The sequence below is a fragment of the Mustela nivalis genome (genome assembly GCF_964662115.1).
Source record: "Mustela nivalis genome assembly, chromosome: 14".
In the NCBI taxonomy this organism is placed as follows: Eukaryota; Metazoa; Chordata; class Mammalia; order Carnivora; family Mustelidae; genus Mustela; species Mustela nivalis.
The window spans coordinates 7,946,028-8,018,116 of record NC_139033.1 but is presented as its reverse complement, the minus strand read 5'-3'; the positions used below and the strand labels follow the sequence as shown (position 1 = coordinate 8,018,116).

Here is a 72,089-nt window from a genome sequence, read left to right as displayed (position 1 = left end):
CTGCTCAGCAGGGAGCCTGCTTCCTCCTCTCTCTCTGCCTGCCTCTCTGCCTACTTGTGATCTCTGTCAAATAAATAAATAACTTTAAAAGCAGATTTTACTGTCTACCAGCCATATGAATTAAACTCTCTGAGCCTCCGTTTCGCAAGTGGAACATTAATATGGCAAGAACTAACAGAGAGTTTGCTTCCTACCGCTACTGTCACAAACTACCACAAATGGGGTGGCTTCAAACAACAGAACCTGATCCTATCACAGTTCTGGAAGCCAGACATCTGAGATGGAGGGGTTGGTTCCTTCTGAGGGCTGTGAGGGGGATCAGTGCCTCTCTCCTACAGCTGGGTGAGTGCCAACAAACAATCCTTTGTGTTTCTTGGTTTATATACATATCACTCCCTTCTCTGCCTCCATCTTCACGTCACCTTCTCCCCTGTGTGTCTCTTATTTTGTCCCAGTGAATGATTCCTGTCATCCACTATGCTGATAAAACACTATGCTCTCATTTCAGATCCTCAGTTTAACTCTACCTGCAAAGACCCTTTTTCCAAATCAGACCATATTTAGAGATTTCAGAAGCCAGATTGTGTCTTTGGGGGGGGCACAATTCAACCCACTACAGTAGGATTAAAGCAGATGAGGCATGTGGAAAGTGGTTTTATTGTCGTCAGTGCTTAAAGGGGCAGAGCTAGGCCCTAGATTGTGGGAAAAAATGATCCAAGTTCTCACCAGGGCCCAGGCCTCCCTTAGTTGGGAATCCGCCAGAAGTTGGGCCTGAGATGAGGACTTGGAAACAGGTAGTTGTATTGGTGATGGGGCAGGATGGGAGCCAAGTCCGGGCAGAGGAGGTCAAGGTGATTCTAGGACTCAGGTTCAAGGGAGTGAAAAGAGCTAGACAAGGGAGAAGTGGAAGCCATGACAAGCATCTCACTGAGGAGCTGCTGTAGGGAATGGGATTCCAATTCCACTGGAACCTCTGAGAAGGGTGTAGAATGCATCCCAGAGGGGTCCCTTCAGAGGACCAAGGGAAGGCATTTAACCTCTGCCCCCATTAGCCCCTCCCATTGGTTGAAGGTTGCCTTGGGACGGTCACTCTTCCCTTGGCTTTTGGGCTACTCTTACTCTTGGCCTGAGCAGTCCCCGCAGCTGCACAGGGGATGTGGCCCTTGCTGGAGCAGGATGCTGTCAACTTGAGTCCCAGCTTACCAAGGACTGTCCCTTGTTCAGAGATAGGCCCGTGGGACATGATGCGGGACAGTCCAAAACTCCCTAACTCCTTATCCAGAGCCGGTGCCTACACTCCTTCCATGATGGACTTACTTCTTCCATGATTTGATGGGGTTGAATTTTGTGCGCCCCCCCCCCCAGTTAGCCTTAACCCCTAAACTTGTGAATATGGGCTTGTTCGGAAATACGGCGTTTGCGGATGTCATCCACGTAAGAGGAGACCATCAGAGTGGACCCTGATGCAGCATGCCTGGTGTCCACAGACAGACTTGTACAAAGAGAAGCCGAGGAAGACCCCCACGGAGCGTGCCATGTGACAAGAGAGGCTTATTGGCAACCCCAAACACTAAGGGAAAGGCATGGAGCACATTCTCCCCCCAGAGCCTCCAGAAAGAGCAAGGCCCGGACGACACCTTGCTTTGGGACTTCTACCTTGCAGAACTGCGAGAGAATAAACCTGGATTATTTAAGCCACCCCGTTCCTGGCACTAGCGCTACGGCAGCTCCAGGACACCGAGCCACATGCTCGGGACTCAGTTCCTGCGGTGCCTCCCCAGGGAAAGGGCTCACCAACCCATCACGTAAGCCAGTTTCAGAGTCCTGGAGTGGTTCAAATCGAGCTCCCTGACCTCACTGTTTTGAGTGGTAAAAGGGAGCGGTGTTGGTTGCAGTTCCCCATTCCTACCCACCAGTGTTCTGCCCTCCCACTCTCCCCCAGCCCTGTTCCCAAGACACCTCTGCTCCCTGCACGGCTCTTAGAGTTCGAGAGAAGGTCCTTCCCTCGGCAGAAGCGTCTCTCCATTCTCACCCCTTCAGGGCACCTGCTCTCACGGTGAACAGGACTTTGTGTCCTCCCACGCTGGGCCTGTAGAGCATGTGGGCCCTTGGGAGTATCAAAATCTGTCCTTCCCATTTTCCACTTGGAGAAACAGAGCTTGATCATCTACCACACAGACCTGGGTCGTGCTCAGAGGTGGGGCAAGAGCCCTGGCTTTTTCCCTCCCACCCCATCTCCTGTTCCTGTCTCCTTTCTGTCCTTGGCCATACCCTCCTTTCCTTGGACCCATTAGGGTCGTCTTCATACCATCCCTTCAGCTTGTGGCTGGCTTATCATCCAGAACGTAGGCAAGAGATCGCCACCAATGCTGAGGGGCTCATGAGAGCCGTTGTGCCTTCTTGTGAGAAGCAGAGGTGGGCACCTTGGCTTGGGGATTCGGACATTGTCTTTACCTAATTCCCACAGTTCCTCCTGCTCTCAAAGACAGCCGACCGCACCCCGAACTCAGCACAGAAATGCGTGGAAGCATGAGAACAAGAAATAGGAGATGAAGGTGCAACCAACAGGGCAAGAGGTGGGAGAAGAGGAGGAAAGAAATCTGCAAGAACATTTGGAAACTTCCATGAATCTGCTGGTTCAATGTAAAGGATTGCCCGTTCCTGTCCTTTTTTGCAGACCCACGGTCTACAATGTTGCAGACATTGGTTACAACTCCTTTTGGTTCTTTGGGCCCATGCGGTTAAGCGCTGCCCTCAACAGTGAAATCCACAACTACTCCCCAAAGCTTTTGCACCTAATTGCTTTGACTGGGTCCTTCCTCCAAGGCAGAAGATCACTCTCCCACGTGACTATAAAGCTGCTCCCGCAAACGGACATTTAACTTTGCTGCCCCCTCTTTCCAAACAGAGAAGTGTTCCCAAAGGAAAAAGAAGGGATACATGTTAAGAAGAGACTATATCCCATCCCTGTCCCCCCACCCATCCCCAGAACACACAAGAGGATCCTTGTCCTCATGGTGCTGTCCACGCACTGCTACAGGTGCTAGCTGGGGAATACCCGGTTCTGGGAATGACGCATTACACCAGCGTCTTCTTCCTGAGACAAAGTCCTCCAGGCCACGCCAAGTATAGAGAATGAACCAGATGAAGCATTAGCTGGGCCAGATTCCGGTTTCCCTCACGCACTCTTCCAGCTTCCTGTGTAACCCTGTCCAAGTCTCATCGCTGCTCTATGCCTCAGTTTCCCTGTCTGTAAAATGGGGGGGGGGGATTAATGCCTACCTCATGGGGCTGCTGTGAGAATTTAGAGAACTGCCCCCCCGCCCCCCGGCCAATAATGTGCCTAAAGGCCGGGCCGGTTCCCACTAAGCCCTCAAAGATGCTAGCTAGCCGTCACCACCGTCTTCGTGGTGATCAGTACTGACCAGCTCTGTCATGAATTCTTCTCTCTCTCAAGCCCCTGCTGGAACCCTCTTCCCCAAACACTCCAGCGCTTAGAGAGGAGCCCAGAACTGGCTCCAGGAAGGAGCCCCCCCCACCCCCGCGGAGCCCCCCGCTGTTTGTTGGCTGTTCACGGAGTCCCTTGTGGGCACAACAAGTTGGGTGGCCAGGAGAAAAACAACAGCCTTGAACAGGGCCCGAGACAGGCGGTGGGGGAGGCTGTGTGAGCTTCTCGCCAACAAACAAAAGTTGCCTTTCATCCGATCCACTGCTGCCGAGGAGGACCCACTTCCTCCCGCCCGGGCGTTGATGCAAGCCGGCAGCAGAGGCGAGAAAACAGCCAGGTCTCTCTGCGCGCGATAAAACCATTACAATCAATTTGGGCAGCTCGCAGGCGCGCAGACAGACTCCGTGTCGACTGGATTCTGTTACCGGGAGCGCGGGGCGCAGGCGGCTGGGGAGGGGGCCGGGGCAGGTGGGGGGCGGCGGGGGCCTTCTGGGAGGCTGGAGCATTTGGCCTGCCTCGGATGGGCCCCATTATGGCTGCAGGCTGGCGCCACTGCTGCGGGGGCTCGCGACCAAATGAAAGTGTCATCCAACGGCTCGCGGGGAGGAAGGGGAGATGGGGGGCTGGCAGTGTGAGCTTAACTCCTGCGGTCTCGCAGACTAATTGCTCACGGTGGAAACACGCTTCAAAGTGCTTTGGCCTCGTCAATAATAGGGTATTAGATGCCTTCCATTCTGCAGCGCATTGATCCGTTTCCTCCCCAGGCCTCCTCCTGGCTCTGCTCCCTGACATCCCCCCAACGGTGCTGCTCCGGCTTCTACCCCTGATGACTCGTCTTCCATTTTTTTTTTTTTTTAAGTGTTTTCTAAGCGTGTGTTTAGCAAGAGTGGTGCCTAAGTGCTAATTGTTACACCACAGATTGATTGGCGACGAGATGGCTTGCCAAGTTCCTCCACTCTGGGGGGGGGGGCGCGGGGGGCGAGCAGGGGAGGCGGGAGGAAGGATGGGGAGGGGCTCGAGGCGGGGGAGGCAGCGGCCAGGCTGGACTAGGAAGGGCGAGGAGAGGGGAATCCTTCTTGCTTCTGAGTTTCCTGGCAAACTGTGTCTTTCTGGGTTGTAAACTGTGCCCTTTGCTGGGGGAGGCAGAGGGGCAACCTCTGCAGATGTTTTATTATCGTTTGCTGCCTTGAAAAAGTGGGAAAGATTTGGCCACAAGGGGCCTGGCTGGACCAGGCTGCCGCTGATGGAGAGGGGCTGGGTGGGTAAATGGGAGGGTGGACATCTTCCAACCCAGGGCTGGGAGGACACTGCTTGTCCATGAGCCCCTCTAGGTCTAGGTTAGGGGTCCCCGTGTGTGCTCCACGAGACTCTCTACTGATCCCCCTATCCTTGACCCGAGATAACTTATTTCATTTCCCAGCTCTTTTCACTAGCTGACAGGCACCTTGATGGTCCAAACCATCGCTCGGCTAACCATGGCAGGATCAAGAGAATGCAGTAAAAAGCCGGACAGGCCAGGTTGCTCCCAAATTATTCCTTCTCCTTCATGCAGACCATGGGGGCTTTCATGTATTTGGAGAACTGGGTGAGCTGAGAACTTTAGGATTCCCAAAAGACACAGACAACCCCCTTGGCTCTCAAAATCCCTCCAAAGACAGCACTGAGTGCTTCTCTAGAGGATTAGAAGTTTTGTCTTGGCAACTAATGCCGGGAAACATTCCCACCTGACAGGTGATCCTGAAAATTCCCGGTGTGCATTTCCTTAAAGTGAGACAGTCTGTTCCTCTGATCGTGACATCCAATTTCAGAGAGCCACTTTTGACCCACTTCCAAGTTCCCATCTTCCAGGTGGGACAGGCAGGGAAGTAAAAGAGGGAGCGACAAAGCACGCTTTGACATTAGACAGCTGGCTTCCACAGTGCCGTGCCCTTGGGCAAGACACGTAACCTGTCCATTGCCTCAGTGTTGTCATCTGTAAAACAGGGAGAATGATGCGGCCTGACCCACAGTGGTGTAGCAAGGGCAAAATATGACACTTGGTGAGTAGTAAATACTCTTTGCCATCTTTCTCTGTTCTGGAAGATTCAGTCTCACGTATCCTTGTTATTGGACGTAGGCTCCAGGGAGCAGCAGCCTGGCCTCACCTGGGAGCTTCTTGGAAATGCAGAACCGGAGACCCGGACCTAGGGAATCAGAACCGCATTTTCACACGATCCCCAACACATTCAGGTGCACACTGCCCTTTAGGAAACCCTCGCTTGTAGAGTGTCTTCTCCCCACATCTTGAACATAAGAGATGCACAGCTCATGCTCTGCCTTCTTGGCAGCTACCAGGGGTTGGGGCGACCTCACTTTAGAGTGAACATGACCATGAGCTCTCATTGGAGTTTTAGTCATTGACCAAGCAAGAGTTGAAGCTCTTCTCTGGTTTTGGAGCTCTCTCTTGAGATGAGCACCCTTGGCGATTGTGCTTGCTTCCTGGAAAATGACAGTTCCAGAGAATTCTTCCCTGCAAACACCCAGCAAGGTCATAGCTTAACTGCAGCCTTTGCCAGCAGATGGAACATCCAGGGAGGCAGGAAAAAAGGATGTTGGTTTCGGGGCCAACCATGGGCTCAAATGCCACAAATAGCTTGCAGGATGTAAATCCCTTAATCCACCTCTCTCCAACCTCTGCTTGCCCCAGGGCCTTTGTATAGGCAGTTCCTTCTGCTTAGAACGCTTTTTATCTCCAATTGCCTCTGTCATTCAGTTTGACCCATATATCACCTCCCAGGACCCCTCTCTCCCTGACCTCAACCATCTACCCTCTGTCTCATTACCCTGTTCTTCTTCTTCAGCATTTACTAGTGCTGGGAATGATCTCACTGGACTATGGGTTCCTAATCTGTAACTACCCATCCACCAAATAAAACTAAGCTCACACACAAAAACAGAAGCTCTGTTCTTATCACCCCTGTATCCATAGTGCCTGGAACAGCAGACGCCAGCTCGTGGGTGTTCCATAAATCATTGTTGAGGGACTGCCTCAAGTTTCATCATCTGTAAAATGGGGTCAAAGAGTGCCTTACACAGACGGAGTATGGAAGGAAATCATGCAAAGTGTTAGATCATAACTGATACCTGATTAGGGCTCAGTAGACAGTGGGGTTACTGATATCCGTGATAGTGGCATGATTTCATAACTAAAAACCAACCCCAAATATCTGCATTCACCTCTATCCTTGAAATAAAACCTACTACTATTCCTACAGGTACTAGCCCTAGTGCTAGGACCAGGTCTCTGGTTTCAGCCGCAGCACGAGCCCGTCACGCAGACTCTCCTACGAAGCCACAAAGCGTGATGACGGTGATGACGACAGCTGATATTCTGGGGTTGTCACTGCATGCCGGGCACTCTGCCTAACGTTCTAGAACTCTCGGAATCACCTTGTGACTTAACGCATTATTTCCATTCTCTCTTCCGGATGAGGAAGCTGAGTCTCCAGGAAGGAATCTGCTGCCACAGGGTCACACGATTAGTGCCTGGCCAGCCCTCGACGTGAGGCCGGCTCTGCGTTTCTCAGGCACCAGCCTCGGTTCCTTCTAAATCCAAGAATCGGTTGTTTTCGCTTGTCGGATGTTTGAGCCCCATAATCCCCTCCGCTGCTCACTGTAAAATCTGTTAAAGGAAATTACAAACTGACTGAGGTGAGGATGAGAACAAAAGCCCCACTGGGGTTCCTCCTTCATGCCCCTTTGGCCAGGGAAGTGACTTTCCACTGCAGGCAGGGTGTATCTTGGTCATAATTTCCGGGTTCAAACCAGAGTTCCATGGCTCTGACTGCTGTGTGACTTTGGGCAAATGCCTTGGTGTCTCTGCGCCTCAGCTTTTTCATCTGAAAAATGGGGATAATAATAGCACCAAGCATATACAGTTGTTCTTGGATTAAATGAGCCCATCCATGTAATTGTTAGCACAGTGCCTGGTGTGCGGTAAGAACCCCTCAAAATCTACATGAGGGAGGGATTGATTACCTCTGTCCTCAGTGGTTAGCAGGAGAGAAAACAGCTCTTTCTTTAGTTTTCTTTGGTATGTAAAGCGTGCAGCTTTTCAAGTGCTTTAAAACTGTGCTTAGCAGCTGAACACTTTCCTTTTTTTTTTTTTAATTTTAATCCTTTTACTAAGAAGGAAAAAGGTATTTAATATTTTTGTCGTATAAGGAATAGTGCCTGAGGCAGGTACTTAGACTCCTGACCTCAGTCCCACACGCCCCGCTTTAATAAAGCTAGAGGACAGAGCAGAGTTGGCACTGAAAAGAAAGGGAGGGTAGAACACAGAACAGATAAATGAAAGGGAGCGGGGCAGGGGGCATGCGGAAAGAATGACAGCCACGTGTGTGCCAAACACACTAGCCCCTGCAGCAAACCAGAGTGACGCCAAGTCTCCGTACCAGCTGGTGACCCTGCCATTGTACGCTTCCTAAACTCTTCAATGTTTCTTAAATTGTGTCTTAAACAGAGACCAATATAAAAGGCAGATAAGAGGAAGAGCTGCTTTGTTTGAAGTAGCAGCCACTCCACCAGTCACCCCTCTGGCACAAGCACGGAACTCCTGGATGCCAGGGAAGCCAGCCTGAAAACCACTGAACTTCCCAACCTCATGTGTCCTGTCCTCAAGGTCAAAGTCCCATCCCCCCTCCCCGCCTGCTCCGTGAGAAGACTGGAACGAAGGGCCTTATGGCTCCCAGATCATGTTGGTGTTATTGGTTTTCCTTTCCTTTCTTTTTTTGTTTCTTCCCTCTAGTTCTGAAGTGTCGTGTAGAATTTTATGATAAGGCGTGCTTTAGGCCAATATTATTGTATTATGTAGCCATGTTGAATAAATGAATGAATGGGTGTGCGGACGGAGGTGTGCACACGTGGATAGATGGCTGGCTGGGTAGATGACGGATGGATGGATGGATGGTTGGATGGTTGGATGGATGGATGGTTGGATGGATGGATGGATGGATGGTTGGATGGATGGATGGTTGGATGGATGGATGGATGGATGGTTGGATGGATGGTTGGATGGATGGATGATTGGATGGAAGGCAGGCAGGCAGGCTGGGGGATGGATGGGTAGCTGGGTAGGTGGGTGGACAGATGGACAGATGGGTGAGCCAAGGGTAACTGGATGGATGGACGAACCAAAGGGTGGTGGATGTTGGGGTAGAAGGTGGGACGAGGGATGAGCAGATGGGCAGGTGGGCAGCTGGAAGGGACCACGGAGGGGTGGAGCATGGCTGAATGGATGGGTGAGCGAACAGGAGGACGGCGGACGAAGGGACGGGCGATGGCTGAATAGCTGGGTGGACGGGTGAAGGAGGAAGCTGTTCACCGGAGGGATTAACACCAATGGGTTAAGCTGCCCACTTGAGCACTGTTGTGTGTAATGGAAACAAGCAGCAGGACAGAAACTAAGCAGTAGACACCAGGCTCCGTGGTAGGCAATGGCCGCACATCACCTCATTTAATTTTCTCCACTGCCCTACGGGAAAGAACTCTTCTCCCCATTTTACAGAAGGAGGAGGTAAAGGTTAGAGAATTTCCGTGACCTCCCCAAGATAACACAGCTCTGAAGTAGCATGGCCAGGTCCTTGTCATCATACCACCATGCCTTCTGACTAGAAGTCTTCCACCTATAAAGAATCTTCCAGGGGTGCCTGGGTGGCTCAGTGGGTTAAGCCGCTGCCTTCGGCTCAGGTCATGATCTCAGAGTCCTGGGATGGAGTCCCACATCGGACTCTCTGCTCAGCAGGGAGCCTGCTTCTCTCTCTCTCTCTCTCTCTGCCTGCCTCTCTACCTACCTGTAATCTCTCTCTGTCAAATAAAATAAAATAAAATCTTTAAAAAAAAAAAGAATCTTCCAGAAATGTAAAAGAAAATTATTAAAAGAATTAGAGCTAAAGGAATTAAAAGGAAGAGAAAAGTCTTATGGACTTGGAAAGACTAACATTTATAGGACACTTGCTGTATACGAGATCCTGGCTTTATATCTTTTCGGGTTAACTGTCAACTCTAAGTCCAGAGGCCGGGATGATTAACCTGACTTCGTAATGAAGAAACTGAGTCTTGAACTCCCAGAGATGGGTTCTCATTTGCTTCGGGGCAGAGCTGGGATTTGAAGCTTGACTTAACGTCCAGTTCCACGAGACCGAAGTTTTATAAAGAAAAGAAGAAGAGGACAAAGTGAGAGGGAAAGAAAGAATGCATGCACACAGAAGTAAGACCAAAGGGGGGAGTGAGGGCCGCAAGGAGAAAGAGAAGGGAAACCCTCTTACACAAGAGAAAGGAAAGGATGAGGAAGGAAAGAAAAGGCACGGGGAACAAAGGACTCTCTTCTTGTCCTGCTTGTGTGCAGAGAAACCACAGCACAGATCTCGGCAGCCTGTTTGCCCACGCACAAAGCGCCCTTCAGCCGACACCCCTGCACCCCGCTCTGAGGGCCTACCAGGGAGCCCAGAGAGCCGGTGGGAACGTCCCACGGAAAGCTCAGTGTCTGGGGTCCTCCGATTAAAGGAGGCAGTGAGGCTTCAAATGAGGAGACATGGGGACGGGGAGAGAAGGGGGCGGCGGAGGGGGGCCGCCGACCCCCTGACCTTCTGCCTGCGCTAACCTGATAGAGCAAATAGTCTTGGAAAACAAAATGGTATTAACCCTTAGAACAGGGTCACTTCTGTCTGCATTTGCCTGGGACTGTGGGGCTTGGCCTGCCAGAAGGTTTAACTCTTTCTTGGGGCCCCCTGATTGCCACTTCATAGCCCTGCCCTCAGATCCGTCCAACCATTCATCCACAGTCAACAGACTGGATGCCCGTGAGAGCAGCTAAGGCCTTGGCCCCCTCGGGCAGACATAGGATATCCACTACTCCTCCAAATCTAGGCCAAAGTTTCTTTTCTTTTTTTTTTTAAGATTTTATATATTTATTCGAGAGAGAGGGAGAGAGAGAGCAGGAGCAAGAAAGGCAGAGGGAGAGGGAGAAACAGACTCCCTGCTGAGGGTCTCGATCCCAAAACCCTGGGATCCTGGCCTGAGTCGAAGGCAGACGCTTGACCTACTGAGCCACCCCAGCGCCCCTGGGTTAACATTTCTAGAGAGGAAAATGATTTCTAGATTTTTAAAAATCTAATCTGAGATTATATTTTTACTTGATTCTACTAAAACATATTGCTTCTTGCTCCACCTCCCCAGCCCCCAAATTATTATAAATTAATCTAGATTAAATAGACCCCTGCCTCATGAAATTCGGTCTGTGGGGCTAACAAAGTCAGCAACCCCTGAGAGCTTGTTGGAAACACAGGCTCTTGGGCTCTACCCCAGGCCAGCTGAGTCAGAACCTGGATATTAACAGGGTGCCTCGATAAGGGGTATGCACATTACAGTCAGAGAAGGACCCACAAAACCATCACCCAGCTCAAGAATTTTCTGCAAGAGAAAACCTTATAACTTAGCATGGTGATAGGTGTCAGCTCAGTTTATTGTGGGGCCCATTTTGCAATCCATACAAATATTGAATCAGTATGCGTATGCCTGAAACTAATACCATGTTTATGTCGATTATACCCTAATTTTAAAAAAAGAAAATAATTTCTCTCTTTAGAACATCTGTCTTAGCAGAAACTCTCTCTCTCTCACACATGCATACACACACACACACTTCAAACACAACAATGACATTTTAACGGAGACAAATCACAAGGATTTACGATATTGTGGAAAGAGTCAAAGAACTCATCTTCCTCGGCCAAGTACATCAAGGAGAGCGAGTATTAAACATGGCGGTTTCCCCTGTGCCCCCTTTTCTTTGGGGCTCCTCCTCTTCACTCACTCCAAGTGGCTTTCACAGCAGTGCCACCTTTGGCCTGTGATTAGATGATGACCCTGGCCTTCCCGGGATTCTGTGTGCACTCTGGCCAAGTAGGCCAGAAGATAGCCTAGTAGGCCTCGTAGTACCTGCAGCCACTCTCTCCTTTTCTTGACTACAAGGTCCATGGACGGGAAGAATGCCCCGCTTCTGATGGACAGACTAAGGCAAACACAGAAAAAGGCAAACCTAGATACAGGGAGAGACAGGGAGAGAACGTGCACCATCATGAAGACTTACTGCTTCTCAAGTCAGTCCCACTTCTGGACTCCCAGATACACGTGTCAATAAATCCCCTTTGGCAGCGAACCCAGTTTGAGGGGATTAATATCTTCAGCATCTGAACTAGTCCAGACTCTCACTGAGCCATCAGCTGATTCTGTGACCATGAATTTGGGGGGACCTGAGACACTTCCCCCAAGGTCACTGAAGATCTGCCATAGTGCCCTCTTGTCCTGCACCACCAGTCACTGTTGGAGTGACTCCCCGGAGAAAGTTGCCTTTGGCACATAGACTCTCCTCCAAATGCCAGAGCCCGGATCGTCAACACCTCTCCCCTGGAAGACTTTCCCTGATTCTCAACCTTCAGATCCCCTGATGATTGCTCCCATGATATCACCATTTTCAACACTCATGATACCCCAAAACAATTTCCTACAAAGCTTCAGGCTTCATGAGACCACTGCTTGTGCCCTTCCTGGTCACCATTAAATTCCCAGAGTCCAGCACAGAAGAGATGTTCAACAGCCAATGCTCAAGTTGGTGACTTCTAGATGTGTAGCTGGCAACGTGAGCAAGGGATGAAGAAGCCAGAGAGAAGTGGAGAGAAGAGAAAATCTCTATAAAATTCTTTCTTGGCAGAAATGATAAGCTAGATCTTTAATGATCAGTGAAGCATGGGAATTTAGAACTGGAACTGAATCTGGCCATATGCGACAAGCATGGCCAACAGAATGCTTCTGGGGGAATATGTCCCCTTGCCTGGCTTCCTATGTAGGCACCTTAGAGCACTTGTGGGGACTTTAGACCCTGAGGGGGAACCCCGACATTGTGTTGAGACCTCCCTCTGCCTATTTCCTCTCTGATGACCCTTTTCCGAAGCAGATTCTCCTTATCCGGTCCCCACAGGAATGCGATGTGCAAAAAAAACAGTCCGTTGTTGGACACCAGAGATGGAAGGAATCCCCTTGTTATGTAATCCAAGTCCTTTATTTCACCATGTGCTAAGTAGGGTTGAAGGGCAACCTCAACCAAGTAAGGGTAAAGTCAGTAGAGGATCTGACTCCCCCAGCTCTTCTTTCTACTACACTACCCCAGGAAGGTGGTGGGGAGGAGCAAATCCATTCAACAGTGATGAAACCCAAGTCTAGAAGCAATGGGACTTGCTCACTGACTCATAGCTGCTAGGGTAGTGCCAGCATGTGGATCCAGGATTCCCACTCCAAAGGCCACGTAGAGTTTCCTCTCTTCTTTATCAACTGCCTTTTAGTTCATCTACCCTTTCATAATTTGCTGCTTCTCCCTTCATTTTTCTTCCTCAGACACTGCTCTTTGGGAATCCCATTCCCAAAGACCCTACCCACTTCTATCCGGAAACTAACATGGACTAATAATATTGATAATGACGAAGATGATGGTGATGCCAATGGTAGTTATTTATTGGACTCTTTCTCCGTACAAGACATTATGTTAAGGACTTCCATGGGTTAGCGCATGTAGCCAGCAAAGCAACCTTATGAAGTAATATCATAGTCACGAACAGCTACTTATTAGATGTCCCCCATATGGCCAACACTGGGTTAAGAGCTGATAACACGTTAGTGAATGAATTATCTGGGGGTGCAGAACAGATAACCCCAAGACTTAGTGGCTTACTACAACAATACCTTATATAATGTCTGTGTACAAGGCACCCAGGAGTGGCTCCACTGGTGGTTTGGGTTCAGGATCTTTTGGAGGTCCCAGTCAAGATGTCAGTGGGGTCTACAGTCATCAGATGGTTTGACTGGAGTTGGAGGATTGGCTTATAGTGTCACCACTCCCATGGTTGACAAGTTGATCCCAGCTGATGGTGCAAGGCCGCAGGTCCCCAGGCCTGCTTCAGTGCCCTTACAATACGACAGCTGACTCCCCCAAACCAGGTGAGCCAAGAGAGGATAAGGTAGAAGCCAATGTTTTCCATGACCCAGGCTCTGTAGCCAGAAACATCATTTCCACAATATCCTGTCAGTGATCCAGGTCAGCCCTACTCTGTATGGGAATGAACTACACAAAGGGCAGAACTACCCAAGATGGCATCTTATACGGAGCCTCCTGGAGGCCGGCCACCAGAGCTGCTGAATCCAAAGACATGGAAACTACATTTATGATGCCTACCATCTATTGGACCATTATGCCATTTTAACATTAAGGAGGATGAAGTCGGCAGACAGTAGGCAATTGATCCAAGGTCCACATTTTTAAGCATAAAGCAGAGAAATGAAATGGCCACCACATCATACCCCAGAGCAGGCTTCTCACACCTTCCCCAACACTGGGCACCCCAGATCCCAGGGTGAACCAAGTCCCTGAGGTGTCACGTTGGCAAGATCCAGTATCCAGGCTTGGCCAACTTCCAACAGCCTCACCCCTCCTGCCCCTTTGGTGGATTATTTATTCGGAGAGCCCAGCTATAAATATCCACTTGGAGAGATGCCTTACTCCTCAGGTCTCCTCTCTAGCAGCCCCCAGCTCCCTGCACCCCGTGGAAGCAATGCCAGCTCCCAATCAGTCTGCAATCTGAGTCTCTTTGCACACCCAGCCCGGACTGGCTGTCCAAGCTAGTCTGTAGGAGCATGCTGGCTGGCCCCCAAGACTGCTATTGTAAGTTAATGACACAGCAGTTGGTTGTTAAGAACACTAATTAACCTTAAATAGGTGATGTTATCCCGGTAACTTACAAGCTGCTCATTCTTTATTTTCCTCTTTTCCTTCTTCACTATTTTGAATGCCTGGGAGTTACCTGCTGTTGTCAACAGTCACCTGGGCGTGGGCTAAAGCTTAGGGCCAGAGGACAGGCACACAAGAACTGTCACTGGCTCCCCGAAAACAGAGAAGCCGAGGACGGAGGTCTCACAAGAACAGCAGGTCTGGGGCTGGACGCTGCTTCTCCTTTTGTGCCTCCTTAAGATGGTTCCCAACTGGAAAATAGCAGGAGATTCTGGGAGAGTCAGAGACGCAAAAGATGGGAGTTCTCGCCCCTCTGCGCAGTCTGGGATGTTTATTCCCTACACAGAAGGCAGCAGTGAAAAGAAAGCCTGGTATTGCTTTAGCACCGAGCACAGGTGAGGGTCGTTTTTCCTTTTCATGCTCTCTCGGCTCCAACCAGAAAACTCATGCTCAGAGAGGTGAGGCTATTCTCCCAACGACACACAGCCAAGGGAATCCAGAGCAGAGATTTGCACACCGGCAGCCAGGCTCTCAGCTGTCCAAGGACGTTTCCCCCGACCCGCCCTGGAGTCTCTGAGGTGGGGATCGGAGAGTGCCATGATGCCCATTTTCATTCATATCCCTTCTCCAGGACTGAATGGGAGAAAACCCTATGCCCTCTCACCCTCCACCTGCCCTTTGCCCCGGTTCATGGATGTGAGGTTTGGCAACCATGACTGCCGTGGCAGTGAAGCTGGGGTTCTGAGGAGACAGGGGCATTAAAACAAGCCCAGCTGGAATCTGAGCGGAAAAACCCAGGGTCACTGCTCGCTGCGTTCAGCCTAGACCATCCACAGCCCGTCTCTTCATTCCAGGCTGGAGGAGAACTCATAAAGGGCAGTGTTGGGATTAGGTCCGAGGGTCGAATCCTGGGAAAGGCACCAGCAGCGTCCATGTCCAGACTTTCCGCTCTTAGGCCCCGCCCGGCACTCGACGAGGATGGATTGTGTTATGTCCAAGAAAGCTGAGCCTCCTTTCTGGACCTGCACTTTCAACCTGGGTGACATCAAGGGCTTTGGGGATGTCACTGGGGTGGGCCTGGGGGCAGTGCCAGGCTCCCAGGTCCCCTAGCTGCCCTTCCTACTGAGCAATGCCCATGACATCTGCGGACCATTACCGACAGGATCAGAGTGTGCACGGCTAAAATTTAAAAACTAGAAAGCTCCCTTAATCAGACCGTAGACCAGTACCTCCAACCCTGGGCAGAGAACGGCGGCCTTGATCAGCTTGCGTTACCAACGCCGACCACTCACAAATGCCGGGCCCCTTCCCAGGGATTGTTTCAGCTGCCAGGGCCCAAGGAAGTCCCCTCACACAGCCCCGCATTGGTAGAGGAAGCTGAATGAACCTCACACAGACGAAGTTCTTGCTCCAAGTCACAGAGCTGGTGAGTGACAGAGCTCGGGTATATCCAAGGCCATGGGAAATAGGCACAATTGTGACCACCCAAAAAATGCCTGCCTCCTGATCCCTGTTACATAGCAAGGGGCTTTTGCAGATATGATTAAGGGCTTTGAGATGGGGCGGGGGGAGACCGTCCTGAATTATCACGCTTGTGATCCCATGGGTCCTTTAAAAAAGTTAGAGAAGGGGGCACCTGGGTGGCTCGGTCAGTTAAGCATCTGCCTTCGGCTCAGGTCGTGATCTGAGGATCCTGGGATCGAGCCCCACATCAATTCCCTGCTCAGTCTGCTTCTCCCTCTCCCTCTGATGCTCTGGAGGTATGACATTAGAAGGAGAGTCACCAAGATTTGAAGATGCCGCGCTGCTAGCCTTGAGGACAGAGCCACAGGCTACGAGCCATCCGCCGAGGACTGCAGGCAGCCTCCAGATGCTGGAAAAGGCACAAGGAAACGGGAGTCTCTCCCTTGAGCCTCCAGAAGGGACACTGCCCGTCCTATATCTTGATTTCAGTCCGATGAGACCCATTTTGGATCTGTGTCCTCCAGAAGTGGAAGGCAATAAAGGTGAGTTGCAATTCATGGTTAAGCCTGGTGTGCCAAGCACGTGCTTTTTCTCCCTACCGAGTGAGATACTAGAAGGCATTTCTGTGGAAGGAAAGTAGGGTAAGTAGCCTGGAGAGCTCAGGATCTAGAAACCACTGGGGTGAGAAGGGCAATAAATCCCCACTTCAGCCTCCCTGAGTGGACCTGTTTCCTGGCCCAGCCCGGCTACCAGAGGAGCAGATGGAACGGACGCCCCCACCGTGTCAGAGTCAGCTCCCAGGGCTCACTCCGAGGCTACCTGGGCTCTGCACCCACTCTGCGGAGTCTCCAGGATGGCAGGCGCCTGGCCACCCTGTCATCCGCGTCCCCTGGAGAAGGGAGACTGGCGTCAGGCCCTAATGGGGTGATGAGCTGAGCCGGAGGCGTCAGAAACGCGGAGTCTTAGCTCGTTAGGATGACGGCGCTGGCACCGTGGGGACAGAGGGGGCCACAGCTGGAGACGGGGAAATGGGTCTTCGGGGGCCTAGTGGAGCCTCTGCGGGCCCCGAGGGGGCAGGGTGGCCAGGCTGCCCCTGGTCCCCGGGCCTCTTAAAGCCCATTACTTGCTGCCGTTGGCTGGGAGCTGGAGGCAGAGCGTTTCATCAGCGCGGATTGGGCCCAGCGGATCAATGCGCAGTCTACGCGCCCCCCTCCGCTCCCCTCCGCCTGCCCCCCCTGCCTTAACTAGATGTGGGCGCCAGACCCACAACAGGTCCTCGGCAGCTGTCAGTCAGGGCCATGAAATATTCATCTCGTTTAATCTTCTTCGGGGACCTGCCCAGAGCCCTGATGGGGCCAGAACCGTCTTCATAAACTTGTAAAGGCTAAATGGAGGGGAGGGGAGGGGAGGGGAGGGAAGAGGAGGGGACAGAGACGGTGGAAAAGCAGCCAGAGTTCCCCTGCTAGCCCTTCCTCCAAAGGCAGCCATCAGTCAGCATTTCTGCAGCACCCACTGCATACCCAGGCCTGCTGAACACAGCATCGGCAGTCTGGGTGCTTCCTAAACCCAGGTGGCCGGACCCTACCTGGAGCACGAAGCAGGTCAGCTTTTCCCCTTACCCCCACGTTAACTCAGAGCTTCTAGGAAATCCCAATGCTCGTTTTTGAAAAATGTATTTAAAAATGCATTACTATAGACATATATATGTATAAACTGTTGTTACCATATGCATATACTGATAAAATGGACAACATATATATACATATATGTATATATGAATGATTTTAAATGACCTAGACACATGTTCTACCCTTGGAGGCATCCTGGCGCATATGTTTTACTCATTTCCCACAACACTTCCGAGAAGAAGGCATTATTGCCCTCAATGACAAACGAGGAAACAGGCTCGGAGAAGCGCAGTGACTCATCTGAGGTCACACAGCAAGCACGGGTCAAATCCTGGGTTCAATGCCAGGCACCTGAACAAAATGCACAAAAACAGGTTTGGGGGTTTTTTGGGGGTTTTTTTTGGCTTTTTTGTTTGTTTGTTTGTTTTGTTTTTTCATCACTAGTTTTCAGGACATTTTCATAAACCTCACTGACTACAACTTTCACCTTCTGCTTTGCCCTTTTTAGTGAATTTCCATGTCCGACTGTACAGTGCTGAAAAGCGACGCACTTTCTGCCTCATTAGCCCAGAGTCCTAGGAAAGGCAGGGCTCAATGATTGTTTCTTGGATGAATACACAAGCAGGGCTACTCGGATTCCTTGTTTTTCCTCCCCTGCCCCTGTTGGATCCGTCACCCGTTCTGAAGAGTGTGATTCCTAAGGACCCTCCCTCGGCCTATTTTGCTGCATCTCGCCTCGCTCTTCCCAGAGGAGACCAGCACCCTCTCCCCTGGGTGCTGGCAGCAGCCTCCTGACTCCCCCCCCCACTACTTCCCCAACTAGAGTTGGGCACCAAACCCCCAACGAAGCCTGCGTTGTTCCCGTGCATTCTCCCTCCACGGGCCAGAGTGACTTCAAAGTATCAGTCTACTCAGAACATCTTTCAGCTTAAAATAATCTTTTTTTTTTTTTTAAGATTTTATTTATTTATTTGACAGAGATCACAAGCAGGCAGAGAGGCAGGCAGAGAGAGAGAGGAGGAAGCAGGCTCCCTGCTGAGCAGAGAGCCCGATGCGGGACTCGATCCCAGGACCCCGAGATCATGACCTGAGCCGAAGGCAGCGGCTTAACCCACTGAGCCACCCAGGCGCCCCATCAGCTTAAAATAATCTTAAAAAATTTTTTTTTAATTTGAATTCAATTAGGTTAACATGGAGTGTATTATTAGTTTCGGGGGTAGAATTTAGTGATATGTCACTTGCATGGAGCACCCAGGCTCATTCCATCAGGGGCTCCTTCATACCCAACACCCGCTTACCCATCCCCCCCGACCCGCCTCCCCTCCGGCCACCTTCAGTTTGTTTCCTAGAGTTAAGAGTCTCTTACGGTTTGCCTCCCTCTGTTTTCATCTCATTTTATTTTTCCTTCCCTTCCCCCATGTTCCTGTTTTGTTCCTTAAATTCCACATAGGGGTAAGAGCGTACGGTATTGTCTTTCTCTGACTTATTTCGTCTAGCGGAATACCCCCTAGTTCCATTCATGTCCTTGCAAATGGCAAGACTGCATTCTTTTTGATGGCATTCCACTGCATACCTATCCTACATCTCCTTACATCTTTCCAGGCCCACTGTGGACATCGCTGCTATAAATATTGGGGTACAGGTACCCTTTGAAGCACTATGTTTTTATCCTTTGGATAAATACCTCTAAGTGTAATTGCTGGGTCATAGGCTATGGCTCCCCATCCCATGAGGTCCTGCCACCCCTCACTGGCATCATCCTAGAGCACAGGATGGGGAAAGAGACCCCTTTCTGTCTTTCATGCAGGGCAGGCTTACCAGTGCCCTGGGACTTCGTGCAGACCCTCCCTTCCCCCTGCCTGGGATGCTCTTCTGCCAGATTGTCCCATAGCTGGCCCCTCTGGGCCCCCTCCAAATGGCCTATCATCCTAAAACTCTCTGCACTCTCAGCTCAAGATATCTCATGGGGAGGGAGTGAGAAGACCAAGATTCCGATCCCAGCTTGGCTGACCTTCCTTCCCTGAACTTGGGCAATCTTCCTGTCCTTGGGCCTGGTTCCTTCCCCATAAAAGGAGGTGAGAGTTTCTCAAAGACATTAAACAGAATATAGGGGTGTCTGCCTGGCTTAGTCAGTAGGGCGTGCAACTCTTGATCTCAGGGCTGTGAGTTCAAGCCTCACACTGGGTGTGGAAATGATTTAAAACTAAAGTCTTAGGAAAATAATAATAAGTAAGAGCAATAAAAATCAAATATCAAGTTTAAAAATTCAACCATATGACCCCACATTTCCACTCCTAGGTCTATGCCCCAAAGAACTGAAAGCAGGAGCTCAGAGAGATATTTGTACCGCCAAGTCCTGAACAGCTCCATTCACAACAGTCCAAAGGTAGAAGAAGCCCCAGAAATGTTCATCAGCAGATGGATGGGTAAACAGAATGTGGTAAATATATGGAAGTCAGCCTTATAAAGGAAGGAAACCCCGCTGCACGCGACAACAGGGATGAACCTTCAGAACATGACGCTGAATGAAAGAAGCCAGTCACCAGAGGACAAACACTGTATGACTTCATCTGTACGAGGTTCCTAAAGGAGTCAGAGTCACAGAGACAGAAAAGTAGAAGGGTGGGTGCCAGGGGCTGGGAAAATGGGGATACCTTCAGTTGGGAAGATGGGAAAGTTCTGGAAACGGCTGGTGGTGATGGCTACATTTATGTGAATCTACTTATTGCCACTGAACTGTGTGCTTTAAAATGGTCAAAATAGCCATCTTTATGTTTTGGCTGTTTTACCACAATTAAAGAGTGAGTCTGCCTCCCTGCTCAAACGTCAGCCTCACCATTTCCTCTGGGCAGGTGGGAACCCAGGAGGCGGCCCTTCCTCACTGTGCGCCCATCCGCTCCTCTGTAAAATGGGAGAGAGACGTCCTGAGGGCTTAGCCTCATCCGGGCACCAACGCACCGTCAGCAAATGTGTTGTATGTTGCTCGACCGAGGGGAGAAGCACACAGACCCTCCTCGATGTCCAGGAGCAAGGCTGTGGATGGCAGATGCTTGCCGTGCTCTCCACCCCCTACCCCTGCCCAAAGAGAGGCAGCTCCAGGGAGCCTGCATCTTCCCTTTAGGGCACAGCCAGATCAGCCGGAGCTTCTGGGAAGTGGACCATTTCCAACCGCCAGAGCACTTCCTTCCCTAGGACTCCAAGAAAACAAGGTCTGACCTGGCCCCACATGGCACATCTGCCCCCGAGGCTGGGCCGAGAGGTCAGCCTGACCCCATGTGATTACTCCCTGACACTTCCTCCCTGCCGCCCGGCCCCCCACCCACTAACCCTTTGCAGATCCCAGGAATAAGTGGGGCCCTGTTAGGCCGGGACCTTCAGGTGCCACCACGCCAGCTGCTGAGCCTGCCGGCCCTCCAGGCAGGTGGGCCCGAGTGCCGGAAAGCGCCAGCACTTCCTCCCGCCCTGATGGGGTCAGGGATGGCGGCTAATTGGAGGATGCCGAGCTGATGCCTGTCTCCGGCTTCCTGCCACCAGGCCTGGGGAGGTCACTGTGGGCACCAGCCCTCCTACTACCCACCCCCCAGCCTCTGCGACATGGGCAGAAGTTCATTTCCAATGGCAGAGTCTCACTTGCAACTTGCAGGGACTCTGGCATACGGCTCCTCACTCAACCCTGGCCGTGGAGGCCTAGCCTTTCAGCGTACCCCTGGAGCCCCCACACAGAACCCTCGAGGCAGGACCGAAGAGTGTGATAACCGCTGTAATAACGGGCCCCCACTTTGCCGTACCTGGTCTAAGCCAGTTACTAGAACAATCCTACTCATCGGGGCAGGCCAGCTGCTGTAATAAGCAGCCCCCAAGCTCGGGGACTTGCGGGTAGGTCCGCAGGGGTGGGCTCTGCTTCCTGAGGGACCCAGGTTCCCTCTCACTTGTGCCTTTGCCATCTCCCAGACTAGCGATTCTATAGTAAGAGTGTGCATCACAATCCCCTGCAGGGGTTTTAAAAACACAGACTTCTGTACCCCACAGTCTCTGATTCAGTAGGCCTACAGTGGGTCCCCCAAGTTTTTATCTCTAACAAGTTCCTGGGAGATGTTGGCACAGCTGGTCCAGGGAATCACTCAGAATCATGCCTCCTGCATGGGAAGATTTTTGCATCTCGCTGACAGGTGAGGGGAGAAAGCAGGTGGAGGACTATAGAGGAATTTCTGAGATCGAGTCTACCTTCCAATGGCCAGAACTCCATCACAGAACCCTAACTGCAAGGGAGGCTGGGAAATGTAGTCCAGACATGTGCCCAGAGAGAGTACTGAAGTATTTGGTTCCACAGACATGACCTCACATTATCCTCCTGACACCTAAGAAGAGAAGCAGCATTTTCACCCACCTACAACAGAGGCAAAAACAAGCTCAGAGAGGTCTTGTTATCCGCCCAAGGCCATACTAGCTAGTAGAAGGCAGACCTGGGGTTCTGGTTCCAGGGCTTAAAAAAGAAGTACCAGTATTTGGGCCCAAGGCTCGGTCCAGGTTTTATGTCTGTTTCCAGTTCTCACAGTGTTGCGCACACTTTACAGATGGCCCAGCTGAAGCTCTGGGGCATGACTGAAGCTCTGTGCATGATCACAGAGCCAGAGACCAGATCCACATCCGTGCTCAGTAAGGCCCTCAGTAAGGAGGGCCTGCCTCCGAGGAGGGTGGATTCACACAATGGAGGTGCTGAGGGGCCTCCGGGCCTTGACCTCCACAAGGCGACAGGTGATGGCAAGATGACCAGGGATACAGCAGTCATTACCCGCCGTGGTCTTTTAGCTAGAGGCAGATGGGGTATTAAGTAGGGCCCAGAGTGAGGCTGTTTGTGACCCCAAGGGGGCCAGGACTGGAAAAGGAATAGAAAAGAGTCTTGGGAGAGGGGTATCTGGGATGTGGCTTTGAGGAAGCCAGCTGGTTTCAGCAGACTGAGTAAAGTTAGACATTGGTGACTTAGGTACCAGGATCATCATTGTTCAGATGAGAAAGCTGAGGCTTAACAAAGCAAGTACTTGGCCAAGGTCACACAGCCGTAAGCCACAGCCCTTGACCGTCACCTCAGCCGCACTTTGGTGTGACCGGCTGCTTCCTCTGGGCTGGGGTGGGCAACTGCTTTCCACCACCCACAGCAGGTATGGCAGGCGGACAGCACGGTGAGCCTGCACTGCCACCTCCTCGCTCTGCAGATTCGGACGATTGGCTCTCTTGCCTCTGGGCCTCAGTTTCCTGATCTATAAAATGGGGATTCATAATAGTGCCCACCTCATGAGGCAAATGTGAGGTTTCCATGCGCTAATACGTTTTAAATGATTTTTGTGGAGTGTCTACTATGGACCAGCTCTACTCCAGGCTGTGAATGAAACCACACCCCCACCCAGATGGGACTTCACCATCTAATGGGAGAAACAGACACTAAACAAAACACGTAAGTTGAGATCGAGGATGTTCAGTGAGGCTGGGTGGTATGCAGAAACCTAGAGCAGGTTGATGGAGTTTGGGGAGGTGATCAAGGAACGATGCAGACAGGGGCAATGGGAGAGGAGAGGGTCCGGGCAACGTAGCAGGTCCACCAGGCTCCCTGACAGCGAAGGCAGCTCTTAAAGGTTATGGTTAGTCGAAAGCAGTGGGGGGTTATTGTATGAGCCGGGGATGTCCAGAGAAACTCAACCAACAAGGGATTTATTTTAGGGAACCAGTCGTGGAGCTGAAAATCTGGAATCTGCAGGGCAGGCTGGAGCTCAGGCAGGACCTATAGGCTTGAGTCAGAATTTCCATGTCTCTAGAAAGAAACCTGGTTTTGCTCTTATGACCTTTCAACAGATTGGACGAAACCCACCCACATTGTGGAGGGTGACCTCCCTGACTTAAAGTCGGAGGACTGGAGATGCTAACCTCATCAAAAGAAGGTCCTCACGGCAGCACCCAGATCGGTGTGTGACTGGGCCCCTGGGTGCCATAGCCTGGTCTAGTGAACACTCCCCATTAAACTCGCCCACCAGGCTGTTCTCCAGACACCTGCAGGGTGGGGGATCATGTCCCTGCAGCAGAGGAAGCCGAGGCACTGAGCAGTGGTGCGGGGGCATTGTCAGCGTGGATATTGAGCTCACGGGGGATTGGCGGAAGGGCATGGAGTGAGCTCAAGGGAGCCAGGACCTTCCTGGCAGGAAGGGGAGGCACCACGGGGGTGTTAAGTGGAAGCAACCAGAAGGAGCACAAAGGGTTCCCGTGGTATGGGCTGGGCTTCTTACCCTTCTCGTGGATAACCACAGTGTACCATGTCTGGAATGTAGTAGTTGCTTAATTAATGCTTGCTATAGCTGCCATGTCCCACCTTTCCCAAGCAGGCAAAGGAGCTTGGTGGGTTTGAGTATGCAACAGGCCCTCCCTGGTGCCAGCCGCACCCCACCACTTACTTAACCAGTTGAATGATTTCTGGTGAGTAAGCTCACCTCTCTGAGCCCCAGCCCCCTGTCTGTAACATGTGACCCATTGGCATACGCCCTCCTGGAATTGCTGGGAGCTCCCCCAGCCCCTGGCCCCTAGCAGGTGCATTTCAGGTTGGTTTTCTTTGTCCCTGCCCCTGACCTCTGAAAGAGCACAGCACACACTTCATGCAAATGGACTTGCCATGTGATCTCAGAGAAGCCACTTTTCCTCCTTGGGCTTCAATTTGTCTGTTCTATGAAATGGGAGGCTGGTCAGAGCCCCCTAGTCTTGCGTGACAGCTGACAGAAACCACACAATTAAAAGCTGAGCGATCCAGCCTGGGGCCACTAGCTCACGTGGCTATGGAGCGCTTGAAATGTGTGAGCCCAGGTTGAGATGTGTTGTAGGTATAGCGTACGCACGAGACTTGGTGTAAAAAAAACCCCAAAAAGGGAAAAAAGCTCAATACTTCTATATCCATGATATGTGAAAAGCACAGTATATCATATACTATAGGATACATAAAATATATCATTAAGGACAATTTTATCTGGTTTTCTGTTTTTTGTTTTTAAATGAGCCACTAGAAAGTTGGCAATTACCTAGGTAGCTCATTGTTTGTAAGCAGCAGCTCTGTTCTGATGTGGGGCTTGGCAAAGAGACCAGCACAATGCTTATTTTTCTATGATCCATGATTTTGGTATGGTGAATGGTTCAGAAATTGAAATAGAAAAATATTTCATGATATGTGAAAATGATACGAAATTTGACATTCAGTCTTCATAAATAAAGTTTTATTGGAAGGCAGCCTGGCCCGTTCGATGACAGACTGTGGCTGCTTTCTCCCTGCACCAGCAGAATGCCCGACAAAGCGGAAAACACCAACTCTTTGGATTTTCAGGGCACGAGTGTGCTGACTCTTGTTTCAGAGCATTATTTTGCCAAGTTCGCCATGCTTCCGGCCTAGCTACAGAACCCATAAATGCAGATTCCCTGGCTCTGGCCCCGATTTCTGGGTATGGAGGTAGGCCCAGGAAATCTGCATTTCAATCAGCAGCTGCTGGCATGGGTGGGCGCCCTGACCCTCCGCACATGTTCAGGCCTTCGTGTGCACCATTCGGTTTAATGCGGCTGGGTCAGATCCTGGAACCATCCCTGCCGTACAGAGAAACTGAGGCTCAGAGAGGTGAAAGGCTCCACCACCCACCACCCGCTGCCCAAAACAGGAGGTGCTCGTGATCCCCTTTGTTGTTGAGCAGAGGAATGTGCCCCCCGCCCGCCCTGCTGCTGACGCCGGGCCTTTGTGCTGGGCCGGAATGTCTTCCTGTCTTTCTCTGCCTGTGTTTTCCCCGGATGCTGTGGGCTGAGCTGAGTTGCATCCCAGGGGCCGCCTGGCCAAGAGCTGTGTCCGGCGTCCCAGGGGCGGGAGGAGGGGGGGCAGCACCGGCTCCAGGCGAGCTGTGATTTAATAAGCAGACACTTAAGGCCCTGATGCAGGGCCCAGCCCATGCGGGACAGCCCTCTCCGCTAATTGTCCATTGGCTGCCGCCCGCCGTCCTGCCGGCGTCTCTGGGCTCATTAGGAAAGGGAAGAGGGGGGTCTGGGAAGAGCCTCCTGCAGCTCCAGCGGGCTTCCGAGATTTTTATCACACTGGACAGCACAGTTACATTCATTCTGCTAAAGGAGGATCAAAACAAGGTCAGTCCTGTCCTGGGCGTCTCCCCTCCAGTCCTGCCTTAGAAAGGACACAGGAGGGGCGCCTGGGTGGCTCAGTGGGTTAAGCCGCTGCCTTCGGCTCAGGTCATGATCTCAGGGTCCTGGGATCGAGTCCCACATTGTGCTCTCTGCTCAGCAGGGAGCCTGCTTCCTTTCCTTTCTCTCTCTGCCTGCTTCTCTGCCTACTTGTGATCTCTCTCTGTCAAGTAAGTAAATAAAATCTTAAAGAAAAAAAAAAAAAGAAATTCAGACTCTTTGGATTTCTGTCCTTGTCTCCAAAATGGTGACGATGACGGCATCCCCTGCCTTTCGGAGGCAGGACAATGTTGTGGGGGCAAGCAGAGTGTGACAGCCAGGCAGCCAGGTTGGAATCCCTTCTCCTCCACAGACAAGCTGTGTGACCTGAGCAAGTGCTCAGACCTCTCTGTGCCTCTCTTTCCTTATCTCTACACCACTGATTACGATAGCGCCCCCTAAGAGAGTTGCTGGGAGGCTGAAGTAAGTTACCACAGTGCCCATGACCAGCGCCATATGCATTCACTTCTCTTAGAGTCTCAGAATGTTTTACGACTGAAATGAGGCAGAATGTGGAAAAGCACACTGGTAGAGAAGGTTGCGTTCAGTCATTGCCATTTCTCTGCGGGATGATTAGAAGACGTAATGGAGACTGGCTGGCTTCTCCCTAAATCCGCTTGGCTCTTCATGCCAGGCACCCAACTTGACCACAGTTCCCAGCGTCCCTTGCAGTCAGCGGGGGTGGGCACAGGATTGAATTTCGGAGCAGGAACCCGAGCAGATGTAGGATGTGGCACTTCCAAGCCTACTGGCCCTTATAAAAAACTCTCTCTCGGGACCCTCATCAAAATGAGCAAGAAACATTTGTTTTGAGTCAAGCCGCAGACATTCTGGAGTTGTTGCTGCTTTAGCTCCTGGTCCTCCCTAATACAGGGGACAGAATGTCCCAGGCCGGAAGGAAAGACAAACGGTAGGTTTCTATGGACCACTGTCATATTCTAGGAGGAGCACCAGGCCAAATGGCAGAAATGGCAGCTGCTTCAGCCAGTTAACTTGTATCTCCTGTGTGACCTTGGTCAAGCAACAGAAGCTCTCTGACTCTTTTGTCCCTGGGAAAGAGAGGCACATAGGAACTTTCTTCAAGAGGTGTTGTAAGGAAGACCTTGGGTGTGCATTAGTGACAGTGCCTAAAAGGACATGGTCAGGGCCTCCTACCTGCTCTTTCCAGCCCTCCCATAGATGGGGAGCAGCTCTTTGCTCCTCCAGGGCAGCTTTTACCCTCAGAGTAGCTCATGGTCCAATCCCAAACTGCCTTCTGCATCAGAGATGTCACTGGGGGCCAGGGGTCATGGCCCCAGGGACAAGTTGTATGATGAGGTGTGGGAAGGACCATCACTGGTCAGCCTCAGAGGCTGCCCTGGGCTGTCAGCTTCACCTAGGGATCAATCCCCTGTGACCCGGTAGTTCTCAGCTGGGCCAGATGGGAAGTTGTGGAGTCTGGACTTAATGGAACACGTGGTTCCTTCTTCCTGGAATGCTTCCCCCACCACTCTTCAACTGCCAAAATCTTGCCATCCTCAAGGATCAGAATAAAAGTCACCACCTCCAGGAAGCCCTCCTAGCTAAAGTAGATCTGCCAGTTGGCCTGTCTTACAGGATCAGTCTTTTTCTTCCATAAGAGTACTTACTGCAGTTTGGAATGTCATATTTATCACCCCATCCTCCAGATTGTAAGTACCTGGAGGGCAGGATCAGTATTTGTATGACATATTTTATTGGCAGCTGTTCAGTATTTCATGTGTTGGAACCAGAACAGGGACTGATGGTTGGTTGAATAATTGCGTGAAGGCCAGGCTTTGACACTTGCTAGCAGAATGCCTTGAGTAACAGCTTACTCAATCTTTGTGAGTTTGATTTAGAAACAATGACAAAAGTGCCTTATTATCATGAAAAATAAATAAATTTTAAAAAACTATCTACCCAGTGCCTGGCACACAGTAGGGACTCAATAGATATTCTTAGTATAGCTGCAGTGGTGCTGTTTGCTGTCTCTGGTCATGCTTCCGCAAAGCAGACCCCAAGAGGAGGACGGTTTAGCTCGGACGTGATTCTGGGAAGTGAGAGCAAAGGGTAAGTCATCAGTTTAAAACTGTTAAAGCCTAATTCCCTCTTCCTTGTGTGTGGGCAGGATCTAGTGGCTCACTTCTAATGAGAAGAGTAAAACAAAAGGGCTGGTGTGCGACTTCTGAGACTAATTCGTAAAAGGCATTTCCACTCCCAGCTTGGTCTCTGTCTCTTTTGGATGGCTTGCTCTTGGGAATCTGGCAACCATGTCAAGAGACACTTAAATTGTCCTATGGAAAGCCCTGAGTAGTGAGCAGTTGAGGCCTCCTGCCAAAGGCGTGGGAGTGAGCATGGTCCAGTCAAGCTTCAGATGACTGCGGCCTTGGCCAACAACTTGACTGCACGCCTTGTAAGAGAATCTGAGCTCTCTCGCAAAGGATCTGCAGAGCCACCCAGCTAAAGCCACATCTGAAAGTTTGCCCCACAGAAACCGTGAGATAGTAGGCAGTTGTTGCTTTAAGCTACTGCGTTTTGGGACCATCTGTTACGCAGCAATGGATAGCTGATACATTGCATTATGGAATAGCTTCCCCAAAGACCAAGTGGGAGCTCAGTCCTATAGGGAGCTCTGGGAGACAAAACACACTTTAGAGTTGTGCTCCATGAGGGGTGAAGAAGCTGGGACCCCCTCTTCAATGTCCTTCCATCATCTGTAGAGGGCTGCTCCCGAGAAACTAACACCCCAACATTGTAGCTGGCCCCTCACTGTGGCCAAAAGAAAGCCCTCAGGTGGAGAATCTTGGATGCTTCAAGTTAGCACCAGAGGAATGTACTAGAATAGTTGAGAGGATATTGGTGGGGTCCTGACAGGGTCTGTTGTAGTGGTATACATCCCAGATTTTTCATAGGTTCTCAAATTCCCAAATTTCTTCTTTTCCCATAAAGGTGAGCCATTAACAGTGTTTAAAGTGGCTTCATGGGTATACCTTTGAAAATGTTTTATAAAAAATAAATCCACAAATCAGAAGAATTTGGGGTTGAGGAAAGTAGAATTTTTTGTTTGTTTGCTTGCATCTTTAATCAACATAGTGATTCATGGCATGAAAACCAAATGCAAAGTAGCACCTTATTCTGACATTGAACGTAACACGGTACAATTAGGCAATGGGAGTCTCGGAAAATGGCATTTTTATAATACCTCGTAAAATATCTAATATCGAACTTCGTAAATTACATCAATGCCTTTGAACAAACATCGAGTTCTTTTTAATAAATAAAATGTTCAAAATTATTTCCTGGAAGTGCATTTTGGACATTAATAACTGGCTTCAAATGAAATTCTGTTTCACAGCGATAAGCAAATGTAATTGCTGCAAACTAAAACAATCTGTAAGGTTTACCTGCTCTAGAAAGGGAAGGAAATATTGAGCTAATGTAGCCATCAAGATATATAACCTGCTACTTCTTGAATAAACCAAATTCCATCCCTAAACACAGAGAGCTCAGAAATTCAGACCCAAGGACATAAATATAAGGTATTTCCTGGAATTAGTTTCATATGTTTTATACATTGCAGTTATCAATTGATCTGACACAACATCCTAGCCAGTTTTAAAATTACATATCGTGCATCAGAAAAATATACATTTTCATGGCATCTGGTACTTTGTGTTATCAAAAGCATAGAGTTATTTAGGTAGAAAAAAAATCAGTATTTCCACATCATTAAAAATATTAATTCCAATGGTATAAATCTCTGTCCTATTCTTTACACCAGAGGTCAGCAAACTATGGCCCATGGATCCAGTGCGGCCCACCACCTACTTTCACAGAGTGCAGAGGGTAAGAATGGCTTTACATTTTAAATGGTTGGGGGGAAAAAGCGGAAGAATGTTTTGCGGCATGTGAAAATTATATGAAATTCAAATTTCAGTGTCTGTAGGTAACGTCTGATTGAAAGTCAGCCACACCCATTCATTTGTATATTGTCTATGGTTGCTTTCACTGCAGTAACAAAGCTGAACTGTTGTGACAGAGAACTTAAGATCTCAAAATCTAAAATATTTACTATCAGGCCTTTTAGAGAACACATTTGCCAATCCCCGCTTGACACCATCCCCATCTCCACTCTCCACTTCACTAGGGACCATTTATTGCTCCGGCGTATTCCTGAGTATCTGCACCAGCCTAGCAAAGACTGATGTGGCCGCAGGGTGAACTATATTCATGGAAATCTCCAACCTGAGTTATTTATGGTCAGACAAGCAGAGTATGTTTTCTCTTCCTTCCCTGCCCCTGCCCCCAAATGTGTCTGAGTGAGTGAATGCCATAAATTACTTTCACTGTCTACTTCATATTAACCTCTGGAGGCACATATATGAATAAGCAGGAAGAACACACACTGTAGTAGGTAGGATGAGAAACTAATAAAATGCAAATCTTTTGGCCTTCCATGTCTATTACGATCATTTTACTAAGCTTGGTAGATCTAGCCTGGACCTCATTTACTCTACGTCACTTTAAATAGTGCTTCGATTATTTCAACTTTCTTTTTGAAAACTTTACTTTTAAAATTACACACCTATATAAGTTTTTTGGTAGGAGAATTTTAAACAACACAAATAGGTTAAAATGATATGTTCCCCAAGATAAAATACTGTTAATATTTTGCTGCCTTGTCTTCTGTGTATCTTTCCACGCATTTACGAGATCTTGAACCTGATGAGGACATTCTCTGTCCATCTACTGATGGACCATTTACAGCTTTGTAGTAATGCTTATATATGGAGTCCTTCAATTTATTTAACCATTCCCCAATTGCTGGACCTTTCAGTTATTTTCCGGTTCTTTTGTTGGTTGTTTTTTTGTTGTTGTTGTTGTTTTTTTTTTTGCCATGATAAATAATGCATAGATGAGCAAGTATCTTTAAAGCTAATTGTTAGATGCATCCATGAAAATGTTCCTGGGATACATCTGAAAGACGATACTGTTGTCCCCTAGCAGATACGTATTGCAAACACTGATACATATTATAAAACTGCCTTGAGAAAAGTCCTTCCCTTCAGCATTATGTGATAGTGCCAGTTACACACACACACAAACACACACACACACACACACACACGTTTATTCAGTATTTTTGAGGACCTACTATGTTTGAAGCACTTTCAAGCTACTAGAAATGTGGCCAAGAAAAAACACACACAATACCATCTGTAATATCTTTCAACATGTCTGTCCATCCAACCATCTTCCCTTCCTTCCTTCCTTCTTTCCTCAGTCTATCACTCATCCATCCACCTATCCGCGTATGTATGCATATGTGGATCCATCTGGCTATGTGTCCAAAAAAAAAAAAAAAAAAAATCACTTACCCCTTTCACTGCTCTCGCCTGCGACAGTCACCGGCACTTTCCCTCAGACTATTCCAGTGCCTTCTAACTAATTTTCTGTTCCCATCTGTGTTCCCCTTCTGTTCTATTCTTAACACAGAGGTCAGATTTATTCTGCTAAAACGTAAAATCCTGAGGCGCCTGGGTGGCTCAGTGGGTTAAAACCTCTGCCTTCAACTCAGGTCATGATCCCAGGGTATTGGGATCGAGCCCCGCATTAGGTTCTCTGCTCAGCAGGGAGCCTGCTTCCCCCTCTCTCTCTCTCTGCCTGCCTCTCTGCCTACTTGTGATCTCTGTCTGTCAAATAAATAAATAAAATTAAAAACAAAAACATAAAACCCTCTCATTTTCTACTCCAATCCTTCCAGTTGTTTTCACCACAGTCTTAGTAAAAGCCAAGTTTTTATTATGGCCCAATACCCCATATCTCAGACCTCATCTCATACTTCTCTCTGCTCCAGCCACACTGGCCCCACATTGCTCCTTGAACCTTCCAGGCACATTCATGCCTCGAGGACTTTGTACTTGTTATTCCTTTGTCTGGAATGTCCTTCTGTCAGATTTCCTTAGAGATTCCTCACTCCCTTAGGTCTTTGCTTTAATGTCCCTTTTTCAGGGAGGTCTTCTCTGATGATCCTGTTTAATAGATCCATTTTCTTCCCCAACATTTCTCTTTTTTTTTTTTATTAACATGTACTGTATTATTTGTTTCAGGGATACAGGTCTGTGATTCATCAGGCTTGCACAATTCACAGCACTCACCACAGCACATACCCTCCCCAATGACCATCACCCAGCCACCCCCTCTCTCTCACCCTCCTCCACGCCAGCAACCTTCAGTTTGTTTCTTGAGATTAAAAGTCTCTTATGGTTTGTGTCCCTCTCTGGTTTCATTTTGTTTCATTTTTCCCTCTACCCCAACATTTCTTATGTCACTTCTTTACCTTTTTTATTTCCTCTTTAGCACTTATCACCATTTAACATGTTATATATTTTATCTATTATCTCTTTCCTTCACCTGGATATAAACACCAATTGGTCAGGACTTACTGGATGGACGGATGGATGGGGAATGTGTGGATGGAAAATGGCGGATGAATGGATGGATGGATGAATGAAGGATGAAAAGACAGATGGAGAGATGGGTGGATGGATACTGGGAGGGTAGATGGGTGACAGTTGAATGGATAGGATAGAATATCCATAATATGTAAGTAAATATATCAAAATCTTGGGAAGGATCAATGACATTCTTGGTTTCACCTAGAGAGGGTTGACACAGCATGCTCCCTTTTCTCATTAAATTCAGCATTTGGAGTGACTCATTCTCTCCTCTCAAGAATCCAGGAGACAGACATTAATACATCCGATTTATAGAGGAAGAAACTGAAATTTAGAGAAGTTGCTACTCACCCAAGGTCAAATAGCTAGGAAGTAGCGGCACCAGTATTCCAAAATCCTATCTCATTTGAAATCTTCAGCATAAACACTGTAACCTGAGAATTGGAAAGAGTGTCTTCCAACTTCAAAGAAAATTCAGGGAAGAGGAAGGAAAATCTAAGTGAAAAGGAGGGCTGGACAAGGAAAGGAAAGGGAGGAAGAAAAGAAGGAGAAAACAAACAGCTTCTTCCTAATTACAAGGAATAGAAGCGGGGAAAGGAGATAATAAAGAGAACCACTGGCAAAGAGACAAAGATCTTTTTCTATAAGATGACTCTTCTATGACAAAATGGAAACTGTGCCTCCACAGACGTCATGTCCTTTCTCCAAGGCTGTGGTCATTTATCTGCTTGAGCTCTTGTTTTTTCCCTTGCTTTAAAGTGAAGTGCGCAAACACTCTCACTTCAAAGGGAAAAATCCCCATAAATGTCATTTTACTGCTGGCCCAGAAGAATAGCATCAGCAGACCCTGAGAGTGGGGTGGGGGGTGGGGACCCCAGGCATGTCCATGATTAAGACGGAGAGCAATCTCTGGCTGCCCCTTATAGAAAAAAGGGCAACCTCCAGTGAACCCAGCCAAGCCCAGCCCCGCAGAAGCTAAGCTCATGGCGCTGCCTGAATTCAAATCCCAAATATGCCTCCGGTTAGCTAGACAAGTCTCTCAACAATGCTGAGCCTTGGTTTATGCATCTGTAAGATGGGACTGATTTAATAGAGCCGCTGTAAGGGGTCATTGTGAGGATTTTTTAAATTAGCAAATGGGAAGTGCCTAGTGCAGTGCCTGGCACACAAGTCCCTAGCAGCTGGAAGCTGTCGTCTTTGGGCATGTCCTGCGTGGAAGGAGGTGGGTTTTATCGCCTGGTGTCTTCTTCCTTCTTCCTCTTCTTTTTTTTTTTTTTTTCAATTGATTTATTTTCAGAAAAACAGTATTCATTATTTTTTCACCACACCCAGTGCTCCATGCAATCCGTGCCCTCTATAATACCCACCACCTGGTACCCCAACCTCCCACACCCCCGCCACTTCAAACCCCTCAGATTGTTTTTCAGAGTCCATAGTCTCTCATGATTCACCTCCCCTTCCAATTTACCCCAACTCCCTTCTCCTCTCTAACACCCCTTGTCCTCCATGATATTTGTTATGCTCCACAAATAAGTGAAACCATATGATAATGGACTCTCTCTGCTTGACTTATCCTTCTTCCTCTTCTGGCAATGCAGGAAGTTAGTGTCTTTCCCATGAGGAAAGCCCAAGAGAATCACAGCAGCTCCCAAAAGAATGCTATTGGCTTACTAAGCCAACCTCCTACTAACAGACCTCTTGTGGGTGGGTTAAGCCACTGGATTCAGGTTTTCAATCATGTACAGTATTTGCATTCCTAGCTAATACAGACTTGAGACTGAGAAGTTCTTCTCCTTGGACCTGGAATCTCAACTCCAGCCAGCCTAGATGTATTTGAGAGTACTTCCAGACTGTGGAAAAATGTTGATTCCTGCTTTACCAATAGCAAGAAACTAGGCAAAACGACAGCCCAATGGTGCTTGAAACCAAGATGAATGCAACAAAGATAGAGCAGATTGTCTATCTGTTCTTGATGCCACTTCATTTGATCTTGCTTGTGTTATCCCAGAGACTTCAGTGATATGGCCTGGCCTGGTCTCTAACTTGCTCTAAGGAATTAGGAGAGTTGTAGATCTGCCTAAGCAAGATTGTTCAATGGAGACATCATTGAATGGATAGGTCATGGAGTGGATAGTGGTGACTGGCCAAGGGAAATTGGTATCATGGGGGAAAGGAAATCATGACTTCTCCCTTCCTCAACACCATGGTGGAATGGAGGTTGATTTTATTCAGGGGCCTGACAAGACCCTAACAGACTCAGCAGGATTGTCCAAACAATTTCCTTCCTCAACTAGCTCAGCTATAACAGGAAGTTCACAGATCTTTGGGTACCTCAACCCCATTTACATTGCTTGTCCAATTTCCCCCAAAGCTGAAGCACATATATATTTCAGATGAGTTTCTTTATACTCATGCTGTAGAGAAAATTCTTTCCACCATTACTGTCCTTAATAATTCACTCGTGAATGCATGGGGCGACTGACTGACTGATTCATTCCATTAACGTTTCTCGAGCACCTATTATAGGCCAGATTCTACATGGAATGGAATTTCAAGAATGACAAGTTTCTGCTTCAGTAAGGACACAACACTCTGGATTCCATTCTTTTCCTACACTAAACCTTCCTCAACATTCATCAGGGGAAACATCTTTTCAATCTTTCTAGTCCACAATTTATCACCTGGTTGAGATGTTTATTGCTTTTGCTTCAGGAGAATCTGATTGCTATTGTTCCAACAGTTTTTCTAAGTCACTCTACAAATGCATTAAAAAAAAATACCTTGGAAAGTGTACAGTTTTCATTGGAGAATTCTACAGAACTTCATTATGTTTTTACAGAGAGGAGAATGTATGGCATGGGATATATCACAAAACTTTTACAGTAGCTTTGGAAGATGGGGGACAAATTGCCTTGCTTAGGACATATGACCACACTACCACCTTGTGGTAATGTTGCATCTGAAGCCATTGAATAAAGATGGCAGAGTTACCCCAAACCTGAATTTCTGGCAAAACTCAGGAATTGGAAAGAGATTTTTCACAGATGAATCTAAACGGGGAAAAGAGCCCAGGTGGGACCATGTCTTGAGAATCTGTACAAATGCAGTTCAATACTCTTTAATTATCATCTCCAACTGCTATATTTATGGCCAATAATAACTGTTCACAGTTGTGAAGTTTACATATGAAAGCTTCTCATATACCTGACTTGAGATATGCATTACTTTTGCCCCCATTCCGCAGCTAAAAAAAAATGAGGCTCAAAGAGTTTATGGAACTGCTTAGGGTAGAGTCAGCAATGTAGAGAAACCAGGGTTCAAATCCACACCGTCTAATGCTTCAGTGCATACTCTCTGTATTTAGGAAGGGTGTCATTATTTTGTCGGGAGCCATATGAATTTGGAAATCAGCTGCAAGTGTCAATGTTATATCTGAGCACACTGCTATCAAGACAAGTACATAGATAAAGAACGAAATAAGTAGTATGTCACCATCATGTGAACATGTAGACTCCTACTGGTTGAGTATACACAGGACAAGATGGCCTTGGCTTAGGTCAGCTCAGATTCCACAGAAGCAGAGCCTGAGACAAGGATTCAGGTCAAGTGATTTATCAAGAGTATTCTCCAGAGAAACCTAGGCCAGGCTCAGAGAAGCAAGACAGGGAAGTGGAGGAAGTCAAACAAGAATGTGGTTTCTGGTGAAGCTAAGCTTCAACTTGATCTTATGGGCACTCTAATCTGTTAACAGCATTGCAGAATTGTCCCACCTCGAGAACAAACAGGCTTAACTTTCATACCCTAGGACAAGGTGGTCACTGGCTATGGGGACATTAACTCTGGAAAGGAACATAAACTCGCAGACCCCTTCAGGTAAGGTGGTTCCAGTTACCTAAAAGCAATTCTCTGAAGGTTTGAAAATATGAGCCATTAACAACAACACATACAACAGCTGGGAGATGGGCATATTTAACTGGCAAAAGGGACCCCAGGATATCTGGTAGGGTAAACCAAGAGCATCCCTTTTTCATTCTCTTTCTGCCACAAGGCTCTCACAAGATTCTTCAAATGTACCCACATATGTCTTCAAACGTACCTGCCCCAGGACCTTTGCACTTGTGGTTTCCTGTCTGGATGTTCATTTTGCTCACCTCCTTTAGTTCTTGGCCCACATGTTATTTTCTCAGTAAAGCCTTCTCCAACCATCCTATTTAAAACACACACACACACACACACACACACACACACCTTTTTCCACTTTTTCCTTGTGGCATTTATTACCATCTCACACATCCACAATTTATGTATTTGTTTTGTATACTATTTCCCTGAACTTGAATGGAGGGTCTGAGAGGGCAGGTGTTTTGGTTCATGTTGCTCACTGCTGGGTCCCTGGCCCCGAATACCACTACTGGGTATGTAGTACATGCTTCCAAAATACTTGTTGACTGAATGAATGAAGACGTGAATATTTATTGAAAACACTGCCCTTGTTCAATGAGAAAATACATTTGTTATAAAAACATATATATATATATATATATATATATATATATATATATACCCAATATGAGTTCAACTACACAAAATAAGTATGTGGCTATGCATAAGAGACTGGGAGGTAATTCAGCAAATTTAGTGGCAGTGGCATTAATGGCTATTATCTTCTCAGTACTTTTCTGCATGGCCCAGTTTTCCAACGTGGCTATGTATATATAATAATATGCTTTGGCAGGGAAGATGCTTCATTTCACTTTGTTGTAAAAAATAAGATTTGAGGGGCACTGGGGTGGCTCATTTGGTTGAGCGCCTGACTTTTAATTTTGGTTCAGGTCGTGATATCGGGGTCATGGGATCGAGCCCACCACGGGCTGTCTTCGCTCAGTGTGGGGTCTGCTTGAGGATTCCCTTCCTCTCCTTCTGCCCCTCCCCCTGTCCGTGCTCTCTCTCTCTCTAATAAATAAATCTTTTAAAGAAAAGTTTAAAGAAATAAGAATTGAAACATGAAGGACTTTTGATGGATTAATCATCTGGGTGATGATTCCCACAAGAGAAGAGACAGACGACATATAAATGACTAGTGTGATCTCACCCTGTCGTGTGGCATGAAGGTAGACACACTCACGTTCCACCGGGTTCAGGCACAATGTCTGGCTGAGACAGGTGCTCATGTATGGGAAGAGGAGAGGAAGGGAGGAAGCGAGAGACGGAGGAAGGCAGAGAAGCGGGGGAAGGATGGGGGTGAGGGGAGGAGGAAGGAAACCCATCAATCAAAATCCCACCCTCTATCAGGGATGAGGTCTGAAGGCTTTTGCCCCAGTTCCTACGTAGGGGGGCTGCCAAGGGCGGCCAGTCATTGGGTAGAGACAAGAGAAGCGATCATCCGTTGAGCTCTGGCTGTCAGATCCCCGAGGAAGCAACCAGGAGCCCCACAGTGTGGAGTCCTCTTGCCCAGTGGGACAGTCACATCAACGCCATCCATAGCACCTACCCATCCACACAATAAACTGATGGGACAGACGTTATTCACCCCAACTTGAAGATGCAAACACCGAGGCAATGAGAGAGGATAAACCACCTGTCCAAAGTCATACACTTCGGGCAAAGACCGATTTCACCTGATTCTCCCTCACCTGTTCTTGCCCACTCCTTCTGGGAGGGCATTTGGGTCTGAAAGCAGACCCTGGAAAGAGGGGGAGAGTCCAAGGCTGAGACACAGACCATCCAGACCAGAGGCCACGGACCTGGTTCTCTGGGCTCGGATGGCTAGCAGACGGCTTTGCATCTCCGGACCCCCGGGGAGTGAAATCGTCCATGTTCAAGAGACTGCAGTTCACCCAAGGTCAGAGTAATTGCGCATGATTAATGGTTGATCCTTCGTGAAAGCCCTGCACAAAAGCTCCAAACGGACTTAGTCGTAATTTCATACTTCTCCCAGTCCATTTAGAAGAGCAAGGCTTTATTTCCTCTCTGCACAGCTAAGAAATCAGAATCTTAGCTCTGGAAAAGAGCTTTTAAACCCCTGACTACCGGCCGTGGTTTCCCAGGGCCAGTAGCAGACATCACGGATGGACGTGTCTGGCTGTCTAGGCAACAGCGAAAGGAGGGGTCGTATTTGAAAGAGGGAACATTGGCGGAGTGCTCGCCTGCCTGCGATGTAGATGAGTTCCCTCAGTCCTCAGCCAGTCTGTGATGATCATCTCCATTTTTATAGGCACGGAAACTGAGGCAGGAGGGGATAAGTAGTTTCAGGCCATGCAGCTGGTAAGTGGGGGCAGCTGGGGTCTGAATCCTGGCAGTCTGGCTCCAGAAGCAGAGGTTAAGGAAGAGACATCTGGCTTCATGTTTCAAGACAACTCCAGCAGTTATCAAGCCCATCAACCCACTCTTCACCTGGTTGGTGAAATGTCTCCTTTGCAAGTAATGACCAACCCGCACCCACATGTCACCGCCCCAGCTGACTCCCCTCTGACAGCTCGCGTCACATTACCCACCTGTCCCCAACCCCAAGATGCGCACGAGGCACTCTCTCTTGCATTCCGTGTCCCAGGTGCAACAGGCTTTCCTGCCCTCCGTGCCTGGCATGTTGGGTGTGCCCTGCCTTTGCCCACTGCCCAAGCCCTCCTCACCCTTCTCGAACTAGGCTGAGCATGTCCCCCCACAAACGGGCAACGAACAGCTGAAGCCAAGTGATAAATCCGAGCTTCTTAATGGACCTCCCGAGCCCAGATGTGGCCCTCAGCCAGGCTTTTGCTTGACCACCTGATGCTTTAAAACAATTGAATGAGTCGCCCATATTTTCAAAGGCAGCAGATTTCACACTAAATCATGTGGAGTTCTGGTAGCTCTTAAAAAGCCAGAAGATCTGGAAACATGGACCTAAGATCCTACCCAGCAACAGTTAGTGGGCACATGCCCTTCGGAGTAGACATGGGTTCCTCAGATCATCAGAGTCCCCTCCACTCCCTGCCCCTGTCCGCTTCACTCCCGTAGCACACTCTGGCTCCCGTAGGTCTGGGAGTTTCAAGCCCTGCTCTGAAGATTCTGCAAAACGGGAGCTTGGGAGCAAGGAAAGGGCAGATTTGGGAAAGTGTTCTGAATCCAAATCTTCCTTCCCATTCTGCGGCCAGCTGCCTGCCTTTTCCACTGCAGGATAGATTACAGAATCAGTCAGATCATCAGTTCAGGAAATGCACTGATAAGAAAGCCATACTGTATTCCTTCACTTATTTCCCAAATAACTGTGTATCCCCTCCACATACAAGGAATTTTGTCTAAGTGACATACGGTTTGAGGAAGCTCCCAGAAGGCAGTCACTTCTAATTATTTAACTCTTCATCTTTTCTACAGAAGCCTTGAAAATGGAACTTCTCCATAATGCCTGCATCTCCACTCCTCCTGGTAAGGAATTTCGTGAATGGAGGGGTAAAGACATCTTTTGCTGGCTCTGGGTCTCCGCTAACACACACACCTCACTTTCATGTGTCCTCAGAGCAGGGGGCTCAGCAACAGGCCCCAGCCGCGGGTCTGGGCCTTCTGGTAAAGCCTAATTACAGCCTCCCAGGACTGTGCAGGAGGTGTGGGTCCCCTATCCCAAACCCAGCCTGACAACTTTTATTGGGGCTCAGGCTTTAACTGGAGATTTGAAAGAGCTGGGGGTTTTATTCAAGACAGCTGGAATGCTGATCCCCATGGGTAATCAGAGCCCAAGTCTCCAAAAGGAAAACAGTGGGTTCTCCAGACAGACCAGCTCGGGTCCTAGTGCCCCTGAGAGGGAGGGAGGAAGGAGGTGCTTCCCGGTTGCCCTCTGAGCTTTGAGCCCAGGCCTGTCATCTCCACAAAGAAGCAATAGCGAATCCATCAAGCCGAGGTGACCTGTCCATGCCACCACAGATCCCCCAGCCAGCCAGCCAGGTCCCCACAGCCCCAAGTGTGAACACCCCAGGCCCTCGCCTGTCTATTCTCACTGGCAGACTGAGGCAGCCTCTGACCGTGAACCAAGGAGTGGCAGTAACCTTTCTGCACTGGAAATAAGGCCTGTCCTCCAATATGGGTGGCAGGGCGCCTTCCAGATTCTTCCCTGGTTGGTCACTCGAGTCATCCAGAACTTAGATGGTTGCCACGGCAACCAGCCCTATATGGTTGATTTTGGTTTTAGTGTTTATAACCTTGTTCTCTACCCAAGAGGACGTAGGTGTGTTTGGGGAAGGGGTGAAGCTGGCCAAGGGAGCCACTTTAGCTTACTATCTTGATTCCCACCTTTTACTTTGGTCTCACAGCACAGTCTTGGTGAGAGTCCTATCATGGAGAGGACACGGCACAAGCTACTCAGAGGGCCTTTGAGGGTTTCTGAGACTTCCCTCCCATGTCCTCCTCACGAATGCCCTACCAAGTTTAGCCTGTGGGAGCTTCAAATTCCTGCTTACCTTCCCCTTTCCTCAAGTGCACTAACCCCTGCGAGTGGAAAGACAGAAGGACAGCCCGCCGGAAAGCTGGGGCCTTGGCTCCGTGGCTCCATGACTGTGCGGCCCTGGGAAATATATGTTCTTTTTCTGGGCCTCGGTTTACCTATCTTACAGTGAAGCAGGTGGACCAGAAGAAGAAATGGCAATGAGAGACCACCTGAAGCATTCACCTGAGAAGGGGATTAACAAATGAAAAATGCCACCCCCTCCCCCCACCCCCCAACCCCTACTTCCCTGTATGCCTGGTTGCCATCTTGCATAAAACACACGACAAGGTCTTATCTGCAGGTCCAGTTGGGGTTTCTTTGAGGTTAGTGAGATGTTAAAGTCACTGCAAAACACCTTCAAGGAAGACTCTTTCTAGTATTATTTAGATTATCTGCCTCCACCAGTCTCACCCATGCTGAACTGCTTTGTCTTCAACATCTCACATCTGACCAGATGTTTCCACAGCATGCCATTTCATTTTCATGCATGTGATTCTTTCTTTGCACTCTCCGTTTTCACTGGCTTCCATGAAATGTTTTAAAATTGTGTAATTACAGTCATAAGAAGGAGGAGATCCTAGTTTTGAGGGGTCTGCAAGCTCCCCCAAGTTCGGGCCCCTTTGAAAGAAAACCAAGTTACAGATAGAAAATGACACACAAAAATAGATACTGATCTCAAACAGGAGAAACTGCAAGTTTCCACCTTTACAAAAAGGGGAAAAGATGGCAAATATTATGAAACCCAGAGAAAAAGATCATGTTTTTATTCATTAACTACCTCTCGTAAGGCTGAAATACTTTTCTCTTGTAACTTCTGGCCACAAATTCTTAATTACTTCTTTATATGACAACCTTTTTGCAATGATATCTTCTATGGAAGGATTAGAGTAATTCATCATTTTCCTTAGCAGCGTTGATCAAGGTTTTAAAAAGTATTTGGAATATATTACACGTGCAACTTCTCACCATTTATGGGGGTCTGCACATGGCCACAGAAATGGATAAATCCTATTTTATATGATTTACTCAAATAAAAAAGAAGATCCAGGATATGTATATCTGTTAAAGCTACACTTTCTTTCTTTTTTTTTTTTAAGATTTTATTTATTTATTTGACAGACAGAGATCACAAGTAGGCAGAGAAGCAGGCAGAGAGAGAGGAAGGGAAGCAGGCTCCCTGCCAAGCAGAGAGCCTGATGCGGGGCTTGATCCCAGGACCCTGAGATCATGACCCGAGCTGAAGGCAGAGGCTTAATCCACTGAGCCACCCAGGTCCCCCAAGAAATTGAAATTTTAAAAAATTTTAAAAAGAAATCGTGATCTTTAAAAAGAAATCTGAACCTGCTGATCGTCTTTCTCTCAGGGCTTTGGAAGGAGTCTGAGCGGCGAGGGATTCTGAAGCTTAAGATGTAGAAGGCAGCCAGGTCTGGGACCCAACCTGACTGAAGTTTACTGAATATGGGCCTCAGGTGAGGAAGGCAGGAATGTTCAAGCATCTGAGACTTGTAAACTGCAAAGAGCCTTGGAGAACAGTATGTTTGTAGAGACAGCGGAAAAGGCCAGTTATTTGTTGGACCAATTAACCAGAGGATGGTAGAAAGTTCCTACTGTATTGCTAACATCTGATGAGCTGCTACTAGGTATCTAAGTTCTTTATGTAACAACACTTCAGAGACAGAGAAATTGAGGCTCAGAGGAGTGAAATATGTTCCAGAAATCTTTCAGATATTCTGTGAAGCTGGGATTCCAAAAAATGGTGCCTTTGTCTCCCCTGAAACATATGACCTTGATACGGGACTTTGGGCAATATAGCATTCCCTCTCTCTTTTTTACCGTTTGCAGCGTGGTGTAATATGACCCACCTTGAAGTCTTCCCTGAGGTTGTGCACATAAAAATAAGAATGAGACCAGGGAACAGAGAGTTCCTTTTCATTGTGAGACGCTATACGTATCTATCTGGGTCCAATCAGAAAACTGAAACCACTTAAAGGTCTCTCAAGCTGAGGGAGTTTGATAGAGGGACAGAGTTTGATAGACGGCCAAGAGGAGGGAGGGACTGTGAAGCAACCCAGAGCAGAAAAGGAAGCTCTTGCTCTCCTTGGCTGGAGGCAGAGCCAGACAAGGTCTCTTTGCCGGAGCCAGAAGCTGGGGCACCTGGGAGGTGGGAGAGCCCTGGCCAGGGCTGCCCCTGGGGCTGAGACAGCTGAGGAGGGGGTGCCTTGGAGGCAGGGACAGGGTAGAAATACCCCAGTTGCTCCCCTTCTCTGACTCTCCCGCCGTTGGGCAACCGTTCCTGGGAGGGTAGGAAGCCACACCACACCGATGCAAGATACTATTATTACAGGAGACAACTGCAGGCTCCCTATGAAGGAGAAGAGGCGGGCCAGACAGGATTCCAGAATCTGACGCCATCTTCCCTCACCCAAGTGGCTAGAACAAACAGGTGAGAACAGAGTCCACCAGCACACCTTACATGGCTGGATAAAATCTCCAGACTCCATGAAAACCATGCGGTGGAGGAGTAGATAAGAAAAGGAGAAGTGGGTAGTACAATCTGTTCTGCCTGAAACCGAGCATCAAAGGGACAGCTCTCCAAGGGCAGGATTTAGTTCCATCTTAAAATAGAGAGAAGCCTCAGGACAGGTGGGAATGGTCTGCCCCCATCCACAGGGGCCTCCGGTGAGAAGGCCTGTAGAGCTCACTCCCAGAGACCAGGAAGGACATTGTCCTTCTGGCTGCCTTGATCCATCAGAAACTGACAGTGCCTTATCCAGCAGTCAGCTGTCTCCTGCTTAAGGGCATCTGTGGGAGGAAGCAAGCAGCGCCAGCCAGAAGCCACTATTCCCACTTCTCCTTTCATCTGTGCCCTGACCTGGACTCTGTCTCAAGATGCAAGTGCAGCTCTAGAGATGCACTCTTGGCCTCTGAGCACCACTGCTCTTCCAGACCCGTGCTCATAAATGGCCTCTGAGTCTGGGACCGTCTGTCCCCTTCTGCCTCAGGGGACCCCCACACTTCCTGCTGTAGCCACGTGGACCACATTCGGCTCCTTGGGCTGAATGCCTTCTCCTCCCTGGGGTTGGAGCACCCTACAACTCCCTTTTGTCAGCTTAGCACCTCTCCACCGCTCAGTAAATGTCACCTCCTCAGGGAAGTCCTCTCTGACCACCTTCCTAAAGAGGTCTGTGTTTCATAGTACCTTGCACTGGTCCTACCTGTTATCTGCTGTTTTTACTACTCATGGAACTACCTAGACCAGGGGTGAGCAAACAACCACCAGTAAGCCAATCCAATCCACTGTCACTTCCTATAAATAAAGTTTTATTGGGACACAGGCATGTCCACTCATTTGCATACTGCCTCTGGCGGCGCTCACACTGCAAGGGCGGGGATGAGTTGCTGCAACCGAGACGTAATGGCCAGTGATTGTTCTAAATGCACATCCCCTAAAATTAGAATCTCTAGTCTTCTTTGTGTCTCTCGCTTGCCTTCAGAATAGCGTCCAAACACGTTAACGTTACATAATAAGCCCTGCCAGACCTGGTTGCTGCCCAGTTTGCAAAGCTGCAGATGTGGAAGTTTCAGGAGATGGGAATGAAGGACTCTGATACTTGCCAATCACTGGGTCATGTGAAGCACTGTGCTGGGTGTTTCATGCTTATACTGGTCCTGGCAGGTCCCCTATAAATGACTTGCTTATCTATTCACCCTAGATTTGGGGTTTATAGTGTTTATTGGTGTTCTCTGATATATATATATATATACACATATATATGTGTGTGTGTGTGTGTATATATATATATTTTAAAGATTTCATTTGCTTATTTATTTGACAGAGAGAGGAGAGAGCAGGTGTACAAGCAGGGGGAGAGCAAGCAGAGGAAGGAGGTGGCTCCCTGCTGACCAAGGAGCCCGATGTGGGACTTGACCCCAGGACCCCGAGGTCATGACCTGAGCCGAAAACCAACTGAGCCACCCAGCTGCCCTGTTCTCTGATTAATTTTCAGAAAATAGGGTCCACCATTTCTGTTCTATCGAAGGTTCAAACTAATTTCTTTTTAACTGATCACATTTTTTGTTGCTCCATCAGCAGACTGTGTGCCATTTTTACTGTGACCACTACATGCTGGTGTCTTATCTTGAAGACATTTTAAACTGAGGCAGCTGACTCTATTAATGGGTGAAACTCCAGATCCTCAAAACATGTTAAATTCTTTAAAATTAGGCTGAGGAACATGTGGTGAAAAACCGAAAATACGGCTTGAAAAAACTAGAAATTTACTTTGTCACATAATTTAGTCCAGAGGCAAGCAGTCCAGACTGATACGTCAGCTTTACAATCAACAGAGACCCAAGGTACTTTTCTCTTACTGGCTTACCTTTCTCGCTTCCCACCTCATAGTCCAAGACAGCTGCTTGACTCCATCCGTTATATCTGCATTCCACCCATACTGAAGGAGGAAGGGAAGAAAGAGAGACAAATTTCTTATTTCTGCTGTCTTTTTAGGACATTAATCATATAATATTACCTCTCAAATCTCAATGACCAGAGCCTCCATGGCCATACTTCAATGTAAGGGAAGCTGGGAAGCGGATTCTTTATTTCAGAGATCCAGTGCCCAGCTAAACATGGAGTTCTGTTACTAGCACAGACAGAGAGAGACATTTTATATGAAAACAAATCAAGACCAAACCTAGGCTAAAAACTTTGCGATGCACAATTGGGTTATTCTGTTTGATATTCCATTCACTTGTTCATTCATTCAACAAACATCTATGTATGCAGGAACTGGGCAAGATTCAGGATGCAAGAATTGAACAGAAATGGGAGAACAGATTGAGCCATTCCTGAGCTTCTTCTTAAGGGTTTTTTTTTTTTAATGATTTTTTCTTCCTAAGGTTATTTTAAATAAGGGGTATTTTAATGAACAATGCCATTTATCATGAGAGTGCATAGACAGGATTACAATAAAAACCAGCACCCCAACTAAAGAATGCTTAAAGCACAAAGTTCCCAGTCAACTGTAACATTCTAAACTCTTCAGGAGTCTCCAGGCTGGGCTGTCTAGAGCTCTTCCCCCCCGAGGAAACTCTACAGTGACCTGCTCAGACCCCTCCCACTGCATGTCCAAGGACAGAATCCAGCCCCAGGGCCTCAGAAAGGCAGAGATATATATGCCACGTCCAGAAGACCAAATCTAAGGGACAGAGCTGATGCCACTTGAAAGGAATCAGAGTAGACTCTCCAGAGATTAAGGAAATGACACTGACCAAGTTGCAAAGGGGAAAAGGGTGAGAAGTAGTACAGATTAAAGCAGCTGGGCCATCCATTATTTTGATTTGCCCCCCCCCTTTTTTTTTAATTTCAAAGAGAATTACAGGAGATGAATGAAGACTTCATTAGTCCCTGACAACTTCAGGAATATTCATCCGTCTTGCACTGGCAATGACACCAGTCTCTGTAGGGTTGGGGTAAAGAGAAGAGAAAGCTCTGGATGTGCTTCTGTGCCCCTGCCTCTCGCCTCTGGCCACTTTCCCTTTCATGCCTTTGTTTGACATAGAGGAAAGAATCATGAGGTGCTGAGTATCATTAACTTCCAAACACCTAGGAAATCAGTAGGAAAGTGCAAACACTGCGGACCCCAACCGTCTCCGCAAATGATCTGTCCAAAAGTCCTCCCCTCTCGAGATGAAAAGAAGGAATTTGGCAGGCTGACAGTCTCAGGGAGAGAGGACTGAGCGAACGGGAGGGGACAGGCAGAATAAATGAAAATATGATTGACTTCTTACCTCGGCCCAGCTCACACATGGTTCTGAGCATTTAATAAACAGGTTGACACTCCGAGTTCCCCTCATTAGGGGAACACGCAGACCTGGACTATCATAAATCAGAAAGCCAGGTTATCAAATCTTGTGATCTTTAACTGTGTCAGGGCGCCCTCCTGTCTGCTCCAATGGAGGCAGCAACCAGCAAGCTGCAAAGAATTAGCCGCTGTGCCATGATTTAATACACACGCCCCCGAAGGAGGAGGCGGGAGGCTAGGCCGGGCAGGGGAAGGTTGCCCAGGTACCCAGCACGAGCACAGCTGGTTTGGAGGTGCATGGTACTTGGAGGTCATGATGAACCAAGAAACAGACCTATGGGTTTGGTGAGACTGGCAGTGATTGGGGGAAATTGCTATGTGTTTTCGGATTTCCAAGCTGGAAGGGGTATTTAATCCCCTGGTTTGCCAGTTTAGATTCATGTCAGAATCAAAAAGAAAATGGGTAATTTCTAGGAAAGAGACATATCTCCTGCCCCCAACCCCGCAAATTGCATCCAAGAGCAATGAACGCACATGTCCATAAAAAAAGCTTACAAGAAAATGTTTGTGGGAGCTTCATTCATAACAGCCCCAAACTGGAACCAACCCAAATATCCTTTCAGCAGGAGAATGGATAAACACACTGTGGTACGTCCATACAGTGGAGTACTATTCAGTAATAAAAAGTGAACTCCTGATACATACGACATGAATGGATTCACGTAGACCCAAAGCTGAGCAAAAGAGGCCAGCACAGGGAAGTAGACACTGGGTGACTCCATTTATATGAACTTCAAGGACAGGTAACACCAATCTATGGCAACAGAAGTCGTAACAGTCATAGGATAGGGGGACCCAATTTGGGGAATACAGGAATTTTCTGGGGAGATGGAATATTCTATACCTTAATCTGGATTATGGTTATGGGATTGATTACATATACAAAAATTCATTAACCAGTACACTTATTACTTGCTTATTTCACTATGTATAAATTACATCCCAATAAAGTGCTGCAAAAACAAACACATGAATGAATGAATGCAGACTTTAGGACCTTTGCACATGCTATTCCCTTTGCCAGGAGTATACCCACCCCCTACAATATTTATTACATTGGCTCCATAACATCATTCAGGTCTTCACTTAATGTTCACATGTTCAGAGAGCTCAGGCATTCACTGTTGCATTGCTGTTTTTTTTTTTTTTAATTTGACTATGTATTCCTAATTATGCTCAGAAATTATCTTGTATATGTAATTGTTTATTGTCTGCCTCATCTTCCAGACCCATCACTATGAGCTGTGGTCTCCTAAAGAACGTCCTATCTGCTGTACTGACTACTTTTGCCATGTCTGTGTTTCCACCTGCCACCCACAATTCTATGCCCTGCTATTGACTCACAGTCACCTTGTTGGAGTACATCACCTTCCAACTTCTGGTTGAGTTTTAGCCAATGGGAAACCCTACTAGGAAACTGAAAGGAAAGGGAAGTGGGGCATTAGGGTGTCATCTCTATTCCAGGAGGTCACTAAAAGCTGGCTGCATCTCCAGATCAGTGGCTCTCAATTCGGGGTGGTGACATTACCTCCCAAGGGACATTTGGCAAAGTCTAGAGGATGTTGCCGGCCTCCTAGAGGTAGAGGCCAGGATTGCTGCTAATGCATAGAATCCTAAAGCCCCCCTCCACTCAACACAGAAGGATGCAGCTCTGAATATTAAGAGCAATGAGGTTAGGGAAGTCTGTTCTCAAGAAAGGTCCAGCTCTCCTAAGGAGGTCCTCCCTCCATAGCTGTCTCCCTCAAATTCAGGCAATACAGGTAACATTCCCCCTTCCTTCATGTCTAGAGGTTGGAAAAGCCTCAGTGCTGTTAGTTTGCAGGTGCCACACTGTCCTACATGCTTCTCTAATATCTTACCCACATCCTTGTCTTACCCCTTTTATGAAACTACTTAAAGGACCCTAAACAGAGTGGGCTATTCTGTTTCCTGATGGAACCCTGACAAATGCACCCTTTCCTCTCCAACAGCCAAGTGTCCAATAGCAATAAGCATCTGCTAAATCAGTTAATGAGTAAGTGATTAATTAAATGATTAATGAGCTCTCCCCAGGAGACCTGGATTTAGAAAGTCAAAGATAAATCTTAGAATTTATAACTTTTTAAAGATTTCCCAGGTGATTCTAAAACAATGCCTTTATGTATTAGTGGAGAAATCAGCCCGGATGGGGAACTACTTTTGGGGGTCACATTATTGTGAGTAGTAGACTGTGGTCCAGTTAAGTACCCAGGTCTGGACACTGATCGTCAATACCACCAGTCTGTTACTTTTCCTTGAATTTTTTTTTTTCCCCAGACCATTGGCAATGCCTTTGCCGTAATGCACATTCTGACGTCCACAGTCCCTGGATATCTAAGAGGATCATTTAATCTGTGAGGTTCTAATTCATCTACATATAGTTCTGAACATCCAGAGATGAAGATACAGCACCACAAAGGGGACAACAGCCCAAGGACAGATACTTCTTTTTTTTTTTTAAGGATTTTATTTATTTATTTGACAGAGATCATAAGTAGGCAGAGAGGCAGGCAGAGAGAGAGAGGAGGAAGCAGGCTCCCTGGTGAACAGAGAGCCTGATGTGGGGCTCGATCCCAGGACCCTGGGATCATGGCCTAAGCCAAAGGCAAAGGCTTTAAACCCATTGAGCCACCCAGGCACCCCGAGGACAGATGCTTCTGGCTCAGTCCAAGATTGTGCCACATCCAAGCTCCTTGACCAATTAAGATGCAGTTCCCTCACCTGGAAAACGGAGATGAGAATGCTCACTGCTCAGGTTTGTCCTGGGACAATGCCTATGAAGCATGTGGCCAGGTGCTGGGCGCAGGCTGAGATTTCAGACAGTGTGTGGTCCTGGCTAAGATGTGCTCCAGGCCAGTTTTCTGCAGTGTGTGTTCTAGAACTCTCAGAGTTCTCAATGGGACTCAATCAGGATGAATTGAATCTAAAAAAATAAGAGATTCGGTCCTTTACATTCTCAGCTAAAATGTGGACACTAAAAAAGCCAGTCCCAAGCCCCCAAGACTTAGGCTATAGGTTTTAATTGCTTACAATAGCTTTAAACCTGTAAAAAATACCCATTCTTTTGTGAGCTTAAGAGAACAAGATTTCCTCCAGGTTTTCTCAAAAGAGTAGAATGAGGATCTTACGTTTGCTCTTCTCTCTTCTTATGCTCAGATTAGAGTCTTCAACACCAGGGAACTATCAGATTTTCCACTCAGAGAGAATGGGTTGCAGGAAAAAAAGAAAAAAAAAAAAGGAAGAAAGCAAGCTTACTTCTGTCCCTCTGTCCCTCCATAACTTGGACTTGGACTTTGAAGATTTGATCATTGACTAGTCTAAGGAAAAACAAAAATGTGTGCTTCTAGTATGCCTTGTAATTTAGACTCAAGGAAGGACCAAAGGGATGGTGAGGATAAGGGTATATTCTCTTCAGTGGAGACTTGACTACAACGGCCCAGTACTCTCTAACTGAAGACTCAGAATGTTCATCTGCAGAATGGGGATATAGCAGCACCTAGCTTTTGAGTCCAAGGTAAGGACAGACTGATATAATTGCAGTAATAATTTTCCACCTACAAGTTTGCAGGCAACTTTCTTCAGTTAACACTCCACGTTGCCAATGTACATTGCCCTCAGGGACAATTCCTTAAATTTTTTCTTCCAATTATATAGTCAATATTGCTTACTATAGAAAATGTGAAAAGTATATTAAAAAAAGAAACAATAGAGAAAGCCAGCGTTGTGTGAAACTCCTCCCCCTGCCCTGCATCTCCACCCTAGCATCCTGAGATAATTACCACTAACATTAGGGGAGCTGTTCATGTTTCTCCCTATCCATTTTAAACTATTTTTAAAAATCCAACCTGCTGTTGAGATCAGCTATGCATCTGCAAATTTTAACCCAGCTCTAGCACGTTGGACTATAGGGATAGATAAGTGATTGAGCCTTTCTGGGTCTTGGACCCTTAATCTATAAAATGGTGTATTGGTTTCCTAGGGCGGCTGGAACAGATTTCACAAACTGAGGGGCCTTAAGAGAAGAGAAATCCATTCTCTCTGCATTCTGGAGGACAGACCCAAAATCAAGGTGCTAGCGGGGGTGTTCCTTCTGGAGGCTCTGAAGGAGAACCTGCTCAGTGCCTCCTCTGAGCTTCTGGTGGCTGCCACCAATCCATGTCTACATGTCCCTTGAATCTATCCTCTTTCTTCTCATGACCTTCACTCTCATGTCTGTTCTTGTGTTCTTATGAAGGGCCTTTGTCGTTAGATGTAGGGCCCACCCAGATAATTTAAGATGATTTTATGTCAGGATCCCTACTGTAATTATATCTGCAAGATTCCCTTTTCCAATAAGTTCACACACACCGGTTCCAGGTGGACCACCTCTTAGGGGGCCACCGTTTAACTCACTACAATTGGGACTGAGAACCCTTGCCTCCCAAAGTCACTGTGATAAACATGTTGAATGAGATCGTGTTTATGCAGTTCTTGGCACATGATAATGGTCGATAAATGCTGTGTATTAAGAATCTTTTCTGAAAGGCACTATTTCTCCTCCTTCTTTCTGGAGGAGTAAAGATATAAATAAACCTAAATGAATAATTTTGAGGTGCAAGTGGGTGCCAAAAAGGTGGTTTTCTTTCATTCTCTGAGAACTCTCTCTACTATCTTAAAGAAGAGAGTTTTGATATATTTATGCTCTGATTTTTCTCTCTCTCTTTTCCCTGGGGCCTCTCTCTTTTCTCTAGCTTTCTTTCCTCCAGACATTGCTCAGCAGGTTGACCATTTTATTGGAAAACACAAAGCTTCAGAAGGCAGAGATTCAACCAAATCAATTAGGTGAATTACATTTTATTTAGAGTGAAAAATCCACCATTCATTGTGACATGGAGCTTTTCATGCTTCTGTGACATTGAGGTTGAATAGAAAGTCTTTAGTCTTCATTATTTTAAAACATGGAGTTGTTCTTTTTTCTTTTTTTTTTGTTTAATTTGGTAGATGAAAATCAAGACCAATGAAAATGCTGAACGAGGAAGCTACTGCTCACTTCACAAAAAGATTTGTCCTTGACCAGATAACGCTCCTGATGCATTTCTGACAACAGTTGATTTATAAGAGGTGGATAATAATAGAGCAAGAAAAACAATGGAGTGGGGATGGAAAGAAGTGAGTTTTATTCTGGGCTGCGTTATCCTCAAGCTGTGTGGCGTCGTATGGTAAAGTAATTTCTCCATGTCTTCATGTTCCTACTGTCAAAGGAGGGAGAGGCTTGGAAGAAATGGCTGCCCAGGTGTAGCCCAGCTCTGACCCTTCTAGAGCTCATCCACCAAATGCCAATATTTCTCCATGCACCCTTCTAAAGATTTAAATTCAATCCCTTCACCAGTGGCCAAGAGGACCCTGGAGATAAGTGCAGCAACTTTTCTACAGGTGAAACACACGATGTTTCATGCATTGCATTGACTTGGAAACTTCCGTGTTTTTCATCTAAGAACGGGGAGTTCTGAAGCAAATGAGCACAACAGGGAATAAGCCATCCCACACAGGAAGCTGGGCAATGGTCTCAAGACAATACATTCACACAAGTCCCGAGGCTGTGCGTCCACTTGTCCAGTGGTACGATCTGAAGTGAAGTCCATGAAGGACCTTTGTGAACAGAAGATTTGGCTTTCCTCATGAAGGAGGAGTCGCTCAGAAAAGGGCCACATGTTATAATTTCTTGTCCCTCCTACCCTACTTTATACAAAATTGGTGCTTGAGGGGCACCTGGGTGGCTCAGTAGTTTAGGCCTCTGCCTTCAACTCAGATAATGATCTCAGGGTCCTGGGATTGAGCCCCGCATCGGGCTCTCTGCTCGGCAGGGAGCCTGCTTCCCTCTTTCTCTGTCTGACTCTCTGCCTACATGTGATGTCTCTCTCCCTCTCTGTCAAACAAATAAATAAGATCTTTAAAAAAAAAAAAAAAAAAAAAGAATTGGTGCTTAGCTAGGGCTCACTGACTCATTGGCTGTCAACTGCTCAGGGGGAACCAGGGGACAGATTATCTCCCAGAGTACACTGACCACAGGGAGGAAACTCCATGAAATCAGGTGGTAGGAGAAACTGTGTTTGGGGCTGACTCCCTTATAGGACTGGTTGGGCTGAGCAGCTGCCCCAGGTCCCCATGACCTGTCAATCTACTACTCGCCACTTAGCTCTTCCCTTTCGGGTCTTAGTTTCTTCATAGTCATCGGCCTCTCCTTCTTCCCTCCCTCTCTTCCTCCACTTCCTCCTCCTCCTCTCCGTCCGCATCGCCCTCCCCCCTCTTCCTCTCCTCCTCCTCCTCCTCTTCCTCCTCCTCTTCTCCTTCCTACTCCCCGTCATCATCTTCTTTGCCTCTGTCATCATCATCATTGTCCTCCTCCTCCTCATCACCTTCATCAGCAGTGTCATGGGGCCATTTTTTCAATGTTTGCCGTGTATGTGACAATACGCTAAATACTTCACATTTGCTTTCTCATAACCATCACGACAATCTTAAGGAGGTCTGGTGTGCCCCCCCACCAAACAGATCCTGAGATGCACACAAAATGGTTTATTTGGGAGATGATCCCAGGCAGCATGGGGAGGGAGGAAGAGACAGGGAAGAAGCAGAAATAAAGCTGTGTTAGTGAGTGGTCACTGCTGAGGGTAACTGGGGCAGGGTCAAGCTATGGACCTCCTGAGAGGTCCCATAAGGAAGTAGGACCTTTATCTACTACACATCATTCTCTGTTGGTTGAGGTTATCTCTGGGGATATCACCTCTTGGCACTTCTGATCTGCCCCATCCTGAGCTGGGACAGGTGAGCAATCAAAGAAAGCCTCTGGAGGTGAACGTCAGAATATTGGGAACTGCCCACGTGAGCTATAAGTGGCTTGGACGGTAGGAGGGGGCCAGGAGATATGGGTGGGACACCATTATTATTACTCCAGTCTTGGGGATGAGGAAATTGAAGTTCAGGGCGGTGAAGTAAATGACTCAGATCTCAGAGTCCTGCGTGGGTGGAACTGGGATTTGAACTGGTCTGTAGATGACAGAGCCTGAGCTATTAACTCCATGCTTCCAGCCACTAAAGGCGGGATTAGCTCTACGCTGCCCTGTGCCCGCAGCTCACCTGTCTCCAACGTCCCGTGATGAGTCCCAGGACATGGAGGGGGCAGTTCTGGACACGGAACTGGGACCCCAGGCAATCATGAAGTTTCCACATTCCACATCGGTCAGCTGCATATCCTTCTCAGACACCTCTCAGTCAGTGAGGTTCGAGGCCCTGCAACTTCAGAGAAGTCACTCCGGCCCTCTGATCTCAGCATCCTCATTTGGACTGGGAGGAAAACAATGAGACAGGAACCTTCCTCACAGGGTTGTGGCCTGAATTCAAGAACATAATGCTTGAAAGGAGGATAGCACAGCCTCTGGCAAATAACAAGAGCATAGAAGCTCGGTTAGCTTATTTCTATCATACATGATTAGTAATTATAATTACCTAAGCCTTTGGTCTTCCACCTGGCACATACTGTTTCTAAAATGAAAATCAGGATGTTATCCAGGACAGAGTCTAACAAGAAAAGGTGTCGGAGAAACCAGGCAAATTCACTGTCCAGTCTTTCCGACACGCTCTATCATGTTGAGCACCTACAACCACCACTGTGTGCATCTTTACTGGAAGGGCAGATGATGTCTGGAGAGGCTGACAGATGTCTAGCCAGGCCCAGCGACACTCCTCTTTAAGTTGCCTGGAGTCACAGTTTGACTCACTAGGATCCTACTTCTGTCCTTATCCCCCATAGTCTGTTCGCAACCCAACAGCAGCCAGAAGAGAAGAGAAGAGAAAAGAAAAGAAGAGAGAGAGGGAGGGAGAGAGAGAGAGAGAGAGAGAGAGAGAAAGAAAGAAAGAAAGAAAGAAAGAAAGAAAGAAAGAAAGAAAGAAAGAAAAAAAGAGAGAGACTATCTCATGCCGCTGTTTGAAATGGGACTATGATTTTCCCTTCCTCTTGGAGAAAAGCAAAGTCTTGACAGTGGCCACAGGGGCCCCATGCTGCACAGTCTGGATGCTCCCTCCCTTGAACTCTCTGCCTCATCTCTGAGCACTCTCCCTTCGCTCCCCCTACAGATGCCCTAGGTGATTCTGAGGCTAGCGTGCATGTGCAGGGCATTGCACTGGCTGTCCCCTCCATGGCCCTGTGGCTCACTTCACTGCTTCCATCACGTCTTTATCAAATGTCACCTTCTCCAGTAGGACTTCCCCAACTACATCATTTATATGACAATAATCTTGCACCCCCACCCCACTACTGAGACTTGACCCTCCTGTCTTGATTGACCTCCTTGACTAACCTGTCTTGATTGACTCTATTTCTTTGTTACCTACTTATACCTTCACAGCGTATAGTCTGTCTCCCTCCCATATAACCGTGTTTCTCAACCAAGAGTGGTGGCCCCCCAGACATTTAGCAACATCTGAAGATATTTTGGGTTGTCATGATTGGGGAGGGGTGCTCATGACTTCTATTGGGTTAAGGTCAGGGATGCTGTCAAACACCCCCTGATGCACAGGATAGCCCCCCACTACACCAAACTCTCCAGCTTGAAATGTCAGTAGCCCAGAGGTTGAAAAACTGGGCCATGGAATGAAGCCTGACAAAGACGGGGCTTTGGGGCTATTTTTTTTCTCTATTGATAGATCCTGACCTCAAGAACAGTTATCTGGCACACAGCAATCACTCAATAGATGGGGGTAAATAATGCCTAGAAATGGTCCCCAGAGTGAAGACTTTCAGATTCATGGATAACTCAAAATTCCTCTTCAAACCAGCAGCAGAACAAAAGTACCCAGGCACTGGCCAGACCCCAAGAAAGATCCAGGTCCTTGTTTGGAAAAGGAATCATTTTCACCGGAAAGAAAGAAAGATGTCCCTCCAACAGCCCCACCCGGAACTCGCACATTGTGTTCTAAGTTTAACACATCTTGTGTTCTCTCTGCTTAAACCCTTGGCCCCAGCCCATAATATCCCTGAATCCAGGAAGCCATTATGACTGATCAGGGTCAAAGGTTTCTCCTATTGTAACCCACTTCCCCCATCAGAGTTTTAAATTTGGAAAACGTTCTTATTGCTATTGTGTGGAATGGCAGGTCTCAGATAACCTCAGAATGATTTTTATTTGTCTACCATGACCCACCACCACTAAAAAAAAAAAAAAAGTTTTAAGAAATTGCAGAGCAGGAGGGGGCTTTCCTCAGAGCATAATGTTAATAGACAAGGAATCAGATAAGAGTCAGCCTGATATTTTCAGCCTTTAACTGAATAAAAGGAAGGAGAAGTTGTCAGATTCCCAGAGGGACCCCTACATGAAATTCCATTTCTTTTTTTTAAGATGACCAGAAGAGGAAAAAAAAATCAGAATCCTCAAAGAGTAGCAATTTTAGGTGATAGTAGGCAGATAAAACATTAAGGACATTATTCTTATACCTTGGAAATTTCTGGAACATTCTGCCCAACTTTGACATGAAGAAGAGTCATGGTACCCACAGATATGTCTGCCTTGTAACACTGGGGCATCAAAGAAATCTCTAGTTTTGACCAGGACGAGAAGAGGAGGCAAGGGGCAGGTGAAGAGAGATGCCAAATCTCGGAACTGCAGAGAGTAATTAAATGGCAAGAAGAGGTTGTGTTGGTCGATAGTGCAGAACAATGGGGCATATGGCCATTTGGGGACAGAATGCTTGAGAAAGGAGGGAGTAGATGGAAGGTCTCTGATGTACTTATGAAGTCCAAAAAAGTGACTCTGGTCAATTCTGCAAATACTCATGGAGCCCCACTCTGTTTAGGGCTTGGCTAGAGGCTAGCAGATCAAAGACAGGAGACACAGATGCCTGGTGCCAAATGCACAGGCACTGGCATGGGTTTCAATCCTCGAGCCACCACTTACTTGCTAGAGGAGCCTGAGCAGCTTGACTTAATCTCGCTCAGACTTGGTTTCCCCATCTGTAAAACAGGGTGGAAAAGAGCTGTCACCTACCTCAGGGGGCTGCTGGGGGAATGCTATTTGGCACAATGCCCAGCCCATGGAAAGTATTCAATGGTAGATGTCAGTATTATTAGAAGTAAGACAAGGTCCTCCCCCTTAAATTGTTCCTAATCTAGCAGGGTGTACATAGTCCTAATTTAAAGGGCAACCAACTTTTGTCATGCATTCACTCTCTGCTGGTTTCTACATTATATGCTTAATAAATATGATTTCATCGAATCCCACACAACCTATGATAGACATAAGTGCTATTCAGTAATACACCTGGTTCTTTTCCCATTTAGGGTGATTGAACTTCCCCAGGTATCTTGCATTTGGGTTGGGCCATGTCACTAATTCTGGCCAACTGAGTATGGGAGAAAATTAGACCTATTGCTGGCCTGGCTGGAGGATTTCCCTGCCAGTGCATGACCCAGACGCATGTGATCTTCCCCTTGCCACCAGAGAAGAGCCACTCCAGGTGGTAGGGCCTTCGTCACCAGAAGGGAACTGAGTCCAGTTGCCCACAGTAGCCCACTAACACATCCATCCTGCACCGGCTCCCTTCCCTTCCTTTCTCATCTTGTCACTTCCCTGCCAGTGCTTCCTGAAACACTCCCTCCAATCCCCCCCAAAAAATCTTCTTGCACTTAAATTCCAGTTGCTTTGGGGATTACCCACTCCCAAACAGCAATCTCAATCCATGATCTTGCAAATCCCATTTAGAATTATTTAGAGGTGAGCTAAACTCGCTATCAGATCAACAAAGTGGGTGTTGACCTAACTCATTACTCCCACCTGTCTTGAAATATCTTCCATTTTTGTAAATGATCTTTGGTTTTTCTTGGTCCAAGGATAAGGATGATAGCAGCAGATGTGCAAAGAACATGTAGCATAAATAAAAAATAAGCTTGTGTTGTCTGAGCTCTAAGTCCACTGAGATTTAGAGACTGGTAATTATTGGAGCATGACTTTGCCTCTCTTGACTCTTATACAACACTGTATGGGTAAATACCATTCTCATCCCCATGCCTTAGTCATGGAACTTGAGTACAGAAAGGTTAAATGATCTGCCTGGTTTCCAGTCTCATACCTGGCAGGTGTTGGGGGCTAGACTCCCACCCAGTTCTAAGTCTCAAGTTCATGCTCCAAACCATTACACCATATAGATAAAGAGATAAAAGTAAGCAAAGATAAAGAAGATACAAGAGGACTCTAAACAACTTGAAAAAAATCTGTTGATAGCGCAGCATGTTAGAAAGCATTAAACACTACATCAAAAATGATGTACTATATGTTAGCTAATTGATTTTAAATTTTTTTTTAAAGGTTGCATTCAAAAGAAAGAAAGAAAGAAAGAAAGAAAGAAAGAAAGAAAGAAAGAAAGAAAAGAAAAGAAAAGAAAAGAAAAGAAAAGAAAGAAAAGAAAAGAAGAAAAAAAAAAAAAGCCTACCCAAGGAAAAACCATGCCATCTGAAACTGAAACCCTCGGTCGCCTAAAACAGACTGCATGCCACCCCCTGCCCCTACACATACATTGCTGAAGATAAAATTACCCCCGTAGCATCCAGAGCCAAGAAGATACTCAGTGCATGTTGGTATGTGAACAGCAGGGTGGGAGAAAGACAGGAGCGAAGGAGAGGTCATATTTCTCACCTCCACACACCATGCAGGGCAGATGGAGAGAAGCGCTGCTTGTTGAGGTTGGGCAAGCTCCCCTTCCTCATGTCCTTCTCCATCAGTTCAGACCGACCTCAACTGTATCATCTCTTCCAAGAAAAAACAAATGAACAAAAGAAGGCAGCCCCAAAGAGCTGCCAGTCTAGCTTGCTGGGCTAGGTGATTATTACATGATTATTATTCAAGAGATGTGATGTGCTCGATAACTGGGCCATAGAAAAGGAACATGAAGGAAAACATATAAGCAAGGAGTAGAGAGAACTAGATGCTCAGTGGCCAGAGTGAGTCTTTCTTTCTCATGTATGAAACAGGCAGGTCTTTATAAATGTTGGGAATCTGCACTAAAGGAAAATCGAAAGCTCTGGGAGGGCATCAGGATTTCCTACTTGGCGCGCTCTATCCCGTGATCCTTACAGATGCTCTGCCGCCAAAGACCTCTGCCTATGAGCCAGGGCCAGGCCAGGGTGCACAGAATGAGGCTGACTCTGTCTTTGCATGTCCCTGCTTGAATGAGCAGCTCCTTAAATTTTGTAGCCCAGGCACCTTGCTCCCCTCACCCTAGTCCCAAGGGAGCAAGCACCTGTGTCTTCCTGTCTGGGGCTCTCTCTACTTGAAGGAATGAGTCCAGCCTTCTGCAAAGCAGACCCGAGGTGCCAAGGAGCTGACGTACCCAGAGTAGCCCTCGACCAATGACAAATGTTAAGATAGAAGGTAAACAGCCCTGCTTCCCTGCTTTTCCAGTGTGCGCCACACCTTCTCCCAGAAGCCCCTAGTGCAAGGTGTCAGATACAAGAAGTGAAAATATAGTGAGCCCAGTTAGCTTGGAATTCCAGAGAGACAATGAATAACAGTACAGGAGTGTCCCATGTAAAATGGGACATACAAACACTGAAAATTAGTTGTTTCTCTGACACTCAAATGTAACTGGGTGTCTTTTATCTGGCAGCCCTACCTCAGAGCTGTCACTTGCTTATTAATGTACTCTTTTCACTTTCTTATTTCTTTACCAGGGCTTCCGGGAATCACTTCCCTGTTAAACGATCTGTCCTCAAATTGTAAGTTACATGTGGAAAAACCCACCCTAAGACAGAGACTTTAAGCCACCGAGGGTAAAGGTGTGGGAGTTTCTCTATCAAATATCCTCCGCATTTTATCTGGGCACGAGCTGAACTCATCACCAGGTCACCAAAGTGGGTGTCGATCCAACTCGTTATTTCATCTGGCATTGAAAGTCTTCTATTCTTTGGACAGTGGGAAAAGAGATCTCACTCACTAGCGTCACCAGTGGGTCTCAGGATATAGAAAATGTCACTGTGGGCCATCAGGCCTCTCCTTCCTTTACTGGCCCCCAAGCTCCTCGTCGTTCAGGGAATAATTCATTCCACAGCAAGAGACACCAATGGATAGAAGTGAGCATGGCAGGGTAGAGACCCACCTCCAGTCCCCACTCTAGATGAAGACCAAATGACATAATAAAGAGAAGCTCTAGAATTCTGTCTTAGTCTCTAAAGACTTTTCATGATGGTCAAGAACACGGGCTCTGGGCTTTGAGACTGAGTGGGAGGCTTTATTTGCCACTTCTTGAGCAGGCGGCTTCACCTTGCTGAGCCTCAGTTTCCCCATCTTTCAAACACCACACAGGACAGCTGGAAGTATTCAGGGACATGATGTAGACAAGATAACTGTTGGCTGTGATAATGGCAACTCCATTGCTACCTTGGGATTGAGTTTGTTTTGTAAAACCCTAGGTCACCAGAGCTTAAGGGTTCTGCTTCCAAGACAGAAATTGGAAGCTATGCCTATAACATGTCAAAGGGTTTAAAATTACTCCTCCTGTGGGTGCCTGGCTGGGTCAGTCAAGAAGACCATGCGAGGGGCGCCTGGGTGGCTCAGTGGGTTAAAGCCTCTGCCTTCAGCTCAGGTCATGATCCCACAGTCCTGGGATCGAGCCCCACATTGGGCTCTCTGCTCAGCGGGAAGCCTGCTTCCCTTCCTCTCTCTCTGTCTGTCTCTCTGCCTACTTGTGATCTCTATCTGTCAAATAAGTAAATAAAAATCTTAAAAAAAAATAAAAAGAAGACCATGTGACTCTTGATCTCAGGGCTGTGAGTTCAAGCCCCACACTGGGTGTAGAGATTACATAAATAAAAAACATTTTAAAGAAAAATGTAATAAAATCACTTCTCCTGGCATGAGGCTGTGGTTCTGAACATTTTGCACAGAGTTCTCCTTCAACAGTAAGTCCCAACACCAGGAAAAACAGGGAACACCTAACAATTCATGCAACAGCATTTACTGAGCCTGTAGCTGAGCCCTGAGCTCTTTAAATGGAAATGGGCTCCTCACTTTACCCAACTCGTGCCCAGTGAGGCTAATTCACTCATTCTCCCACCTGCTTGCTCCTTGGGGGCATCTGAGTTTATGACTTCTCATCCAACACTGTAGTGGTTTTTCCCCCCTTTTCTTTCCCAGTACCTTTAAAACTATGTTTTCCCCCCAAGTCCTTGAATAACGTACAGGCATGATGTTTCATGGTTTTATGTAGCCCCAGTATCTTTTATAAACCCAATGGGAGTCCATGTTCTGTAGTTCAAAGACACAGCTAAAGGCAATTTCTGTGTGTACGATGGGCTCCTATAAGGGGTGAATTGCATTCTTCCTTCTAGTAAATAAAAGGGAATCCTGACTTTTGAACAACCAAAAACAAATCAAGGATCTGTCTTGCCCCAGCTCTCTGTAAGAAAGTTTTAAAACTGTAAAGCTAATCCTCATGCAAATAATCTCAGATCAGGTGTTTTGTTTTTTTGTCTTTTCTTTTGAAACCTGTCCTAAAAATAGATCAACAGTTTAGTATCAGGTTATTCCTAAATTATGGCAAAGTAAGGCTTTCAACTCCTAGTGGCTTTTTGCTTTCAATTTTTTTGTTGTCTGTTTTTAACCAAGTCACATCTTGCTTGGCAAAGACTTTTTATTTTTATTTCCCTGATTCATAGGTCCTTAATGAAAGCAAAATTCAACCTTACATCGGTCTTGTATGAATTAGGGACCGTGTAAACAGTACTTAACAGTTCTAATTGAAGGTCAGTAAATCCCCAAGAGATTAAATGAATCCTGCAGGGAGCCGTGTAAATCTCCCTCCCTTTTATGGCAGACCAGTCAAGTCCCCAGCCTGCTTTGTGCAAGGCTTAATAAACATGGTATGCATCTAATCAAAACCATTTTGCACCCAAATGGGTTAGGGGCGTAAATCACAATTACTCTTGGCACTAAACCCTTGGCCCAAAGAGGCCCAATGTTGCCAAATACCATCATCAGAAGTGGACTTCTAGTGCTTAGACGTCTGGTACGGGTTTCCAGGTCTGAGTGTCCAGCCTGCTTCTCAGCGGGAGAATCCAGATGGGGGTATAAAATCTGAAAATTTCAAACGAACCCCTCTTGCGCTCCCTCTTGCTTTCTCTACTCGTTGCCAGCCATTGCCTGATATAAAAAACAAAAACCACTAATTTAAAAACCCATTGTCCTCATCCTAATATTCAGATCGAGGTGCCAAGGCATACTTCTTGACATTCCTGAGTTTAATTTCATTCTTCACTTTGGGTTACTCTCAGTGTCATCACCTGGATCTGCCCTTGAAATACCATGATTTCAGTTATCATGTCCAAATGTGCACCATTTAAAAGAAGATCATAAAAAGCCCCCAGAACCTGGCTAAAGTGAACTCAAGTGAAGAGCAAAATTAAACTCAGTAGTGTCAAGAAGAATGCCTTTGGACCCGCGTCTGAATGTCAAGATGGGGGCAAAGCTATTCCCCAGCACAGATGTAAGTTGTCATCGCAGATGAGTAATGAATGAATGAAATCAGAAGAACAGAAGGTGGTCTGTGATCTTGAGGACTGGAGCAACCAGGGCAAGAAACTTTTTGTGATTTCCCCCAAAATGGAGAGTGAGCACCACTCTGGACTTACTATATCCATTAAAGCTGATCCTTGGATCATGCATCTCAAGTTGATACTATTCTTTTTATTTCAAATGAAATAAATGAAACTGGGTGAGAAACCTGATGTCCAAACCCTGAATTCACCCCAACTCTAGAGACCATCCTCTGTCCTTTTGACATGCTGCTCCTTAGAGGAACAAGACAAGGAAAATGCTCGGGCCATCAGTAGGAAGACTCATAAAAAAGGGAAGAGGCATCCACACTACTAAGGATAGTTCTTCAAAGGCAGAGAGCAAAGCTGAGAAAGAAAGTTCTGGAATGAGACTAAGTAGTTCAGGGATGTCACTCATCAGGATTCTGAATTCTTCTGAAGGTTTGCTCCAAGGGCCACTAGAAGTCACACTGGCCTTGGAGTGATACCTGTGTGTCATCCTGAACGTAGCCATCAACTAGGGTATCAACTGGATGCTCTTATCCAATATGGCAAGTTGTTGCCCTACTCACGCTCTTTCTGGCCATGCAGAGCAGGAGTTTTCCAGTTCCCCTTTTCATGTCTCATCATGGAGATTTTTCTCCAAAGTGGCTTCCCATGTGTCTTCTCTCCATCACACTAATTGTCTTGAATGACCTTGAAGGTTACAGGCAACAGAGTCTTCCTTCAATATTTTGGAAGCTCACTAGCACATATGCCCACATCTCTCCTCCTATCCTTTCCTCCCCCGCTTCCTCCTTCATCTCCTTTGGAGCATCTTGCCTTTGAAGCTTTTATTGGTGCATTAATTAAGCATTCTGGTTTCAGGGGTAAGGCACTCTCAGGCCACCCTGGAGAAGGGAGTTTATTGTAGGGTGAATGGAAGCTTTACAGTTCCCAACAGAAACCTAACAGAACTCTGATTTTAGCCAAGTCTCCAGATACGGAAGCTGCTGAGTCTAAGTTAATAAGCATCTTCTGTTATGCAGAGAGAGAATATTATCTAAACAGGTCCAATGTAACTGACTGGAAGGAATTTTTTGAGCCTGAGCGTATAACAGTTTCTCTCTCTCTCTCACTGTCTGCTACCAGGTAGGACCAAGGCAGCCTGTCGCCTTCGCCTGTCAGTTACCGTGTCGTGACAATGAGTAGAACCAGCCAGCCTGAGGACTAAGCCACAGATGAAGAGGACAGATTGAAGAATGACTCCAGGTCATTGAGTCATTAGAGACATCATTGAACTGTCCATAATCCATGCCTGAACCCACCCTACCTCTGAACCCCCATGACATGAACTATGCACTTTTAAATTACTAAATTTCCATCTGAGTCTTCCGTTCTTCCCAGCCCAAAGCATCCTAACTGAAATGTAACAACACTTAAATTGAGAACTGAGACCTGAGATGGATTTCACAGCTCAACAGCTGACCATTCTCTCTCAGAACCCGCCTACTCCACTCATCTCTCTTTCTTAAAGGCCTAATCTTTCCAGCAGTCTCCCTCCAAACTTAGTCTGTAATGAGCCACGTCACGGCCTTGCCCAGCCTCTGCTTGGGTCACCCCCCAACTGCCATCCCTCCATACTCCTTCTTTAGTAACAGAATCCATAAAGTTTAACTGGGCACATGGCCACCTAGATAAGGACTGTATTTTTCAGCTTCCCTTGAACCTAAACCATGACCATGGGACTAAGTTCTAACCAACAGGAAGGCAACAGATGCAATGGGTCTTATCCTTAAATGGAAGGCTCCCTCTTCCATGCCCCCTTTCTTCTACCCCACTGAACAGAATGCAGATTTTATGGCAGGAATGGGAGCACTCACCTTGGATCCCAAGGGCTAATGCAGAGAAATGAACGAGAAGAAATTTGGGACTGGGACTTCATCCCTGTGGGATAACCATAGCAAATGGACTCTGGAGGTTTAGACCTTTGCAAGAGAAATAAACTACTCAGTTCTCTTAGGTCACTATTAGATTGGCTTTTATTGTAGTGGCTGGGCCTTATCCTAATTAACACGTCACCTTCGACTGATGAGTGCTGACCCCAGTGCAAGGAGCAGTCTGTGCTCCCAGGGGCCTGCAGGCAGAGCGGTTTCAAGGAAAGGATACTGAGTTCTGTTAATCCAGCTGAAGTACCCAGTGCTGCAGGAACCCATCTTTCTTGCTCTGGTTTCATCCTGTTTCTCTTTCCTTCTGTTCAACTCTTCTCCAAGTCATGGGGAGGTTTTCTCTTCCTTATTTTCCTAGCCCTCTCACTAATTCACAGCTCTGCTCTTTCTTTCAACTGCCTCGAACCCCCTTTCCATTGGGTCCTCCTGGTAACCCAGAGAGGCCCTGCCTCACATGGAGTCCAGTCTCTAAAGTCAGAAAACCAAGTAAAAGTGTTCCGCATCTCTGTTCCCTCCTTCCTCAGACTCCAAGGGAGCAGAGGGTGGTTCACTGTAAATGTTTAGTAAACACCCTTAAAATTCTACTCTCATCAGGACCCTCCATTCAGAGCTGGAAATACCCTCTCTCCCCCCTTTGTCAGTGTCGACCCCTGAAACTCCATCTTCATGGATTTTTTGGCTTCTCCCACTCCCTAGACTCTGGGGATTTTTGTCATGGAGACGCAGAAGCCTCTGTGACTCTTTCTTTTTCTCTCCATCTCGCCCATTAGCCGGATTCTTCCCAACAAAGAGAGCTCAGGGTTTGCCTCGGAAAGGGACCAGTGAACACCGTGAACAGCCAAGCCCTGATGATTGTTGTTGCTAACGGTATTTGCCCGAGGTGGGGTTTTCCGAGGCCGAGATGGGCAGGCAGATGGGACACTGGGGACTGCTCATGGGAACACCACCTGTCCAGGGGGGCAAGGGTTGCACGGAGAGGGGCACGTGCGCTGTGATGCATTACAACAAAGGTCTCGCAGCCCTCCAGGGAGCTCGGGAGCTAGGATGGCTCCTTAGCATGATTTTAAATCAACACAAAGGGGCTGGGCCTTTCCCCACCCATGGGGCTCTGCCATGGGGTAGAGGCTCCCATGGACAGCGGGCAAGCAGCTCCCTTCAGCCACAGGCAGGTCCCGCAGAGGGCCTCCGCTGGGAGCCAGAGACGTGGACTGTCTCCGGAGCTGGAGCAAGGAGTCCGTGGGTTCTGAAGGGCTGGCCCTGGATGGCACGTGGCACTCCAAATGGCATTTATGCACTCAACAAACACTTCCGGTGTACCTACTGTGTGCCAGAACACGGGCGCCTTCCCCTGACTTGCCCTGCTCCCCCCGCCCCTGCTACTGTCCCTCCCGTCGCCTCCCTCCCCATCTCCTTCTCCGACCCCCACAGTTTGCCTGGAGCCAGAGCTGAGAAAACTGGCCGCTCTTTAATTGCTTCACTCTCCTCTGTGACATGGATTGGAGGTGACATTTCCCGGGCACGGAGCTGCATCCCTGTGGCTGCATATTCCCCCTGTCACAGGAGATCATCGAAGCTGTCACCAGCAGAAAGCTAGAAGCCATCGGAGGGGCAGGGGGTGCCGAGATCCCGGGTAGCATTCAAAGGGTTGGTGAGACACACTTCCCAGAGCGGGTTCCAGAGGCACTTTCTGCCGCGCTCATCTCTGCCTCGGGAGAGCTGACAGGATCTGACATTTCAGGGGTTACCCGACTGAGCTGCACCAACTAGGTCTCTCACCCAAGCAAGGGGAAAGGCTGGATCCTGGGTGGAAGCCGGTCCCTGAGGAAGGAACAGAGCCACACGAACGAGGAGAGAGGAAGCCAAGCAGAGATGATTCCAGGTGGCCTCGAAGGGCAAACAGATCTGGATCTGAGCTCAAGTTCTGACCTTTAGAGATGCCTCAGCTTCCCTGGCCATAATATGGGGATAACAATATCACTTCCAGGGGTGGTTGTGCGGATTCAATGTAAATAATATATATATTTATGGGGATTAAATTTGTGGGGATTGAATGTAAAGATATATGTAAATCTATATTTGCACGTGTATATGCACATGTATGTATTATGTGTGCATACAGGTAAATATATATTTCTGTTCGTGGAAATTAAATTTAAGCATGCATCTATAAATAAATAGGGGTATTATTTGATATAGGGGTATTATTTTATTTCTTTCCCCTTCCCTGGTTATTTGTTGCCAATCCATAGCACGCTGTGCCAGCTTTATTCCCAAAAGATGTCATGGGTGTGACCCCTTCGCCCGTCTCCACTGCCACCAAGCCACCATCATCTCCTGCCCTGATAACTTCAACAGGCTCCCAACGGGACCCTCAGCTTCCGCTCCTGCTGCTCCCCAGAGCAGTCAAGCTTCTCTCATGCGACATCCATCAGCACATGTCACTCTCCTACTTAACACCTCTCAGGAGGCTGTCGCTGTGCTTGGAAAGAAAAGCTCCTCCCTGCTCTGGCCCTGACCCCTCTCCAACTTCTCCCTTGCTCACCAAGCTGCAGCACTCCACTGCCTTTCCTCTTTGAACACGCCAAGCTTGTTCCCACCTCAGGGCCTTTGCACTTGCTGTTTCCCCATGCCCTTCCCCTTCCCTCACTGGACTGTTATCAGGTCTCCATGCAGAAGTCAGCTTCTCAAGGTGGTCATCTGTGACGGTACAACCTTAGGTACTACCCTTCGTTCGCTGGTCTCTCTCTCCCCTTATTTCTCTGTCTCTTTATCTCCTTCTGTCTCCCTCTCTCCCTCCTGCTCTCTCGTGCATATGAGATAGTGCATACACGCTATTTCATTTTATCATCTTACTCCATGTGAGCTCTGTGTCAGTCTGGAATCTCCCCATCTCACTGACTGCATCCCCAGTGCCCAGCCCAGCACCTGGGACTTGCTAAACATTTGTTTTGTGATTGAAGGACACACGAGCTTGGCACATGGTGCACACACTATAGTCCCTTTGAGACTCACCAGGAGGAAGAGGAAACCTAGCCTGGACTCACATCTCGAGGTGCATTGAGCGGAGGGTCAGTGCCACCGGAGATGAAGCCAGCAGGTGGAAAAGTCTCGCTCCACCCCCAACAGCTTCCATGGGTTCTCTTCAAATTATTATTCAGACTGACGAAGGCCAAATAGTGCTACGGAAATGTCCCTGTCTGACTCATCTCAGCATGTCACCAAAGAGTCATGTGCTCACAGAGCTCAAAGGGCCCAGGAGACTGTCCAGACCAGAACCTCTCCCTTCCCTTATGGGAATACGGATGCCCAGGGAGGTAGCCACATCACTGGGTCTTCAACCCCAGAACTCCCACCCTGGATCCACTGTCCTTGGCTGGCCTCCGGCTCTCGCGTGCATGCTCCTTGCACAGCTGACTTTCTGCACGTCCTTCTTGGGAGAACTTACATATCAGTCCTCATGGGGATCCTTCGCTGACCCCTCCCAGAGATCCCCCCGCAAGCTCTGCCCAGTTCCTGTCTTTTGCAAACTCTGAGGGATTCTTCCTCTCATTAGCCCCCTTCCCCTCCTAGAGACTCAACTCCAAGATGGCAGGAAAGAGTCTGACTCATGCCCTCTTGTATCTTCAGCATCCACACGGCGCTTGACATATAGTGTCCTTAAACACGTGATGGGTGAAAACAAACATAAACCATTTTCCCAAGGAAAATGCTGGACTCTCAAACCATTTGCTTATGGGGTCGAGACAGGTCTCCACCAACTTTCAAGCCTTGCTTTCTCCCATGTCACGTTTCCTTAGCACCTTCGGCATTGGCTGGATTTTATTAATAATAAGAACAGCCTATGATTTATGGGGCACCACGGAGCCCAGGCTGACTAGTGGACTTCAGCTTTGCACATAAAAATCAAGCATGCTACCTGAAACCCAGAAGCTCAGCCAGAAAGGTAAAATGAACCATCGGACACTTGTGGACCAATCCCCTTGGGTTTTCTTCTGCCAGTGGGTCCTGTCTAGCTACAAAGCAGTGTGTTGCCAGGTTCGTCCTATACCAGGGTTCTCCTCCTCCGCATTCTACTCTCCCGCGCTTGCCAAGGACAGGGCTCTGGAACCCAAGGCTGTTCCCATAAGTCAGAAACTCACAGCACCGGGGGCTAGAGAGAGAGAGCCTGCAGATCTAGATTAGAGATCGCGGTTGGCTCATAGGATTGCTTTGCTTGGCCCATGTCATGCTTGTAAGAATTTCGAATTAATTGCAGACATTCAAAAATCAGATTTTTACATAAAAATCTTTATTTCTCTCTCCCCTTGAGAAATAAGGAACTCAGGCAACATCAGGCCAGCATTCCTGCCTGGCACCAATTAGCAGACCTGAGGGATGGCTGTGCCCTTTAGAGGGGCAAGGGCCCCCGGTCCACCCGGTTCTCATTTCTCCCTAGGATGCTACCACCCCTGGCCCACTTCACACACTTGCATAAGCCTCCTGGTTCGGAAGACCTTACACATATGAATAAGCCAACTCCCTAAGTCACAGATGGAGACAGTGAGCACTAAAGGGAAACACTGAGCTATCCGAGATCAACCAGAGGCAAAGGCCAGACCCAAGTCTAGAACCCAGTCTGCTGGCCTTCAAGCCACAGGCCTCCTTCTCCTAGTTTGTGGTGCTGCTGCCCCTCTATTAATTTTTAATTATGAATTTTAAAAGATTTTATGTGTTTATTTGACAGAGAGAGAGAGAAAGAGCACAAGCAGGGAGAGCAGCAAGCTCTCTCCCTCTTAGGGAGAGGGAGAAGCACGCTCCTCGCTGAGCAGGGAGCAGGGGCTCGATCTCAGGGCCCCAGAATCATGACCTGAGTTGAAGGCGGTTGCTTATCCGACTGAACCAACCAGGTGCCCCTAATTGTTAATCTTTAAGTATTAATTTTCTTTAAGTATGATTTTCTTTAAGTATAATTTTCTGGGGCTGGTGTAACAAATTACTACAAACTACATGGTTTAAAGCAACAGAGATTTCTTCTATTAGTTCTGGAAGCCAGAAGTCCACAAGCAAAGTGTCAATGGGGCTTGCCCACTTTTCCCAGCTGCCAGCCTAGGATGTGTTAACTGGCTGAGAGGCCTGAGGTAGGCCAGTCTGAAGGTCTCTGAGAAAGAAAACACAAGAACAACTACAAGCATTGACATTTACCACAAACAAGTATGGTGATCAGGGTAATAATGAGAATGGACAATACAACAGCTAGGCATAGGCATCATTTCATTTAAGCTTCCCAAAAACACAGTGAGAAGAGCAGTATGGTTACATGTAGTATAAATGATGTATGATGAGGAAACTGGAGCCTCAGAGAGGTTAAGCCACTTGGCCAAGGTCACACAGCAAGTAAGTGATAGAACCAGGATCTGACCCAGGTTTATCTGACTTTAAACCCATGGTTTGCACTCGTACCCGACCTGAGTGCGGACGTTAGCAGGGAGCAACTGTGCACATGCGGAGTCCACCCCACCACCCTTGGAGCAACCTCTACAAATGTTCCCACATCAGGCTCCTCTCATTCAAAAATAGTTCTTGCCCAGGAGGAGCTACTGGTACATTTAATACCCTTCCAGAGGCAGAGACTCATGTGCAGTGGGAGAGTCTGAACTCCACTGGAAGTCAGGCAATCCTACAAGCACTTGCTGTTCCTTCAAGAATCTAGATCAGGTGACATTATCAATGTCTTGCCTACCTGACGTCTTCCATTCTCAAGGAGAGGCCAGAGGCCATTCTTAAATGTGCTGGCAATATTTCCACTCATCAGTTCTTTATTAGAGTTTCTGTAGATGTGATAAAAAGGAGACTTCTTTACAAAAATACATAAATGAAAGGATAAAATCAGCCAGGGTGGGGGCGCCTGGGTGGCTCAATGGGTTAAAGCCTCTGCCTTCAGCTCAGGTCATGATCCCAGGGTCCTGGGATGGAGCCCCACATCAGGCTCTCTGCTCAGCAGGGAGTCTGCTTCCCCTCCTCTCTCTCTCTGCCTGCCTCTCTGCCTACTTGTGATTTCTGTCAAATAAATAAATAAAATCTTTAAAAAACAAATTAAAAAACAGCCAAGGGATTTGAAGCCAAACTAAGGGCTGGGTATGGGAACGCTTGTGCCATCACATGTTAGAGAGCAGTTTAAAGCTACAAAAATATAAACTGTGGTACTAATATAAAGAAAATAGACAAACCAATAAATAAATTAGAAAGCCAGATGGTTCAATAAATGCTGTTAGGATACTTGATTTTTTTACTTGGTTCCAGTATTGGGAAAAATTAATCACACCCTTAATAGAAAGTTCTCACATGTATAGGCTTTCTTTGTGTGAGGAACGAAGCATTAAATGAATTAGCTCAACCATGTCTCTCACCTTACGAACTGGTACTATTATATTCCGAGGTGAGAGAGGAAGAAACTGAGGCACAGAGAGGTTAAGTGACTTGCCCAGAGTCAAACAGCTAAAGAAATTAAACAGGTCATGTGAAGAATCTAAATATGAATGAGATTCCAATCTATGAATGGAGAAGACCTTCCCAAGCACAAAGGTACTGGCAGGAAATAATGCAGAAAGTTAATGGATGGGACTTCATGAAGAAATCAAAATCCACGGACTCACCCACAAAAATAAAAACACCTGGAGGGGCAGTGACAATTGACGAAATTGAGGGAAAGTATTTCTAAGTTATGAGAGCAAGGTTTAACTTATAATGGTTAATGTATAATGTGAAAGTAATAATAATAATTAGTAATAATATGTAATATATATAGAAATAATAAGTAGTAATAATAATGTATAAGTCGTATAGATTAATCGAAAAGGTGGATGCTCTAATAGAAAAATCAGAAAAGCATGTCAACAACCAATTCATAAAAGCAAAACTACAAAAAGCTAGAAATATATATATATATATATATATATATATAGAGAGAGAGAGAGAGAGAGAGAGAGAAAATTTGGCCAAGTTTGGCCTCTCTAGCAAGTAAAGAAATGCAAAGAAAACAGAGACCGAACTTATTTTCTTCCCAAGGTTGAGATAGGTTTAAAGAGGTGATGGTATTGGCTAACAATGGGGAGAGGCAGGGAGTAGGGCATTCTCACAGACTACTTGTAGAAACATAAACTGGTATAACCTCATGGAAGCAATTTATCACATTTATTCAAAATATTTCTATTAATCAGGTAATGAATTCCTCTCCTGACACACAGAGATTTATGTCTAAAGTGATCATTGCACCGTTATAAGATAACCAAGAATGACTTTAATATCCAACAACAGAGAACCAATTAAATCAAGTTGGGGATAGTCTTACAACACTGTACTTTTCAATTCTGAAGATCATGTGTTTGAAAACTAGTTGAGAGTATGCTGCTAAATGAAAAAGCAGTGTGTACAGTATAATCTCAGTTCCACTGTGTGTGTGTGTGTGTGTGTTTACAAAGAAAGAAAAATGAAAAGGATACAAAGCAAAATGTTAACAATGTAACAGTGCTTATCCAGTAAGAGAAGGAATTAGGGGTTATCTAGTCTTTCCTGGCCGGTGTGACATAATATCACGGACTGAGTGGCTTATACAACATTTACTTCTTACAGTTCTAGAAGCTGAAAGTCCAAGGTCAAGGTGCCAACAGATTCTACGTCTGGTGACAGCCCACTTTCTGGTTCACAGATGACCACCTGCTTGCTGTGCCCTCCCGTGGCAGAAGCAGGCAAGGGAGCTTGTGGAGGTGTCTTTTATAAGGACATTAGTCCCATCATGAAGCCTCCACCCTCATGACTGTCACCTTCCAAAGGCTCCACTTCCAAATGCCATCACCTTGGGGGGTTAGGTTTCAACATATGAATCTGAGGGGACACACAAACATCCCAATCATAGCAAGTATTTGATCTTCTTTAATGGCTTTCTGCACTTTCTGAATTTTCTTCGATAAACATGTAGGTGGCTGTCATCTCTGCTGTTTACCTTGTGTTCCTAGCTCTCTAGCCTCAAGGCATATAACAAGGTGTTCTTTTCTGGCCTTTTCTGTTCTGGTAGTGCCACGTGACCAATTCTGGCCAATGAGCTATGAGCGCAGTGGCGTGTGTCACTCCCGGGCTGCAGCATTGAAATGCCCAGTGTGAGACCAGGCGTGCCTGGGATTGAGCCTGCTCTGCCAGCCAGGGTCACACGCGGAGTGACCAGGACAAGCAGAGCCCCC

The 72,089-nt window shown here is 47.4% G+C and overlaps 2 long non-coding RNA genes across 2 annotated transcripts; both read left to right on the top strand.

Annotated features, from left to right (window-relative positions):
- The first annotated feature begins 3,610 nt into the window (after positions 1-3,610).
- Positions 3,611-8,356, top strand: LOC309848442. Its single transcript, XR_014303047.1, has 2 exons — positions 3,611-3,785; positions 7,950-8,356. It is a non-coding gene; the product is annotated as an uncharacterized lncRNA (long non-coding RNA).
- A 16,919-nt stretch (positions 8,357-25,275) lies between these two features.
- LOC309848258 lies at positions 25,276-52,292 on the top strand. Its single transcript, XR_014302927.1, has 5 exons — positions 25,276-25,507; positions 29,382-29,446; positions 39,409-39,459; positions 41,874-41,979; positions 51,373-52,292. It is a non-coding gene; the product is annotated as an uncharacterized lncRNA (long non-coding RNA).
- Positions 52,293-72,089: the final 19,797 nt, after the last annotated feature.